The sequence below is a fragment of the Canis lupus genome, chromosome 14 (assembly GCF_011100685.1).
Source record: "Canis lupus familiaris isolate Mischka breed German Shepherd chromosome 14, alternate assembly UU_Cfam_GSD_1.0, whole genome shotgun sequence".
NCBI lineage: Eukaryota > Metazoa > Chordata > Mammalia > Carnivora > Canidae > Canis > Canis lupus.
Window position 1 is genome coordinate 33588796 of NC_049235.1, and position 72089 is coordinate 33660884.

The following is a 72089-nucleotide window of genomic DNA, read 5'->3' on the forward strand; positions in this document are numbered from 1 at the left end:
AATCACAAGAATTTCCTTTATTTTTTTTAAAGATTTTATTTATTTATTCATAGACACACACACACACACAGAGAGAGAGAGAGAGAGAGAGAGAGAAGAGAGAGAGAGAGAGAGAGACGCAGAGGCACAGGCAGAGGGAGAAGCAGGCTCCATGCAGGGAGCCCGACGTGGGACTCGATCCACGGTCCCCAGGATCAAACCTCGGGCTGCAGGCGGCGCTAAACCTGCTGAGCCACCCGGGCTGCCCAAATTTCCTTTATTCTAATTAAACCTCCCAACCTCTAGTAGCATCTCACATAAAATTACACATTGAGATATATATGAGAGAGCACATACAATCACTATCCATCCTTAGATATCTGGCTTTAATCTATGTATTAAGGGGATCCTTTCTTTGGTTATTGTGTTTTGATTCATGTGCTATTTTAAAGCCATGCAAGAATCCCATGAAACTTAATTCAGTATCCTTTACATTTCCTTCTCCAGGATGAAAATGAAGCAAGCATGGTTTCCACTTTCCGCTTTGATTCCCAAACCCAACATTAACATAGGACCATTCCTTTTTAAACAAGATGATAACATAAACCGAAGCAATCATGTGCTGCTTCCTCATCTTTAATTGGTTGTATTATACACATTACACTAACATATAGTGATTTTCTAAACTCCTTAGAACTCCATATTACAACACATCCACCAAAATTAATATTAGCTGTTTCCTGCCAATTCACCCCCTGTGTTCTAGCCAAGCATATTTATAATTAGATAGCTATTGCTTCACACTCAGGTTTCATTCCAAATTGTCTTTATAGGTGATTTGACCCAGTTTTCACCTTAATGACTACTCTGTTAACTTCTCTCCTTGCACCCATGGGTACACCTTCAAACCTTATGCTTTCATTCCGCACATTCCACTCCAGGGAACTGTCCTACCTTTGACAGTCAAATCTTTTTCTTTCAAATTCAATCCATAACAAATTGAATCCATAAAAAACCTTAACAGCTTCCCACTATGAGCAATGTCACAATGTCCTTTAATGAATACTTATTTTATTGTCTTAATTATGTTAATTAATCACTTTAATCAAGTGATCTATCTTAGACTTTTTAATTTCTCCTTTAGTTCCTAATACAAGGTATTATATGCAAGATTACATACATTTCTATATATCACATTATATATCTTTCATGTTGTGTGTTCATAAAATTAGTAGGAAAATATTTAATGTTTTTCTTGTTCTTTTATTTGCAAACTCAAGCAAATGACACTTTTGAACTCGTTCTGTGTCTTTCTTTAACTTGAAAAGTCATTTCTTTAAGAAAAGAAGATGTAAACTTAAAATCCTAGGTCAATATAAATATTTTCTGTTTCTTAGGGTTAATTTGAGAAAATATTTACTTTTTGCCCCAAGAATCTATGATCTCCTTGTAGTTTTTTGGGGTATCATTTTAAATAAAGCAGATATTTTAAAATGGCCAATCATCTCAAAGTATTTAGTTTTGAAGAATGGAAATGTTTTAAAATAATTAATTTGCTAAACTTAATAGTTAATATTAATAATATAATTAATATAACAAAATGTTCTTAGCTTTAAGAATATTATAGAGAGGGACACCTGGGTGGCTCAGCAGTTTAGCGCCTACCTTTGGCCCAGGGCATGATTCTGGAGTCCTGGGATCGAGTCCCACGTCGGGCTCCCTGCCTGGAGCCGGCTTTTCCCTCTGCCTATGTCTCTGCCCCTCTCTCTGTGTGTCTCTCATGAATAAATAAATAAGATCTAAAAAAAAAAAAAAAAAAAGGAATATTATTGGGAAGTTCAAGATTAAATGTATATGTATTCTGAACCCAATATTTCTAGAATTAGGCAGGCGTAAAAATCACTTATACAAAGTGATTAAGTATATTTCATATAATTATTTAAAAAGAGGATTTGTGTTCATTTTAGAAATTGGCTAAGCAGTTGAATGATTCTCTGTGTATGTGTAAAATAAGGGGCCATATTTGGGGCACCTGGGTGGTTCAGTGGTTGAGCGTCTGCCTTTGACTCAGGTCGTGATCCCGGGGTCCTGAGATAGAGTCCTGCATAAGCCTCCCTGCCTGCAGGGAACCTGCTTCTCCCTCTGCCTATGTCTCTGCCTCTCTCTGTGTGTGTCTCTCATGAATAAATAAAAATAAAATCTTTACATAAAAGGCCATCTTTGGATAAAAATAAATATTTAAGAGAAGGAAAAAAGCAGAGATACTAGAATACTCTTAAAGACTCTGTAGCTCCAAGTAGTCTTTGGAAACTTGTTTTAGACACATTAAGCTAGTCCCATCTTATTTGTCAGATAAATCTTCCCCTTCAAATGAAGCTTAGCAGGAAATTTGATGTTTAAAAAATATTATCTGATTCTGAATATTTTTTGTAGTGTATTTACACATGGAACAGAATGACTATATCTGAAGAGGGTTTTAATAGTTTAGGTTTCTATTAATGTGAGATTATATCCATAATGACTGAGGAATCTCATTACCATGCTTTGTATATACTCTAAAAAGTGGATAACAAAGCAGAAAATTCTCCATCCTAGGAACAGTTTTTTATTTCATCCATTTTTTTCATTACATATACTAATTTACATATTTCCAGGAAAAACTAGCACTCCAGCTCCTTCTCGGTGAGACATTCAGACTGTTTAATAGAGTAGCAAGAACACATCTTGTTTTCTGCAAGAAGACAAATTACCATGCTTGTTTTTGGCTTTTGGGGATTTTTTTTTTTTTGTAATTAATTGCTCTGCTGTCTGGATCAAACAATGTCTATGTCAGATATTTGAATTCCATAGATTACATTCATGGTATCTGTAAGAGGGACATTAATGATTTGATATATCAAAATCTGTTATTTAGACAGAGCCTACTGTCCTATTATTCTGAATGAATTACCTGGGAAATTTATTTAAGAACAACTCTATCTGCCCTTAGTGTGAGAGACCTTTCATTCAGCTCATTACCAGGCAGCAGTTTAGGGAGACATCATTCAAGATGATGATAATGGTTTGAATTATTTTGGGCCCCCAAATAATAAGGTATCTCCTGCAAGTGACCGAAATTTATAGCTGTGGCTTGCATAGTAGCTTAGCAGTTCACATATGGCTTATGTCAGTGGCAGAAACAACATTATTTTCTAAATCACATTGATTTGTTATGTGGTATTGAAAGATCTTAAACAGAATCAAGGTCTATAAATTGCAGAATGGAGTCCTCAAAACTTCTTATCTGTGTTTCAGTTCTGTCAAAATGAGCCCAAGAGCCAAGCATTCTATGTACACAATGCTACTAGTCAAAGAATAAGAACTGAGACCATTCAATTTCCTCTTTTTTTGGCAAAACGCCAGACTGACATTTTCCTTTCTGTTAGTTTTGGCAAGGGAGAAAGAGAGAGGAAACTTTACTGCTCAGTTACTGATGGTTTTTCTATTTTGTTTTTATTAAAAATGTTGAAACATGGACCCTTTGTCAAAATTATTTTATTATTGAAGGGTGGGTGGGGTGAATGAACTGGCAACTGCTCAGAAAACCATTAACAGTACTGATAATGGACAATCTTATTTTGGTTCCCCAACACAGAAGTGCTTAATTGCAATAAATTATGCTGCAGTCTGGTGACTGATGTGCATGTTTAATGAATTGGTACAGACTTGGAGGTTAATCTGCTGGGAGGTAACAAACTTAGCCCATCTGATATTGCAATAAAAACTATGATCTTTTAAAGTTACATGATGATATATTTTGGGCACGGAACTAAAAGAATGAGTTTTCATTGGCTGTGGATTTGTTGGGTCTCTAAGACTAAAACATTGAAAAATCAACATCCCAAATGGTGACATTTGAATTAAGTACAAAACCTAAGTACATCAGCAGTGGAATGCAACCTGCCCAGACTGAGACTGGTGGCCATCAAAGAACTTATGGAAGATGCAGTGTGTTCTCAGAAAACAATTGCTCTTAAGCCAAGCCATCTTTACCTATGCGATGGATTATATTTTTAGCTCTCAAGTTATTTATATAACAAGAAAACAAATACTCTTTCTACATAATTCTGTGATAAATACCCGTGGAATTTGGAAAGAAATACGACTTCTTTAGGAATCACAGGGAGAAAATGATCTTACAAACTTAAACATGAAACTGAGAACCAATTAGAAAAACACTGATAATGAATATGCTCCTGGTTATGGGGTCACTACCATGGTGAGTGGAGAAAAAAAAAATTCAGTAAAACGAAGCAACAAAACCCTTCAGTATGTGAAAAAATTTGCAGATGGGGAAGCAGGAGAGACAATTACTTCTGTATTTTCTAACCAAGCGCTTAAATTGCCAGTTGAAAATGTGATATTTAGATCTGGCAGAAAGTGAGATGCGTTGATTCATAGCAAGCACTTTCATACTTTAATGTGAGAAGTGCTTTTTTTTTTCCTCATCTTGAAGTCAGTATCCTGACTTTGAGGAGATCAGACTAAAATATCTGGAAGCCACATCCTCTAGCCGTGTTGCCACCAAAAGAAAAAAAGAAAGAATCAACTAATTAAAAGGGTTAATCTGCTTAGAATTCCTATCTGGAGTTTCTTGTAGAGTCCTTTGCAGATGATTTAGTGAATAATTGCTGAGAATTAAAGGTCCTTGAGAAAAGTTAAAATATGAAGTACTATGTTTCCAAAAGAAGATAAGAACTGCTCTTCCAGATAAATTAATCAAGAGGCCTGTTTTGATAACAATTACTAAGTGACTATAATAGGTTGTAAAGAATAGAATTATAATGAGCGGATTTGCCTAATTGGAGACATTGTGCAGACTCTTGTCAGATAAATGTCTTCATTTATTTTTATTAAGTGTTTTTTTTTTTTTCTGAACATACCTATGGATTCTTTACAAAGCTGTGCAGATGAAAACCTACAACGAAATGAAGGAAACAAATAATGCAATACTTGCTAAAGACCAGTGTTACCAAATCCTAAGCTGTCAGAGTTCTCTTTTTTCTGAACCCTCACATTGATGACACTGTGCTCATTTTCTATAATTTTCAGAGATTAAAGAACATCCTTATATGTTTGCCAGTTTCACTGATATGCTTAGCGCACGCTCTCTCTCTTTCTTTTAAAGATTTACTTATTTCTTTGAGAGAGAGGGAGAGTATGAGCTGGAAGGGCAGAGGGGGAAGGAGAGGGAGAGAGAACCTCAAGCAGACTCCATGCTGAGCACGGAGGCTGATGCAGGGCTTGATCTCATGACCCTGAGGTCATGACCTGAGCTGAAACCAAGAGTCAAATGCTTCACCAGCTATGCCATCCAGGCACCCTGGCTTAGCTTTCCTTTTGACGACAGAATATTAGAGGCTGTTTTGTTCAGATTTTACTCATGCAATCATTACTTAGTCCAATAAATCTTTAATATAAATATATGCAAGTGCTATTTTTCTAGTCTTACCACAGAAAAAAATAAGGTGTAATATAAAATTTTGTCCAACTGCTTCCTATCTTGCTTTAATGAGTTGAGTGAATAATAAATTCCCTAACTTAACTTTTCACATGCATTGGCTAAACTTGAGGAGAATTTGGTGATAGACACCCTAGCAAAAGGATTTGGCAAAATAGATGAAGCTATAAGTCCAAATTTCCTTCTTTGAAGAATGAACATTTGTAGCCATGTCATTCTTTTGTGAGAGAGGAATTTGCAAGGAAGGAGAAGAATGACAGGGGCTCCCTTTTATGTAATGATGCAGGGCCAAATAAGATGTTGCTACCATAGCTCACTCTACCAATCAGTAATATTTTCCTGGAAATCACCAAAGTGTCTTCTCATTTTGCACTGAGTCTACTGAAAAAAAATTATTTTTAAGATTTTATTTATTTATTCATGAGAAACACACACACACACACACACACACACACAGAGAGACACACACAGAGAGAGAGAGAGGCAGAGACATAGGCAAAGGGAGAAGTAGGCTCCATGCAGGGACCCCGACACAGGACTTGATCCTAGGTCTCCAGGATCATGCCCTGGGCTGAAGATGGCGATAAACCACCCGGGCTGCCCTACTCAAAAAATTTTGCTCTCAAAATGTACTTTTCAATTTGTGTAAATAGATGCCCAGTATAAATTTAACATGTTAGATTTGATGACAAATTATATACAACAGTTTTTAAGAGAAAGGGTTTTTTTAAGGGAGAGTTTTTTGTTTATTTTTTAACATCAAATCAAGATGTTTAACCTATGTAACAGGTAATATTGGTCAAAAAGTTGAACTAGGATTATATTGGTTAAAAAATAGCCTGAAGAAAGCCATGGAGCATATAGGGAAACCTGGAAGTAGTCAAGAGACATATTCAACACATTGAACTGAATTTGATATTTGCAGATCCTAAAGATTCTATCCAAATTATACTTTCATCTTCGCCACCATAATATTTTGACTAGCTCTCTAAGGAGCATGTTGTTGACCTGTACAGACTTGAACGGATCATCCTTACATAGTTTAATGTTTCTTTACTGATTAGAGAATATCATGTTCCCTGAAAGCAGAAGATGAATGACAGTGTATAAAATCATATTCTGAAATAGGTTGAAACCAAGGTTCCCACCTTCAATAACTGAAACAGAACCGCATGGAAATGGAAGATCTTATGGAGAGAACTTGAACAGGCTATCTTTACATATGTATATAGGGATTTCTTAAATTATTTGTGATGAGAGGAGAGAGTTGTTTTTGCTTCTTGAAGGAATGTACTAAATAAGGATGGTGATGAAAAGGGAAGGATGAAATATTGCTTGGAAACTGTCAAGATGATGATAGAATGATGGAGTAAGGAGGGTCATCGCAGTGTGCAAGAAGAGAAGAAAGAAAGTAAATACTATGGTAATGAATTCTTTCCCTTTCCTGGTGATATTCCTAAAGGTAGAAATAAATAAAAGAAGAAAATCTTGTTAAAAAACAATTTGGCCTAATTGTTTTTTATTTTTTGGAAAGCAATATTTGTTCAGAAATGCATGCTTATAGCTTACAATCTTACACTTAAATGTTACTTTTCAAATGTTGAGTACTAATTTAGATTAACCTACAGTATTTAAGGAACTTGAGATAAGTAGCTAATATTATTAATCTTTATGTTTTCCTGTTGTAGTAGAGTTATGAACATGCACTTTTGAAGGACACATAACCCCCATTTTGTAGTAGGAAAACTAGATTTAAAGAAGTGATATTTTCAAAGACACATAAATAAGTAACATCTGTTAAAATTAAAACCAAATCTTTTGATTCTCGTATCAGCGCACTTTCCGATATACTGCGCTGTAGGTGAATAGATAAATTGGTCCCATATTACTAGTGAAAAATTTAAGATTCAGTGATGTCCAAAGCCATAATGTCAGCAGCAGAAGTAAGGATATCAATCACTCAAGCCACCAGATTCTTACTTACATGCTTCTAAATACACATACACACAACCTCTCATGAAAGATTTGGTATAAATGTTAAAGGAATTGTATGTATTATTCTATACTTGAAAAAATTATCCGAGTATATCAGAATTTGTTTATGGGATGGAGAAGCAAATGGATTTGGGTGCAAATCCATTTTCAACCATTGACAGGTGTGACCTTGGGCAGTCTCTATAATTTAGTTTGCCTGGCTATGAACTTGGAATACTAATAGTACTTATTTCTCCTGGAGTGAAAAATTAAGGAGATGGTGGGTTCATTTAAATGCTGAACCTAAAAAAGTCTCAAAGAATGTTCACTATTATTAGCAACCTGAAAATGTTCATCTATGATATAATCATCTATCAATTATTTTATATTCCCATCAATTCACAGCAATACATGGTATACCAAATAGTCCTGAATTTAGAAATCTTTTTTAATGTATTTTAATTTTTAATGGTAGTAAAATACACACAACTTAAAATTTACCATCTTAATTTCTGAGTGTACACTCAGTTGTGTTACGTGCATTCACATTGTGGCATACTGATAGCCACCATTCGTCTCTAGAACTCTTCATTTTGCAAAACTAAAACTCTGCGTCTATTAAACGATAACTCTCCATTTCCCCCCACTTCTTTAGCCCCAGAGAGCCACCATCCTACTTTCTGTTTCTATGAATTGGACTACTGTAGATATCTCATATAGTAGAATCATAGAATATATCTCTTTTTGTTACTGTATACTTAGTATAATGTCCTCAAGTTTTATTTATGTTATAGCATGTGTTAGAATTTCCTACTTTTTAAACTCAGAATAATATTCCTTATTATTCAATACTGTTAGAATTTCCTACTTTTTAAACTCAGAATAATATTCCTTATTATTCAATATATATATGGTTTAAATATATAAAATTTCATTTATCCAGTGGTGTACTCTTGGGTGTTTTTTTACCTTTTGGCTACTGTAATGTTGCTATGAATCTTCTTGTACAAATACCTCCTTGAGATCCTCATTACAGTTCTTTTGGGTACATACCCAGAAGTGGAATTGCTAGATAAGGATAATTCTATGTTTAATTTTTTGAGGAACCACTGTATTGTTTTTCCATAGAAGCTGAACCATTTTACATTCCCAGCAACAATGCACAAGGGTTTCAGTTTCTCAACATCCTCATTATTTGTTATTATTTTTTTTAACAGTAGACATCCAAATGAGTGTGAGGTGGTTGAAATTTTTTTAATATAAAGTATTTTGAGGAACTGTTGACATTTGTTATAGAATGTGACTATTCCACACACTGGGAGCTGTGAATGTGAGTTTGCAAAAGTCACAGCAAATCATTGCAGAGATAATTCTTAATGACTCACTGGCATTTGAATGATAACTGTGGAATGAAATCACAAACTGATAAGTAAAATTATTATCTAAAATTGTTAGGTTTATACTAGTTACCCTGAATTCTAATTATTACTAAAAACTATCTAATAATTATAGTGATAAAGCCCAATTAGTGTTGAGGAAATAATGATGCTTAAGTTTGTTTGTTTTATAGATACTAATATTAGGATGGCTTCTTAAGATTTTCACCATTTAATTTCTCCCTTATGAATGTGTTGCACAGAGACTAAAATATTCTACCCAGCACTGAAATACCAGAGTGGAAGATTTTTTTCCTACTTATTATAAATGTAAAACTGCAGTTTTAAAAAATCAAAACCAAGTATTTCATTCTTTTGCTATTTATAGTTATATGTATCTAACTATAAAGCCTGAGCACTAAACATTTCAGAAATAAGCATTTTATTGGGGTGTCTAGGTGGCTCAGTCAGTGAAGCATCTGACTCTTGATTTCAGCTCAAATCATGATCTCAGGGTCATGACATCAGGGTTGTGAGATCAAACCCCATGTTGGGCTCTACACTGAGCATGGAGTCTGCTTAAAATTCTCTCTTTCTCCCTCTGCCCAACCCCCTACCCCCACCCCACACCACACTCTCTCAAACAACAATGAGAACAACAACCCTAAAAAATAATAAAAGAGAATTATTCATTTTATTATTGAATGAAGGTTAAAACAGAAACATATTTATGAGTGTCTGTTTTACCTAATTTTAGGGAACAACAATGATTAATAAGTTATACTATGGAATTTCATGAGGTAGTATCTATTTCCTCAATAGGACTAATGAATGAGTAAACCATTAATCCTTCCAGTGTGTTTATGCTCTCTTTAAACAAATAGACACAAAGGATAAAATATATTAAAGAACTGAAAGTTCAAAATTATGAATGAAATCACAGAATAAATAAATTAGTTATGTTCATGGATAGTAAAACTAAATATTGTCAAGACATCAGTTCTTCTCAAATTTATCTATAGGTTTAATGCAAAATCTGAGCAAGTTAATTTATGGATCCCAATAAGCTGATTCTCAAGTGTACATGGAGAGGCAAAAGCCAACAAAATATTGAAGAAGAACAAAGTTGGAGGACTAATGCTGCCTACCTTCAAAACTTAGTATAAAACTACAGTAATCAAGATGGTGTGCTATTGGCAAAAGAATAGAAAAACAGATCAATGGAACAGAATAGAGAGCCCAGAAATAGACGTCTGTAAATATAGCCAACTGACCTTTGACAAAAGAGCAAAGGCAGTACAGTGGAACAAAGATAGTTCTTTTCAAAAAAGGTGCTGGAACAACTAAACACTCACTTGCAAAAAAATTAATCCACACACATACTTGGTACCCCTCACAGTAATTAATTCAAAATGGATCACAGACTTAAATATAAAGTACAAAACTCTAAAACTCGTAGAAGATAACAGCGGAAAATCTAGGTGGTCTTGAATATGACAGTGACTGTTTAGATATAGCAACAGAGGCAAGATCAATGAAAAAAATAATTGATAAGCTGTATTTCATTAATATCAACAACTTCTGCTCATGAAAGGCAATGTCAAGAGAATGAGAAGACAAGAGAAAATATCTTTTCTGGGAGAAAATACTTGCAAAAGATACATCTAATAAAAGACTGTTTTCCAAAATAGACACAGAACTCTTAAAAAAAAAAAAAGGTATAAAAACTAGCCATCAAAGTTAATTTTGTTTTCCCTCAAACTTATCTGGTGATTTGTTGGCATATCTCCAATTGTATTTTTAAGCCAATTAAATAGATGGTTTTAGCCAGGGCTCATTGTAACACAGAAAACTTATGAATTTTTTTTCTATTTGTTGTGATGTTCGAATGTGAAAGAAATATATTTTACCGTAAATTTGGGCTTATTAAAGATAGTTTGAAAGCCTTTTTTCTTATACATTTTATATTTGGAAATAAATGATGAGTTTATACCTTGACTACGATTTATAAAAACAATTTGAAGGTTAGTAATGCCAAAAATAATACTTTCTTCCTTTTTGCCTATTTGGAAATATCAGGAAAAAAGATTTGGGGGAGTCTTTTGTTTTTCTACACAGAAGAAGAAAAATGGGCATAGGCTTTAGTTTCAGACTATGTGTACAATATATTCTGGCGAGATTGTTTAGTTATGGGCAGAGAGAAACTGTGTATGTTTGATTTGTTTAAAATTGAATCTGTACCCACTTTATTTATATATGAGTATTCACATTGTTTCTATTGGTATTAAAATGTATGCATTTTATTTCAACTCAAAATTATCAAAATAGATAATTTCTCTATAGCCTGTCAGGAGGTTGGGAGAGTTATCTTTGAGTGAAGACTTAGATTTTCTAGGGATTTTTTTTTCCCTCTTTGTTACATTAAATGGAGCTGACAACTGCCACAAAAGAAAGTATTGTTCAGAAAGCTACAGCTGGGATTGTTGATGATATTATGAGGCCTTCAGCAGGCTGACTTGAAAAAAAGAAAGGCTGTTAAGGCTCCTACCCCAGATGGAATTTAGAGGCTCCCAGTGAGGAGAAAATTGAGAGTTCACCAAAACCATGTCTGTATTGAAAATGATACCTTTAGATATAGATAAGGAAAAAAATCTTGATTTTGTACATAATCACAGAGAATAATTTTAATGAAAATAGGTCATTTTTCTTAAAGAAGTCTTAGAGAATGTTTCCATGTGATCTCATTAATTTTGCTAGAAATAGTACCATATTCCAATGAATTATTCCGTGAACAATCTTACTAATAATTTTGATTACTAATTATGTTGAAATCTGAGTGAAGAATAGAAAAAAAGGACATATAGGCACAGTTGCTTTCAGATTTTATTTATTTATTTATTTCAGATTTTAGAAGTAGGAGAAAGTAGAGGAAGAAATTTACTCAGAAACAAATTAATGTTGGATTGCCCAGACCATAAATACAGTAATGTATTTCTACTATTCTAGTTTATATGTATGTATGTATATATATATATATACACATATATATACATATATATAGATTTTAAACTGTCATATTTATAGGTAATAATAATTATAAATATGACATTTTATTTTATTTTTTAAAGATTTTATTTATTTATTCATGAGAGACACACAGAGAGAGAGAGAGAGAGAGAGGCAGAGACACAGGCAGAGGGAGAAGCAGGCCCCTTGCAGGGATCTCAACGTGGGACCTGATCCTGGGACTCCAGGATCACACCCTGGGCCGAAGGCAGATGCTTAACTGCTGAGTCACCCAGGTGTCCCAATAATGACATTTTAAAATATAATATTTTAAATAAGTCAGAGAAAACCTGGTATTGTTTGCTCTTAATTCTTTTACGTGAGATTCTTTTATGTGAGAACAAGAAATTTCACATCTGAAATTTCCTCTTATGTAATTAAAAGGACAATGGATTGGGACACAGAATAACTAAAATCTTGAACTGTTTTCACTTGAACAAGGAATTTATGTCTTTCATGCTTTTGTTTATTCATCTTAAAAAGGAGTTTGTAGGACTAGGTCATATGTAAGGACTCTGGACAATAATCCAGATCCTTATATCCTCCCAAACATAAATGAGGTGGCTTCTGATGTTTGACTGTATTTACCTGATGATAATCATTTCGGTACCCTTTCCCTGATTACATTAATTAGTTTCCCTTTGTAAAATTTTTTTTTCTATTTTAATAACAAACTCTTAGAATTAATAGATGGTGTATATTAATATTTATTATAAAATTTGCATATAATATGTGCTCAAAATTGAAGCAATAGGTAAGAATTATTAATTAGACATCTACTACTTACCATGTAATATGTATTAAGTACTTACAACATGTGAGCATTTAAATGAATGCTATGGGGGAACACAGATGTTTACGACCCAGTTTATCATCTCAGGAAGAGAAAATAATATGACTTAATAATTTACCATGTGTAATTTTATGTAGTATTTTATAAATTTATGATAACTTTTGGTTTGCAGAAGTTCAAGAAGCATTTTGAGTAGATCACTGTATGTTATTTATAGAGGAGGAAGCTAAAGTATTTAAATAGCTTACTAAAGGTCACATGGTTCAAGAATTGCAAAACTAGAACACAGCCCTAACATACTTTCTGAACTCAAAGCATGTGTGCTTTTCCATAGTGAAATAACATTTATTGAGAAAATCAGTGTGAGACAGTTCATGATTTATACCATAATGACATCAAAATCAACGTGAAATAGAAGTGCAGAGAGGAAAGAAGACGATTTCTGATGTGAGAGATTAGGAAAACTTCATGGAGGAAGGATCTTTTTTTGGGGTCATGAAGAATGGTTAACTTCTGAGAGGGAGAGATGAAGAAGAGAATTCTAGGCACTAGACTCATCGAAATAATGGAGGCAGAGAGTGTTTAAGGAATGGTGAGAAGCTCAGTTGCTGAAACTGAGAGATGTTGAGGAATTAATTAGACAGCATAGCAAGTGAGGTTGCAGTCATATCTTTGAGATGCCCCTAGGCTTATGCCCTACTTTATCTAAAAGAGAGTTAAACACTGGAAATTTTCATCCTTTCAAAGATTAAACCGGTCCTTATGTTCAGGACAGTGTTAAATGGATAAAACTTAAGAGGCAGGGGAGGCTGGCGAGGAGGTCAAGAAAGAGGAGATAAGTACCGAAACTAGGCAATGCCAAAGAAGCACTTCTCTCCTCTGGATGACTCCCAATTCACAGATTTGTGGTGCTGCCTTTCCTCTTTCACTCCTTCTTTATCAATTTTCAGTAGACCATCAAAACACTCTTAAAATTTAAATTTGATTATGCCATTCCTTTGCTTAAAACTCTCCAGTGGCTTTCCTTGGCACTTAGAATACAATCCTAACTTCTTGTTTTCAAGTTTTTATTTAAATCCCAGTTAGTTAACATACAGTTAACTAGTACTAATATTAGTATTGGTTTTGGGTGTATATATAGTGATTCAACATTTCCATGTAACACCTGGTGCTCATCACAAGTGCACTTCTTAATCCCCATCACCTATTTAACCCATCCTCCCACCTACTTCCCATCTGGTAGCCATCAGTTTATTTTCTATAGTTAAGGGTCGGCTTCTTGGTTTACCTTTCTCTTTCTTTCTTTCCTTTCTTTCTTTCTTTCTTTCTTTCTTTCTTTCTTTCTTTTTTTCTTTCTTTCTTTCTTTCTTTTCTTTCTTTCTTTCTTCTTCTTTCTTTCTTTCTTATTTTATTTCTTCTTCTCTCTTTCTTTCTTTCTTTCTTTCTTTCTTTCTTTCTTTCTTTCTTTCTTTCTTTCTTTCTTTCTTTCTTCTTTCTTTTCTTTTTTTACCCTATGTTTTGTTTCTTAAATTCTACTTATGAGTGAAATCATATGACATTTGTCTTTCTCTGACTGACTTACTTTGCTTAGCATAATACTCTAGTTCTATCCATGTCATTGCAAATGGCAAGATTTCATTCTTTTTGATGGTTAGGTAATATTCCATTATAATACACACACACACACACACACACACACACACACACACACACCCCACATCTTCTTTTTCTTCCTCTCAGATCTAGGGTCAGGGTTAGGGTTAGGGCCATGGTGAGGGTATGTGCCTGGTGTCCTGCAGTTCAGAGACCTCTCCAGAGGGGGTGAGGTTATGGTTAGGTTTAGGGTTAGTGTTAGGGGGTAAAGGTTAAGGGTTAGGGTTAGGTCTAGTGTTATGGTTAGGTTTAGGGCATGTGCCTAGCATCCTGCAGTTCATAGACTTCTCCAGAGCACAAAACCCCAGACTCTTGCTGGGGTGAGAATAGATATGGCAGCCATCTCACCAAGTGTTACAAAAACTATGTATCTCATGCTACACTCACCCTGGCTCACTTCTTTTCAGCCAACAAGTCTTTCTGTTTGTTGATCCTTCTGTTTTATTTAGGATTTTCGTAAATGAGTTTTGGATATTTTGTAAATGCTTTGTTGCTTCTTGGTATTTGTCCCCCTTTCTTGCAATGTTCTCCTCTTATATATATTAAGATCTCAGCCCACATATCACTTTCTTAGGAAGATATTTACTGTTTAAATCCTGTTGTTATTTTTTTTAATTTTTTTTTATTTATTTGTGATAGTCACAGAGAGAGAGAGAGAATGAGGCAGAGACACAGGCAGAGGGAGAAGCAGGCTCCATGCACCGGGAGCCCGATGTGGGATTCGATCCCGGGTCTCCAGGATCGCGCCCTGGGCCAAAGGCAGGCACCAAACCGCTGCGCCACCCAGGGATCCCTGTTATTTTTTTTAAATACTAGTCTCCTGTTTGTTTTCCTTCATATCATATCACGTTTGTCATTGTTTTATTTATTCATTTATTTACATTATGGGTCTTCTCCTTAGAAATTGCAGGCAGGCCATGTTGATAGCCCACAAAGAAAGGCACTGAATTTATAGCAAAGCTGAAAGAGAATTATAGAGCTAAGAAAACACAGTGAACACATGTTTTTCATTTTGTTAAAACAATAGCAAATACTACTTTTTAAAAATTACATATTTTCTTTGTGATTGTTTATACTCTGTCCATTCTGTTTTTCTGTGAACTACTGTGACATGAAATACATATGAGTTAGCAGAAAGAGTATGCTTCTCCCAGAAATGTGCATGGAGCATTGAAGAGTATGTTCCCAACATTTAACAATTCTGCAGAACTAAGTTAGGGATTGCTTCTCTCGTATAAGACACAAACACAGCTATTTTGTTTTACTTTTATTTTTGTGCAACAAAAATGATTCTAATACCTTTGTACTAAAAGTTCTGAATGGAGTAAAGTTTCCTCAGATGCCAGCAAGGCTTCAACCTATTTCCTTTCCTTTGTCAATGATAATATTCTTCATTGTTGAGCTCTTTTGGAGTATCTTTCTGACAAGATTTTCTTTGCAACCACACACACACACACACACACACACACACACACTCAAGTGTTTATGGGACCTGTGCACTTGACTCCAATTGGCAATAGGGTCATAAGCAGATACTACACAGATCTTAACTGTAGTTGACTGTTACAGCCACATTATGTCATAATTAAATTTATTCTTGATTTTTCTCTAATACATGGTAGTCGATGTAGAAGTCTCAAGTTTTATGTGCTAGGTCATTGTTGGTAATCACTTTTATAAAGTCTGTAATATTATTTTCCAGCTAATATTTTAAAATCTTTCTATATATATTGATCAAGGGATAATCATATATATTTGCCTTGTGAATAACATTTGTTAGCTATTATTAACATTAAATTTATCTTCATCATTCTCTTAGACTCTAGAGTGACCTTCTCAGGAATTAAATTCACTAAACCCAACTCTCAACATTCCCTTTGTGTTTTATTTCCTTCATAATTATTATGGGACCAAGAAAGGCACATTGAACTATCTCATGTTTTTTAGGGCATTGTAGAAGCAATCTAGTCCATGCCTCTTCACGAATTTAACTTGTTGCCCAGAACAGATTTTTACTATGAGGAGTATCCTATGTGTTGGTATTCATAATTAGAAAATCTTGACTCCTTTGGGGACAGAAATGATAATAAGATATCATAAAACATTATCTTGTTTTTTTTTAATTTAATGACACAGTGACCTTGATTGACTAGAAATTTATTCAAAATTATAAAAATAGAGGGGAAAAAACCCCATTAGTGTTATCAGATTTCAGCTTAGATCCAAGACTGGCTTGACCAATATAATAAAGTTCTTACTGTCTTCAGAACATCAGAGAACTTACTATCCGTGCTTTGGTCTTTGAAGTCACCATGACACCATTGCCTCTGATAAAAGAGTTTATTTATAACTTGCTCAGCTTATGTCCTTTCCCACTGAATCAGCAGGCTTTCTAAGGTTTGGGGATATAATTTCAAGGACTGTTAAACCTCTGTCAAAGTTTGGTTGGCCCCCTGAGGGGCCCTGTGTTTCAACATTCTCTTTGCTAAGACAAGACTTCTCAAGAAAGCGCTCAGAAAACTGACAGCTTCAAGTACCAGAGGTTTTGTAACTTGAAGTGGCATTTAATCTGAAAAATAACATTAGCAAATCAGCATATAATTGGCTTTCTATTTCCTTTTCCCACCCCTCATTATTTTTTCTTTTTGGTTGGCTAAGATGCAAGTCAAAATTATACTTGATACAGCAATTTCCTAATCTCTTCAAAAGGATGTTCCTATGCACACAATTAAGTAGATGGAATGTCATTTCTTCAGAAAGTAGAAAAATGTATATTTTAATAGGGACTGTTTATATTTCTAATGTACCTTTTTCATTGTCTCTTTTATAATTCATATATCCACTGAAGTTTAAGGGGACTCTGCCAACAACTAAACTCTGTGAACAAATTTGTCAAAATATGTAAAAAAGGAAAATCCTCATACAAGCATTTCACTTCTGTATTTAATTGCTCTTGGGTCCCCTCATCACTTTTAAAGTTTGCTCTGCTTCTCAGCTCTTGTGTTCTATACTATCTTCACATTTCAGATTTATCAAGCTAATGGGTCAATGGGAAATATCCCAGGACCTTCTATGAGATATGGATCCTCCTGACACCTTCTTAAATTATCATTTTCCATAATATGACTTCTAGCATCCTTTTTTAATACCCTTTGTCTCATTTTTTCCACAAAGCAAGGTTTTATTAAATAGCATTTAGGTTAATAACCTGTCCTTTCCTTGAATTTGTTTCACAATGCTTTGGTTAACATTCAGTACTGTCTGCATAAAATACATGCACACAGTAGCATTTCTATAGTATTCTCTGTATGATAGTGTTTCATTCCAATATGACAGCACTGTTCTGCTCCCCTTATTGCTGAGATCAAATAAAGCTAGGGGGGATATTAGCATTGCTTAAGGTGACTTATGTTGATGAGAGAATAGGAACTGGACACTAGACTCTGATTCTCTTCTGCAGCTTAGTTCTGACAGCCTTGCTTCTTTACCACAAGTGGTATTTTCTTCAGGAGTAACAATCAGACTGTTGATTCACATCTTTTTGATAAGGTCCACAAGGACCTATTGACATCCACATGAATACAAACTAAGCTTAGGTTCTACTCTTTGTGCTGTGTTCTGCTGTTAGTTTCATAGGCTTTAGAATGTAATCCAAGTTCTCTATTTAATACATTATAACTTTAAGTAAGTTTCTCAACCTCTCCAAGACTCAGTTTTCTCAAATGTTAATGGAGATCATAATAACTTCATTATAGGGCTATCGTTAATTTTTGTAAGATATTTCATATAAAGTGGTCAACACCCAATGAATGGTGGTGGCTATTACTGCTAATACTAAGTAATAGTTATAAATCTTGCTCTTAATCACATTGAAATTTGATTGGTAAAATAAGAATTATCTATAACATAAGAATTACCAATTATTAAAAATTTACTGTCTTACTTGATATTGGGATAAGCATTGCACAAATACCTAATTTAGTTGTAATAATAAATCCATAAGAAGACATTTTGTACCATCCATTTTTTGGATGATGAAACTGATGCTTCAAGAGGCTAAATTTCTTGCTCAAAGTATCCAATGTAAAGCAGAGCCAGGATTAAAACCTAGGCCTTTGATCCCAACGACCATGCTCTTCCCTGCTTTCTGATATGAATGCTAGGTGACATAGTACAAAAGGTTTAACAGATGTTGAAAGAATTTGGAAGAAATGATTGCTGTCGGTTTGAAAAGCTCACAGAAGAGTTAAGCTTTCAACTGAATCTTGAAGGCAACGAAGCAGTGGGTATCCCACAATGAGAGGAAAGAGTCTTGTTTTCCCTGCATACTTTCTTAACAATAAGATATTCAAATTTAAATATATTCATTTAGAGATTACACTTACTAAATAAATCACAAATGCCTAGATCTGAAAATAAAAAAGAGATCGATCTTACTTGGTCAGGCTAGCAACCACCAAAAATATCTGGCAATTTCCGTGTTCTGCTTCATTACTTAAAGGTATTAGGAATTCTTCAGTCAAAAAGAAAAACTTGAGACCGGGCTCGTCCGCTGAGGGTGGAGACGTGGGAGCCGAGGCCACCTGCAACGTTCTGCGAAGCTGGTGGGACACCATGGCAGACAGCTGGGATCCAGTCAGCGACCAGATGAAGCTCTGGAAGGAGCAGCAGGCCGCACAGAAACCTGACGTCCTGACCACTGGGGCTGGCAATCCAATAGAGACAAACTTATGTTATGACGGCAGGGCCTCGTGGGCCCCTTCTTGTTCAGGATGTGGCTTTCACTGATGAAATGGCTCACTGTGACCAGGAGAGAATCTCTGAGAGAGTTGTGCAGGCTAAAGGAGCAGGGGCTTTTGGCTACTTCGAGGTCACGCATGACATTACTAAATACTCCAAAGCAAAGGTATTTGAGCATATTGGAAAGAGGACTCCCATTGAGGTTCGATTCTCCACTGTTGCTGGAGAGTCAGGCCCGGCTGACACAATTCATGACCCTCGTGGGTTTGCAGTGAAATTTTACACAGAGGATGGTAATTGGGATCTAGTTGGAAATAACACCCCCATTTTCTTCATCAGAGATGCCATATTGTTTCCATCCTTTATCCATAGTCAAAAGAGAAACCCTCAAACACACCTGAAGGATCCGGACATGGTCTGGGACTTCTGGAGCCTGCACCCTGAGTCTCTGCACAAGGTTTCCTTCTTGTTCAGTGATCGAGGGATTCCAGATGGACACAGGCACATGAATGGATATGGATCGCATACTTTTAAGCTGGTTAATGTGGCAGAAGAGGCAGTTTATTGCAAATTCCATTATAAGACAGACCAGAGCATCAAAAACTTTTCTGTGGAAGATGCAAGACTTTCTCATGAAGATCAGACTACAGCCTCCAAGATCTTTTCAATGCCATTGCCACAGTCAACTACCCCTCCTGGACATTTTATATCTAAGTCATGACTTTCAGTCTGGCAGATACCTTTCCATTCAATCCATTTGATCTTACCAAGATTTGGCCTCACCAAGACTACCCTCTCATCCCAGTTGGTAAACTGGTCTTAAACCGGAATCCAGTTAATTACTTTACTGAGGTTGAACAGCCTACATTTGACCCAAGCAACATGCCACCTGGCATTGAGCCCAGCCCTGGCAAAATGCTTCAGGGCCGTCTTTTTGACTGTCCTGTCACCGCCACCACCTAGAACCCAATTATCTTCAGATACCTGCGAACTGTCCTTTCTGTGCTGGGGTGACCAACTACCAGCATGATGGCCCCATGTGCAAGCTCGACAATCAGGGTAGTGCTCCAAATTACTACCCCAATAGCTTTAGTGCTCCTGAACAACAGTGTTGTGTCCTAGAGCATAGCAACCAATGTTCTCTGGATGTGCAGCGTTTCAACAGTGCCAATGAAGATAATGTCACTCAGGTGTGGATGTTCTATTTGAAGATACTTGGTGAAGAGGAAACACCTGTGCAAGAACATTGCTGGCCATCTGAAGGATACACAACTTTTCATGAAGAAGAAAGCAGTCAAGAAATTCAGTGATGACCACCCTGACTACCGGGCCTGCATTCAGGCTTTTTTGGACAAATACAATGATGAGAAACCTAAGATGCGATTCACATCTTTATGCAGCATGAGTCTCACCTGGCTGCCAGGGAGAAAGCCAATCTATGAGAGTCGTGCCCTAAGTTGCTCTCCACCTGTGAAGCAAAGCATGGTGTTTGCACACATACCCACTCTTTGCTGGATAGAAGATTCTCCTGTGCTAGGTACATTTTATGTCTTTAAAATGATAATCCAGGTTTCTATCGCAAATAATGTTGCAGTGGCTTCTAATGCTATTTCCCTAGGGAGAAGTAAGGGTAGGGCTTAACAATGATGTAAAAGAAAATGTATTTGTTTTTGGTGCTGGGTTGGATTATTCACTTAAAATGACTAGAATGAAAGTTTCTGGCAGAAATAGGATTTTATTTGATAAGATAAAGTCTTGGTGAAATTAGTATGTTTGCATATATCATCTCATGGTCTTATTATATAAAAATATGGCTGTAATTATATAAGAAGAAAAGATAATCTACCCAGAAATTTTAATTTTTCTCAGTTCCATATAGGAAAAACACATTTAATGCATTGATATCTCTTGAAAATAACTTCAGTGACATCATGCCTTAATGCTTATTCCTGCCTGAAATTGATCAGGTTTTTTTAAAACTTGGATTTACATTCATGCTAACGTAGCATTGATTTTACAACAGACTGATTTGTAATTGCTACATTTTTAGAATAAAATAATCTGTACATAAAAAACAAAAAGAAAAACTCATGAGGGCAATGGATAATATGGTCCTTTTATATTAATTATTTAAGGTGAAAATATGGGGAAAAGTTTTAATTTTCCTGTGCCTTTCTCCTGTTAATTTTAAGATTTCCCTAATGCACGGTATTGGACTTCTCTATTGACTTCCTGTACTCTCATTTTTTTTTTCTGGGAAGTCTTCTGTAAATAGAGTTTATATTTTGCTATCTATTTGCCAAATAGTATATATTTCCTTGTATTTTAACCTTGTATCCTATAACCTTGATGTAATTGCTTAATAGTTCCTTTCCAGGAACTATTTATTATAGATTTTTTTAGATTTCTACCTAAATCAAAGTTTTTTTTTTTCTTCCCTTTTATTATCTAAAACTTCCAGTACAGTGTTGAAAAGCAATGGTGAGAGGGGATATCCTTGTCTTGTTCCTGATCTTAGCAGAAAATCTGTGAGTTTTTCACCATTAAGTATGATTTTCTTATAGATAGGCTTTATCGAGTTGAAGACTTGCCCCTCTATTTCTTGGTTGCCGAAAGTTTTTATCATGAATGTATATAGGATCTTGTCATATGTTTTCTCTGCATCTATTGATATGGTCATGTGATTTTTCTTTTTTAACCTATTGATGTGATGGATTATATTAATTGATTTTTGAACATTGAACCAAGCTTGTATACCTGAGATAAATCATACTTGGTTATGGCATATGATTTTTTAATGCATTCTTGGGTTTGATTTAACAGTATTTTTTTGAGGATTTTTTGAATCTATGTATATGAGATATATTGGTCTGTAGCTTTCTTTCCTTGTGGTGTTTTTTTTCCCTTTGAATTTAGGTTAATACTGGTCTTGCAAAATGAGTTAAGAGGTATTCTCTCTGATTCTACCTTCTGGAAGAGATTGTAGAGAACTGTTATAATTTCTTCCTCACATGTGTAATAAAATTTTCCAGTGTACTCATCTGTGCCTATTGCTTTTTATTTTGGAAAGTTGTTTGTTTATTCAACTTCTTTAATAGATATGGTCCTATTTGGATTGTCTATTACCTCTTATGTGAATTTGAGCATCATGTGTTTCAAAGAATTGGTCTGTTTCATGTAGGTTATCAGATTTGAGGGCATAAAGTTGTTCATAATAGTCTTTTATTTTTCTTTTGTTGTCCATGGGATTTGCAGTGTTGTCACCTCTTTCATTTCGGATACGAGCTAGTTATGTCTTTTATTCTTAGCTAACTTGACTAAAGACTTATCGATTGTGTTGGTTTTTTCAAAGAACTGGCTTTGGGTTTGTTGATATTCTCTAATGGTTTTCTATCTCTATTTCATTGATTTCTGCTCTAATTTTTTTTATTATTTCTTTTCTTCTGCCTACTTTGGATTTAATTTGTATTTCTTTTTCTAGTCTTCTAAGAACCTTAGATTGTTGATTTTAAATTCTTCTTTTTAAATATATGCATTCAATGCCATCTCTAAACACTGCTTTTGATAATATCCCACAAATTTTGATAAGCTGTATTTTTTCTCACTTAGTTGAGAGTATATATATTTTAAAATTTCTCTTGAGATTTATTGCTTGGCTTATATGAGGTATGTTTTTTAATCTTCAAGTATTAGAGGATTTTCCAGTAATCTTTCTTTTGTTGACTTCTAGTTTAATTCCACTGTGGTCCGAAAAAAGATAATAATATATTATTTCTATTATTTTGAAGTTGTTAAGTGGTATTTTATGGTTCAAGATGTTGTCTATCTTGTGATCTTGAGATGAATGTGTATTTTGCTCTTGTTGAATGAAGTAGTCAATCAATGTCAATTATATCCCTTCAATTAATGGTGCTGTTGATGTCAACTGTGGCCTTCCTGATGTTCCACTTGCTGTATCTGTCCATTTCAGATAAAAGGTTGTTAAAGTCTTCAAGTATAACAGCATATCCATTTGTTTATCCTTACAGATATATCAGGCTTTGCCTTACATAGTTTGGTGCTCTGTTGTTAGGTGCATACACATTAAGAATTGTTATGTATTCTTGGAGTATCTATCCCTTTATTATTAAATAGTGCCCCTCTTTATCCCTGATAAATTTCTTTATCTGAAGTCTGCTCTGTCTATAATTAATACAGTTATTTCTGCTTTTTTTGTTAATGTTACTGTGGTATATCTTTCTCTATCCCTTTACTTTTAATCTGTATGCGTTTTTATGTTTCAAGTGGGTTTCTTGTAGATTATGTATTTTTGAGGCTTGTTTTTTGAAAGAGATGGTCTCTGTCTTTTAATGGTGTATTTAGATCATTGATGTTTAAGTTTAAGGTAATTATTGGTATAGCTAGATTAATATCTATTGTGTTTGTTACTATTTTCTAGTTGTTGCCCTTGTCTTTTGTTCCTATTTTCACACTTTTTTCTACTTTTTTTGTGATTTTTATTGAGCATTTTGTATGATTTCATTAAATCTTTTTTAAAAAATTATTTGTTTATTTTAGGGAGAGAGAGAGAGTGAGTGAGTAGCACATGAGTGGGGGTGGGGGTAGAGAGGGAGGGAAAGGGACAAGCATATGAGCTGAGCATGGAGCCCAACTGGGGCTCCATCTTATGACCCTGAGATCATGACTTGAGCTGAAATCAAAAGTCAGATGCCTAATCGACTGAGCCACCAAGGCACCTCATCATTTAATTTTTCTTACTTTATCAATTATACTTGCTTTTTTTTTTTCGGAGCTTGCAGCATATATTTATGGCTAATCCAAGTCCACTTTCAAATAATGGGTAGCACAAGTACCTTGTAACAACAAATTATTCCTAATTTTCCCTTTCACCTCTTGTATCATTATTGTCTTTCATTTTACTTATGTGTAAGCATATATGTACACACAAATATATTATTGCTATTATTATTTTGAGCCAACTATTATCTGTTAGGTCAATTAAGGATAAGAAAATAAAATTTTACCTTTACTTATTCTCTGATGCTCTTCCTTTCTTTGTTTAGATCCAAGTTTCTAACCTATGTCATTTTTTTCTCAAGAATTTTTTAAAATATTTTTTGCAGAGCAGGTCTACTAGCAACAAATGCTCTTAATTTTGTTTGGAAGGTAAACTTTTTACTCATCCCTAATTTTACATCTATCTATCTATCTATCTATCTATCTATCTATCTATCACTTTCTCACCTTCACACGCTGCTCTGTCAGACTGTATCTCTTCCTTAATTCAAAAAACCATTATGAAACTTTCACAAAATCCTCTCTGATTCCTCCCTCTTTATGCTGTTTATACAGTTATTCTAGTGATTCTTAAGGAATGGGCCATGAATGTGTTATATGTCCAAATTCTTTTGTCCTGTGTATTTTAAATAAGTTTTTCTGTCTCTCTCCTTTGACTTCTAGGCTTTCATTTCATCATGATGTCCCAAAATATATGGGATAATGTTCATTCTCACTTTATGATTGCTTAAATGCTGTTAATCTATGATTACTCTCAAATAGTGTGGTCACCATCTATTTATGAGATGCCTTTAAATCATATGCCCTTGGGCTCTAGGCTCAAATAGAAAAATACAAAAAACTCTGTTACTTTTTTTTTTTTATACTGGCATAGGAATGTCTACAATTTTCATTTTGAAAAGATGATAACGTGTCATCATAGCAGTCCTGCTTGATTGTTACGGTAAAAAACTCCCAATATGCACTTAAACCAATAACAATTTAGGTAACGAAAGTTTGTAAATCAGTTTATATTTTGATCAGGAAAAAAGTCAGGAGTTTATATTTTGATCAGGAAAAAAGTCAAAAGTTTGTTAAAAATTAAATGTCTTCAGAATGTTAAATGGAATAGTTCTATTGAGGCCTGGGCTGGTTTCTGATTTTATACAGGGCCTATGAATTTTGAACCTGATTTTTTTAGGTCATCCAATTGACATGTCCCTTGATGACTTTGAAGAATGCTTGAAAAAAAATGCATACATAGATCTGCCAGATTTCCAGTTCTGAAACACCTTTTGTAATAAGTCATGTCATAGTATTTTTGTTACAGTACATAATTTGCCCAATATGTTTCAAAATTAGAGATCTTAAATTTTATGAATCTCTTGATACTCTTTTCTTACTATTTTGTTGGCTGAAACAGAAATCCTTTCAAACATAGGTAGGAATAAAATGAACCTGCCCAATCATAATCATTTCTACTTATGGCCAAATGACAATTACTAGAAAGGAAAATAATTTAACAAGGAAAAGTGATATAGAGGAGGATCAATGGGGATTTAATTCTTGTTATAGACAATCCAAAAATCTCTTAATTTTTTTTCTTTTACACATGTTATTGCTTGCACTCATTTCTATTTAGCAACTATACTTTTGTTCCAAAAATATTCAAGAAAAAGGAATTAATTTGTTCATGAGTTATTGTTACTAATATGGATCAGGCACTTGCAAGACACCACAATTATAGAAGTGAATAAACCAGACATCATAACCTTCATGATGGACCATATTAGAGTAAATGAAAGAGAAAAAAGAAGTCCGTGTGAAGAGTTTAAATTTTGATTATAAGAGAAAACAATATATATATATATGTATGATCTCAACACTTTTAGATTAAAAATTATATTAAACAGTAAAATACATATGGAAATAAGTAGTAGGTTTTATATTTATCTGTTGGTCTTCCACTTTATCATTCCTTCTCCATTCTAGTCATATTTCTTGACTGTGAACAGGCTCTTACCTGTTCATTCATTTATCCATAGACTGTATATTTATTTTTTACTAACTTTTAAGAAGATACTGATAGTAATTTTTCTAGTGAGTGCAGATTTAATAGAAGAGACCACTAACATATGCCAGAATATACCATCATTTAAGAGGCTATATTTGCTATATGCTAAGTGTTTAGGCATCCAACAGTTGGAATTCATGATTGTTTTGAATTAAGGCCCCAGATTTCTAATTGGTATGACGTGTGCACTATAATCATTTAGTATTTTACAGCTTTGCTGCACGTGATACCTTATAAAATGTCATCCTCACTGTGCTGAAGTACTTTCCCATAGTACACTTTTCTGTATGTTACTAGTTACCATGAGCCAAATGAACCCTAGTTGTCTGCTTCACTCTGGCTGATAGGATGCTAATTTATAGACATCTAAATGAGGTTTTCCTGGACTGGCTAGTCCCTAGCCAACCACCTTATGGTCACAGATGCTTGAGTAGGCCCCTATAGAACATGAGAGGCAGCTCAAACCAACCTACAGCATTTGAGCTAAAAAATATTTTTAAAAATGTTTTTGATTTAAGCCATGAAATTTGAGGTAGTTTGTTATCCAGGAATAACTAACTGATACAAAACAAATGAACATAGAGAAGAAAGAGCTATAGATTGGGATAATTTTATTTGCAATTTTTTTTTTTTTGGCAAAATAGAAGTTAAATCCCTTACGTTCAGTGAATATAAAGAATATTTCCCAGACCAAAACATAGAGTACCAGCTGAAATTCCAACTGTGATGAAAGTAATTAGTTGAAGGGAATCTGGTGCAAAATAGGTATAGAGCCTTAGTGAGTCTAAATAAGCTTGACTATTATGTAATTTAACGTATTGACTTGAGCCATACAATCACATTTTTATTTTTATTTATTTATTTTTAAAGATTTATTTATTTATTCATGAGAGACACAGAGAGAGGCAGAGACATAGGCAGAGGGAGAAGCAGGCTCCTTGCAAGGAGCCTGATGTGGGACTCGATCCCAAGACTCCAGGATCATGCCCTGAGCTGAAAACAGAGTCCCAACTACTGAGCCACCCAGGTGTCTCTCTCTCTCTCTTTTTTTTTTAAAGATTTTATTTATTCATGAGACAATTATATTTTTAAAGCAAGTACATAATTCAATTTTAAAGATCTCTAGATATTTGTCTATTATAATAAATATTTTTAATTCCTAATTTTATTGAATAGCATATTGAGTAACATAGAATATGACATAATTTATTCAATTAGACTATCCTGTGAAATACTATTATGCTTTTACCACTTATATGGTACTATCCCATAGTATCTTATATGTTGGCCATTTACCTGACTTTTGTTTCTTTTTAGTTTTTATATTTTACATCTAAAATCCTTGTATACATGTAGACTGTGTTTTTAACAGTATGTGCCATTGACCATCTGTGCCAGAAACAACTGGAGTGTTTGTTTGAAATGCAGATGTTTGGAACCACCCCAGAGCTTCTTAAAGAGTCTTCAAGGATGTGGTTGGAAACTTCCTTCCCTAGAAAATTTCCATAGAAACACTAATGTTTGAGAATCTTTACTATAGACCTGGCATAGTACAAGGTGCTGAAAAATATTTTTAAAATGAATGACAAACAGGAATATGTGTGCTAAGTTGAAACTCTTATTTTGATATATAAAATTTGTCTATAGAATTCACATAGCAAATAGTTTATGCCAGTATCCTTAAGCAAAGATTTTCAGACAGACGAAGTGTTGTTTAATATCCATTTGCCATATTGGAATAACACAAGTTACTCATCAGGCTGGGTCTGGTGTAACTAGCAAAGAAAAAAACACTTTTTACCTTAATTTGGCAGAAGCTTCTTTGACTTTCAGAGTCAAAATAAAAATGAGGAAAGCAGAAGGTTCTGGCTGAATGAGAAGAATTTTTGAAGAGATTTGTAAAGTCTCTAAACTAATGTCTGTATGGCAGATGTATGTACAGGCTCTATATAAAATTGAAATTCAAAGAAGAGTTAAACCTAATTTTGCATACTTCCATCTTAATTTTTTAAAAAAGATGATGAAAAAAGTTCTTAAGGCCGACGTCATCATTATGTTAATACCTTGAGGGAGTAATTGGAAACAGCAATAAATAAACTCTGAATCAATGTTAGCTTTAAAAATGTGGTGGTGGAGATAATTTAAAGAACATGTGAAGAACATAATTAAAATATAGTCATGTGTGGTCTGGAAGAAATAAAATGCTAAAGAGTTCAGGCATTTCTACGGATGAGTCCTTGACTTTACAAATATTTCTTGATTCTATCTTAACATGGGAGCAAACTACAGTGTGAATTACCTACAAGGATCAAGAGCACCGGAATATTACTTATAGATTAGAAGAACAGCAATATCCTTTCCTGTTGTTTTTGTACTAGGCTTTGCTTATTTGTAATTTCTTCTATTATTCCTTTAAGGGAATTAAAGTTACCCCATCTTTCCTTTTCTATGCACTTGATTCAAAATCAAAGAATTAAAAGTGGAAAAATTATTTCCTTGCACTTTTCCAAATTAACTAAAATAAAGGTTTCCTAACAGAGTCATGACAACCATAGTTTTGGGAACAGATGCATAATTGAAGAAGAAGAGATGCCGAGGTTAACTTCCTGTTGCTTTGAATATATGTAATTGCACCACAAGAATAAGCCCATATGACATCCAAACTAAGCAGGTTTTGTTTTGTTTTGTTTTGTTTTGTTTTTGTCTAGAATATGTCTCTTAGTCATGAAACTTCCATTGAGTGTATGTGCCATCCAGAGTGAGAAGCATGTTTTCCAAGTCTGGTTTTGTAGATTTCTCAGAACCCCTTTTGATCCTTTTAATTTTATTAACTGAGATGGAAACCTCTTGACATCAGAATTTTTGCAAAGTTTATTCCATATCCCAGCCCCTGAAAGCTTTTAAATACCTAGGGGTTGGTCCAGATTGTCACCTAATGAATAAGAAAATCTTCCAAAGTCCCTAGTATTTGAGGCCATTAGTTGCCATAAAATCACGAATGATTATATTATCCCTGTAAAAACAAATTAAAACCTTAGGTTTATTCTACTATTTTTCCATTATAAATAGGGACTTTCCAGCATCACTAAAGAAGTATCTTTGCCAAAAATGTTTAATCTGTCATTTCTTTGGACCAGTTTATAGCAAATACCAGGTATAGAAGAACAAGTCCAACAACAGAACAAGCAACCAATCACAAGAAACCAGAAACTAAGGCTGCATATAGGACTACTACTTTCCCATTCTTCTCAAGAAGCTGATGTCTTAAAAAAAGGGGGGGGGGCAGAGTTAGAGGAAAGGAAACTAGAGCACAGTACAAGATATTTTAGAGATAAAACAACCATATGATACATACAGTCTTTGGCTGATCCTGGTTTGAACAAACTAGTTATAAAACATAGCTCTGGATTTATTAGCTCTGAAAATTTAAATATGCACTAGATATTAGATGATATTAGATAACTATTATTAATTTTATTATATCTGATAAAAGCATAAATATTTTTGTTTTAAAGAATGCATACCTTAATTAAATGTAAAGATAAATTGTCATGATCAATGTTATTTACTTTACAACATCTAAGCATAAGAAAAAATATAAATAGGTTGATTAGTGAAGCAAATATGATATAATAATCACTGATCTTTTTTAACAATTTATTTATTTATTATTTATGATAGACACACCCAGGGGGGGGAGGAGAGACATAGGAGGAGGGAGAAGCAGGCTCCATGCCTGGAGCCTGACGTGGGACTCGATCCCTGGACTCCAGGATCGTGCCCTGGGCCAAAAGGAGGCGCCAAACCACTGAGCCACTCAGGGATGCCTGATTGCTGATCTTTAAATCATAGTTTTAATGATATGATTTCATTATACTGTGTTTTCTATGGTTTTATTGAAAATTTTCCTAATAATTTTAAAAGGACATAGTTGTCTTTCATAGTTCAATTAGAATTAGAATTTTTGAGTGAGCATAGCCCTTAGATATCTAGAAAGTGCAGGTTTTAGTAGCAATGAACACTTAACTTAGTGTTAAGAGATCTGCATTCAAGTAAAACCATGGGCGAGGGCCCAGTCCAATTGCTTTCTAACCATAACCCAAGTTCAGTCAAGGACTTTTCAATCAGATTTAAAACAAGAACAATAATCCTTGTCACCCTCCCATGTCAAGGGGGTGTTATAATGATGAATGAGCTCCAGGAATAGATTTAGCCTGCTGATGTATTTGTAACCCATATGGCTATATCACCCTTTGACTTTTCTAAGAGGAATAGAAAATAGTTACATTTAGTATGCCACAAATTAAATTTCTGTCAAGTTTGGCTTTAAAAACCACTTTCCTAGAAATCCAGGTTTCCATAGGCTAGCAAAGAATCTTTATAAGATCCCACATAGGGAACTGAAGCTAGTATTGCTAATAGTGGGTGATTTTGTGTAAGCAGAAATAAAACTTTGTTGGTTTCGATATATATATATTACATACATATAATACATGATACATACATATCAGTGTATATATTCTCTTTTATAAAACAGCTTGAGATATACCTGACATGCAAAACTGCACATATTTAGTATATATATATATATATACATAATTTGATTAATTTAGACATGTTTATGCCTGTGAAACTATCACTACAATCAAGGCAATAAATATATCCATCTCAAAAAGTTTCCTAATGCCCCTAAATTTTTTCTTTACTTGAACAGCTTTAAGAATTATTTGTTATTACTGTGCACTGTATGTATTCTATGTTAAGTACTGATACAAATAGAAATATTTAGTAGAGCTTCAATATTTTTAGTATTGATCACATCAAAACTATATCAATTAATATAATGATGAATGGTATGAGTAAAATTCTATAGGCTATTACTGCTGGGTTGTTACATTTATACAAAATTCCTATACCAAAAATGTTTAACAAGTACTTCAAATGTGTGATAATAGCATAGATTAAGCCAATATATTTGATTAGAAACATGTCACACTCTAAGGTAGAAGATACTTTATTTAGTTGCTCGATTCAGTTCAGTAAACATTTGTTATAGATCTTATTTTTTTCTTCCCTGCACCAAGTGATATTTTATAAGAGCCTGTACAGAAAAACTCATCTATTTGCCTTTTGGAATTTATATTTTCAGCTAATCTTATATAATCCTCATGCCTCTTCCCATTTCAAGGAAAAGATATCCTGGGCATCTATTTAGACTCATTTCCCTGAACTCAGACTGCATGAGGCTGTACCATATATACAGGGTTTGGAGTAAATCAAAGTAGAGTTAGAGTCCTAGGCAGAAATAAATTTAGAAAATGAAGAAATTAGCCTAAATATCCAAACAAGATTAAAGAGTGAGAAAGAAAGGAATGCCTGTTCTATTTCAAAACTGAGGAGTTCGCAACTTAGAACAGGTTAAAAACAGTGATCAGGAGGCCACACTAGAAGAGAAGAGGGCTTTCTAGATACCTGTAGCCTCATGCTTGGTCAGGAGGATCCTCTTTAGGGACTAAGGCTGCTCACGTGTCCAGAGCCCTGAGTATTTCACCTTAGCTGAGTTGAAATACAGCATAAGGGACACATTTCTTGAAGGTGGGGGTTTCTGAGAGCATCCCACTTGTGAAAAAAACACACCCAATGAGGACACTTCACCTGGAAAAACAGAGTGTAGATGTTAATCAGAGGGCCCATGGCTTCTGCACAGGGCACATTTTGGGATTAATCATGCCTTAAGACAGGAAGAGAAGCATTTTTGAATAGTGGCGCCTCTTAATTGCTAGTAATCTCAGTGCTTATGGTCTTACTTGAAAAACCAAAGAAGTTTAAAAGGCCAAGTTGAATACTTGGTTTGCATGTGCCCACACACGTGTGCGTATGTGCGTGGCACACACACACACACACACACACACACACACACAAGTCAGTGATTTCTTGGTAGTATGACTAGTCCTTCCACATTTTCAGAAGAATTATACCGTACACAAAATTGACAAAATCATAATATAAAAACAATACATTTTTATTTGTATTATTTATATGACAGGAGAAATGGACATTTAGTTATTTTATAATGTATAGATATAGTCATTTTTCTTTAAAAAAAAAAACACTTTCTTTAATATACAAGAAAAATGTGAGACACAAAGATAACCCAAGAAAGTGCTCAGTCTCTGAGCTGCGAGTTCATAAAGTCCAGTCTTCCCAGGAAAGATGGGGTTGAGGGGATGCTATGTCACGAGTCCCCTGGTGAGCCCAGCACTGGGGCCACACTCGGCCTAGTTCTCCACCAAGTTTGGTAAATGCTGATTCTTCTTGTCCTGGTCCTCGTCCTGCTCCCACACTTGGCCTCCAGTTTTCAGAAGTCTGTCCAGATCTCAGAGTGGCCCTTTCCTTTAGTTCCCTAGCATTTTCACTCAGGGGAGAAGGCTGCTTACCTTGTCGTGGTGGTAGAGTTCCAGGGTAGTTGTCATCCTGTAGGATGGTGAGAGGAGATCTCCCTAGTACCTTGCCATTTGTTTTCTGTCTGTTTTGCTTAGAACCTGAAGATTGGGGAGTCTCAGGGTCTCTCAAAGGCTTGTCCTAGTCCTGGCTGGCCATGGGGGTTTCTGAGGGCTGTCTTGCTTCTTCCTTGAAAGACACCTGCTTGTAGGGGAGCTCAGTCTGGCTCCAGGGTGGCGTCTGGTCCTCAAGGGAAAACTCTGCTGCTGGTCTTTATAGGTGTCCGTGCAATGCCAAGGGTAGGAGAGCGGGGATCTGAGTCTTGGGCCTGATTAGGATCCTCCTGCTGTTTGCCTGCTGGTAGGTTTACCTGTGGAGAGCTCTTCACCTGGATGGGAGTGCGCAGGTTGCTGGCGGTACGTGAACAGGGGTCTGCCACTCGGGCCAGAAGCTTGTTGTGTGGCAGGGGCCTCACCGGAATGACTGAGGCGCTCTTGGATGAGCCCATCTCAACCTGGAGGAATAAGGTGAGGCAGGGCCTGGCCCTGGGCGAGGAGGCGATGCCAGGCCCGATTCCTTTTTTGGGCGCAAAAGAGCTGGAGCGTTAACTCCCAGCGCGGAGTTTCAAACCTCAATATAGTCGTTTTTCAATTGTCATACTTTAAATAGATCAATTTTTTGAAAATCCATTGCGTACATATTTATTGAATATGTACTTAGAGATGGAAACATCATAGCAGTAAGCCTTCCTAAATGATGATAGTATTTGCATTGCACGTACAGCATTACAATTACATGTACAACAATTAGGAATATATTTAGATAAATGTAACAAAAATCATGACTTACAGTGATTTAACCAAAGGAATGTTTATGCTTATACTTTTTCATGTAGCAATTAAATCTAGAAATAGAAGCTCCTGATATTGGCTCATAGGTACAGTAACATCAAGATAGATTTCTCTGCAGTTCTCTTGGTCTTTTCCTTAATTATGGCAAAATGATGCACCAGCTCTAGGAATCATGGCCACATTTAAAGTATAAAGGAGGGGCAAGTGAGCCCTGCCATATCTATCTCTTTTATCAGGACAGCTAGAGGCTTCTAAGAAATATTTCTATTGGTATTTCCTTTATGTCTTATTGGCTGGAACTCAATCATATGATTATTTATAATTATAATAAAAGTGGAGAAATCAAATATTTGGCAATGAGCAATAGGAATATTATGATTGGTTTGGGTTAATCATGATTCATTGCTAGGAGCTAGATATATTACTACCTTGAGTATAATCAAGTTTCTAGTACCAAGGAAGGGCAGAGGGAGGGAGATATTATTAGGCAAGTAAAAGTGTATGCCACATTTTGCTTCACATTTTCCATCTATACAGAACACCACTTTATGCTATACAACATGAAATTTTAGGCATGTCAACCACTCTACTAGATAATCTGGTAAGCAGCTAACCTATGTGCAAAGTGGTAAATGAATATGATAATACACTTAAAGAGTACTGGTTTGGTCAGTCCAGAGAATTAAACCATATGAATTTTATTTGGACATTTTAATCTTTGTGTTTATATAGCCTCTGTCCTGTGTAAAGGAAAACACCTAAACTGCAAAACAACCATCAAATTATTGTAATAGAAGAATCCAACATGTTATAATAAACAAAGGCAAAGTAATCAAAATATATCGTATCCCATGTAACATCCACAACTAATGAGTGATATGGCCTTAGAAAACTTCTATTGCCTGCCCAGTTGGTTTCTTAAGAAAGAATTATGAAAAGATTTTGTGAATCTTTTTGAAAAAGACTATGAATTATGAAAAGATTTTGTGAATCTTTTTTATGAATCAGCTTTTGAAAACCTGATTTTGTGAAATTATTTATGCCTTAGTATTTGTCATAATTTCTCTGCACTCAGAATTTCACAATGTAGTTATGTAAATTATTTTACATTTGTTCAATTAACTAATTATGGATAGGAAATATTTTTGTTGCATTCCTAGAAGAAAATTATTTCATAATAGTCCTTTCTATTTGGTCTCTGTAGTCCAAATTCACTCACTGTAAAACTCATAATGTTGGTAAAATAAGGTGATAGGGATTGGCTCCAAAGATTTGATGATCATATATATGACTATGTAGTTCAGAAGAAAAAGATAAATAAATATTTGATTCTCTAACTGAAGCTGAAATTATATAGCTGATAGTTATAATAACATAGCTTTTGATTTCAAACATATTTTAAACATGGTTTATTAGAAGAACAACTGGAAAGAAAGGAATGAATACTTAAATGTCAAACTGAGGCATGCCACGTACAGTCTTGGGTCATTCTTAAAACATGCTGAATGTGAAGATAGTAAACAAAAATGAGATAAATATTATGCATTAAATTTATTTAATTTCTAGTATATGATATAATTTAAATGATTAGAAATTTCTCAAAGGAGGCATTTGAAATATTGCAACATTAATTTTAATGATTTTCTTCTAGCTGCATTTTCAGAAAAAAAAATGTAACTGATTTTGTGAAATTATTTATGCCTTAGTATTTGTCATAATTTCTTTGCACTCAGAATTTCACAATGTAGCTATGTAAATTATTTTACATCTATTCAATCAACTAATTATGGATAGGAAATATTTTTGTTGCATTCCTAGAAGAAAATTCTTTCATAATCTCTGCCTGTGTACATTGTGTATTTATAGTAGCTACATTTGAAAATCCATTTATGGTATAGTTTGGCTGAGGATTTTTCTGTTAAGTTAGCACCATTAGCATTAACTTATGATGCCAAAATTGAAAAATAAAATGGTATAAAATAAAAAGAATAAGTTACCTTTAAAATTTAAGGGTAGAAAATTATGCTCAATTTTGTAAGTAAAGTCTTTGTGGTTGTTCAATCAGTGCATTCAGATATATTGCCTGAAATTTTTAAGTTGCACTTAATCAGATTGGCTGTGGAAATAGCCCTTTAGCAAAATTACATGCAGCTTTTAAAATTAAGGCCTTAAAGCTATAGGCTATAACAACTAAACTGTAGAGTCTTTAAAACACATCAGCAAAGTTAGGAAATATTTGGCACCTGGGAATTTTCTTTTAGCATTATTAGGGTTACAGATATAGTCAAAGTATTCACGTCAGAAAGGTTTTCAATGAATATTCCAGATGTTTGACAAATGTGTTGCCTTATCCTCTTTAGACTTATGCAGTATGTTCATTCTTTCTAACAATGTCTCTTTTTAAAAAAATGTATGTATCGGTAAATACCTTGGCCTAATGCATGGTGAATATAGATAGTTTAGATCTTGAACAAAGGAAAAAATGACACAGTATATGTCTGGTTGGCAGTTTGGGAAATATTTCCATCTATTCTTAGTGACATATTATAGTAGAAATTTGTCATTTGGGGGGCTGCTTAGCACATACCTTTTCAATATTCTACCTTTAACTATCCGTGAGAGATAAGGCCCCCTCCCAATTTAGAAGTGGAGTGTGTCTGATATTTGCATTCCTGGATTCCTTAGTGTACAGGGTACAGAGCAATGACCACATTTCATCAATCAAATTCACCAGTCGCAGACTTTGAAGCAGGTGTTAGTGATGCAAACAAAGCCAAAAACTCCTCTATTGTATCGGAGATTCCAAGAAGATTCAATTCATAGAGCAGGGATGGCTGCTTTGGTAGTGGTGCCATCCTGAATTTAGTGTTTTCAGTATTAGCAATGTTAAGTTACCTGATCCAATCCTTAGAGGTGAGCCAGTCATGTCTTGGACGGACAGTCTGCAGTATGATTTCCAGAGTTGTTTTTGGCTGCTTAGCCCTGAGTCTTGTTCTTTAGTTCTCTTGGTACATGTGGCCAGGAGAGTGTGTCTCACAAAGCTCCAATTATATAAAGTTTAATTAACCAAGTGTTCAGCTGTTGTGGGTCTGAATTCCATCACTGAGTTTGTTCTCAGGCCATGCTTTGCATAGGCTTACAGAGCCAATAAGTGTATTCAGCAAGAATTCTAGGACAGGTGCTCTGTTGGGTGACTGACTGATGGCCTCACTGAACTCTATTTAAGACTGTAGTAAGGGGGAAAAATACTGTAGTAAGGAGCTTTCACCCTATCTTTCACCCTTCTTTCCTTCACCAGATATCAGATTGTTGCATGGTCTGATGGCTCTTCTAGCTGACCCAGGTCCTTCCCAATTTTCTTCTGAGGTGTGTTTTCTTAATGAAGCTCTTGTATTTTTAAGAGTCTTGGTGTCTGCATCTTGGAATGGAACTAATACAGTTACCATGAGAGCTAACACATTTTCTTCAACACATTCTTTTCTGTTTAAATAAGCCAGAGTTGGTTTTTGTTACTTGCAGAACCTTCAAGGATAGATATAGATATAGATATAGAACCATTAAAAATTACTATTAACTATATCTAAGCAAATCTAGTTACCTTTCCCTGCCCCAGGGTTTTAGATGATTGGGGTATCTATTTACATACCTAATATTTCATTGAAACAATATTCACTAAAAGTCATCCAAATTAAAGACTGAAAGGTTATAAATGTTTTGGCCTATTTTAAGTGTAAATACTGTATACAAGCATTTACCAAGTCCCTTTCTGGAAAGAACTGCTTGGAGCAAGAGAGTGCATTACTTAAAGGAAGACATCACACAAGTTAATACTATCCTTTAAGGATAATTCATGATGCATCAATTTTGGATAGTATGTAAATAGCATGAAACATTTAAATAGAAAAAGTCCAATTAGACAATAAGCTACAATATATTTTTAGATTTTTACATTTGTGTGTAATAAAATGAACAGACTTTAAATGAGAAGTTTGAAGGGTTTTGATAAAGTGAATGCATCTGTGTGACCAATTAAGATGTAAGATCTTTTCATCACACCAGTAAATTTCCCAGAGCCCCTTTCCAATCTATCTCCACTTCCCCAGGGCAAGAAATCTGATTTCCATCACTATAGTTTATGTAGTCTACTGATCCAAAAATTCATATAAATGGAATCATACAGTATGTCTTTTTTGTGTGTCTGGCTATCTTGAATCAACAAGATGTCATTGATAGCCTTTCATTTTGTTGCATATAGCAGCACTTTGACCTTTTTATTGCTAACAGTACTCAATTTTAAGAATATGTCAATTTGTTTATCCAGCCTATTAATTGGCATTTGAGTCATTTCCAGTTTTTGTAGATTATGATTAAAACTGCTGTGAACATTCTTATGTAAGCCTTTTGTGGACATATTTTCATTTTTCTTGGACACATATCTAGGGGTGTGTCACATAATAGACAAATCTCTGTGTTTTACAGTAAATGAGTTTTCAACTTCATATTAGATACTGCCAAATTATTTTCCAAAATGATTTCATAATTTTCTATCTCTCCCAGTAATGTATGAAAATTATAGTTGCTCCTCATCAATTTTAGTGCTTCTATTTCTGCCTTCTTTAAGATTTATTATTATGTATTACTTTGTTTTCCTATTTCTTCTATTGTATTTTTAGCCATTCTTCTTTATGTAGTTTTTAATGGTTGTTTTAGGAGTAAGAATGTACATTCCTTTTCTTTCTTTTTTTTTTAACATTTTAGTTTTTAAGATTCTATTTTGTAAGTAACCTCCACACCCAACATAGGGCTTGAGCTCAACACCCAAGATCAAGAGTCATATGCTCCACCAACTGAGCTAGACAGCCGCCCCAAGAACATACCTTCCTAACTTAGTAGAGTCTACTTTGTCATACTCTCCATGTATGAGGTAAGAATGTGACAGCAGTATAATTATATTTGTACCTTTCCTTATTCCTTGCTATCTTTGTTATGTATTCTACTTCTTTGTGTGTTATAAACCTCATAATACATAGCTGTTATGTTAGTTTTAACAAATGAATTGACTTTTAACGAATCCAAGAAAATAATAAAAAGCAATCCTTGTATTAATAAATACAGTTACCATTTCAGAGTCCTGGCTTTATTCTGCTTTATGTTGGGATGTTCGCTATTGACTATTCTTCAAGTTCACTGTTCCTTATTCAGTAGATTCCACTTTTTTAAAAAAGATTTTATTTATTTATTTATTCATGAAAGACACACACAGAGAGAGGCAGAGACACAGGCAGAGGGAGATGCAGGCTCCATGCAGGGAGCCTGATGTGGGACTTGATCCTGGGACTCCAGGATAACACCCTGTGCCAAAGGCAGGCGCTAAACCTCTGAGCTACCCAGGGATCCCCAGATTCCACATTTATCTGTTATAATGTTGCCTTAACTTTTAGGCAAAAAATACTCTTACCTTTTACATAAAGGAAAATGTCATTACTTCTCTCTTATTCTGAAAAATTAAGGTCAATTTATATATAGGGAAATGTGTATATCTAAAGTGTCCAGTTTGATGAGTTTGACAAATGTATACAATCATGTAACCAATGATCCACTTAAATTATAGAGCATTTTCAAATCCCCAGAAATTTATTTATGTCTCCATTTATTCAATTCCTGTATACTACCAGCAACTAATGTACTTTGATTTCATTTTTTGAAATACATTTTTTCTGAATATAGAATTTCAGTATAGCACTATTCCCTGCCTCCTCCACCATCCCCAGCACTTTTAAAGCTCCATTCTGACTCTCATGGTTTTTGATTTGTCATTTGTCATTCATACTACCTCTCCACAGTTTCAATGGTATACAGTATGTCTTTTTTATCTGTATTTAAATATTTTCTCTTTATTATCGGTTTTCAGCAATTTGATTATGATGTACCTAAGAGAGGATAATGTCCCACATTTCATGTCCTCATTGTTTATTTCTATATATTTTTTACTTTTTAGTCTATGTTTGGGTGATCTTCATTGGCTCTTCTTTAATTTCACAGCTCCTTTTCTGATCAATTTTCTATTAATTCTAACTTAAATTTATCTTCAAATATTATGTTTTTTTTAAATTATGCAGTTTCTATCTGCATCTGTGGAATCATCTATTCTATCTGTGGAATTTTAAAAGCTCTCCTGAAACTACCAGTTCACACTCCTGTCCTGAATCTTTGATTATAGAATCTTTAACATATTTGTAATTGTTATTTTATAGCTCTTTTCTGCTAATTCCAAAATCAGAATCATTTGTTGGTTTCTTTGAACTGATTTTTTTTCTTGACATGCATTGCATTTTCTTGTTTCTTCACTTTTATAATTTTTAAAAATATTTTATTTATTTATTCATGAGAGAGAGAGAGAGAGAGAGAGAGAGAGAGAGAGGCAGAGACATAGGCAGAGGGAGAAGCAGGCTCCATGCAGGGAGCCCGATGTGGGACTCCATCCCAGGTCTCCAGGATCACGCCCTGGGCTGAAGGCGGTGCTAAACTGCTGAGCCACCCAGGCTGTCCACTTTTACAGTTTTTAATTTCATACTGGACATTTTGGCATACTCATTATTGAGACTCAGTTCTGTTGCCTTCCTCTGAATGGTACTTAAGTTTAGTAGTAAATTACTGGTGGATCACTCTTAATGTCTGTAGGCTTGGTTTTGTGCTCTGTTAAGGTATGTCTGCTTTAGTTTTGCCTTTAATACTGGGATATAATTTTTATTCCTATGGCATGGCTTTTCTGGAGTTTCAGTGGAAAGCCTGAGATCTTTACCACATCTTTCTAAGATCTGAACTCAAACTCTGTATCTTCTGCCATGGAAAAAACTACAATGTCTGCTTATCTTTTTCAGTTTTTGAGTTTTTGTTTTCTCTTTGGATCCTTGAAGTCTTGCCTCTAAGGTTTGCACAACTTTAGAGGTCAGCCAAGGATTTGAGGGAAAGTTTAGGTGCATTATTTTGGTATTTCTCCTTTGTGGATTTTCCTTTTCAAGCTTCTGCTCTGAATTCTATCCATTCTTGTAGTTCCAAACTCTTCAAGTTTCTCAAACTGTGGCTTTCTGCTTGAACTTGTGATCTTTTCATTAATTTTTGAATATAACAACTCTCAAATTTGAGGATTAAAGTGATGTTAGCACAAAAAGGGTTATAGCAATATGCTCTTCCCGTCCCATCTATCCCATTCCATTAGATCTAGAGTATTTGGAAGTAAGGCATAACAGTTTTGGATAGAGTTAGAAAGTAGAATCAACACAAATGGTTTTGTTGAAGTAGGGTATGCCAAAAAACAAAGAGTCTCCTTCGTGGCCAGATACTTCCCAGTTAGAGATATTAATATGTACACATACATCTTTAAAATGTTCCGCCTCCATTTTCTTCTAGGATTTAATTATATAAAGGAGAATTTGGAGTCATTCTGGTATTTTCCCCTTCTCTTACTACTTTCCCCTTCTCTTATTTCTTGTAAAACGCCTTATTTATCATTGATATTTAAAAATTGTTAGAATATGACTATGCATGGATTTCTTTATATTGTTTGGAAAGCAACAAAATTTTTTCCATTTACATACCCAAATTTTGTTTTCATTCCAAAAATATTTTAAGTTGTATAGAATGATTTTTATATGTGTAATTCCAATTTATCTAATAAAAATATCTATGCTTGTAATTCTAGGGTCTGGTATCCAGTCTCCAACATCCTCTTCCAAATATTATGTCCTTTTCACTGTTCTTGCTTTCTGGAAGAATTTTTCCTTTGTTCTACACTTTACCATTCTAATGTTCTGCTATTTGTTTTTGGCAGTTTTTGGCTTTTTCCAGTGCAGTTTTTAGATCTGCTCTTCAACTTTCAATTCCTAATATAATTAATCTTTCTTTGCTCATATGTTCATATTCGATTGCTTTCTTTAGGGCTTTGGCTCCTGTCTTATAAAGGTCAAATCTTTTATGTTATGAGGATTAGTAAACTCCACAACTAATTAGGAACTCATATTTGCTAGGCATTGTATTTATCACTGTGAATACAATGTGAGTTTATAGTCTACTAGGGACAGAAGAAGATCAATAAAGCAAAAATAAAAGCATAATTCTAAACACTTAAGCTTACTGATAGAAATAAATTTGAGGGTGCTATAATGTGAGTAATTTTTAATTTTTTTTTTTTTTTTTTAGAAAGAGAGAGTGTGTGAGCAGGTGAGGGGAGGGGCAGAGGGAGAAAGAGAATGTTAAGCAGGCTCCACTCCCAGCCCAGGGCCAATGAGGGGGCTTGATCTAACAACCCTAAGATCATGACCTGAGCCAAACCAAGAACTAAACACTTAAGTAACTGAGCCACTCAGGTGCGCCAAGAGAGTAATTTTAAATGAGTTTACTGAATAATATTTATCTCAGAAATATAAATATGGGTCAGTAGCAGAAAATATATCAGAGTATATCATGATCTTAAAAGAGCAAAGCTTCAATGTTCAAGAAACATCTATAAGGCAAGGTGATTAGAGTGTTAAGTTCTGGGGAAATGGAGTAGGAAAAGAGATAAGAGAATAATGGGAAGGAGCAGATTATGCAGTCTTGTAGGATTTTGATTTTTACATCAAGTGCCATGGCAAGACTGGTTCTTTGTTTTTGGGAGGTAGGGCAAATGAGTGACATCTGACATATTTTAAAAGACTTACTCTGCTCTGTTAAGATATTTTAGGGATGGAAGAATGGTAGCAGAAGGATGATCATTGTGATACATTTTTAAATACTGCTGAGATCTTTTTCTAATATTTTATATACTATTTTTTCCATCTACTCTCACGAATAATATTAGTTTATATAGTTTTCTATTTTTGTCCTTTACTAGTTTTTGTTTCATGATTAAGCAAATTATCCCAGATTTGGAGAGTAGGAGCCTTTTTAAGCTGGATCCAGTGTCCTTTTACATGGCTTCGTCATATCTGAACACTTGACTCTCATACTTTGAGGTAATCTAGAATTATACTTTCTTAACCACAGGCAGGCCTGGAAAACAGCAATGTCTACAAGAAACCCTAATTCTTATTTGTTAAGAATGTTACTTAGAAACAATATTTGGGCATTGGGGTATTTTGTATTTTTGAATCTGTTTTTGTCATTTAAATTCTTTCCAAGAAACTTACTTTTTTAAGCTAAATTTTCAGATTTGTTGGCACAATTGTGTTTATAGGATTCTTTTATGTTTTAAAAAATCATTATTATACTTCCATTCCTAAATAGTCTTGATTTTATCCTTAAGATAATAATATTCTCATATACACAAATTTGGGTTTTGTACAATTCTTTCTTTAGGGGTGGTTTGCATTTTTTAAAATGTCACTAATTTCTGCCTTAATTTTCAATTTCCTTTGGAGCAATCACATTTATCTTTAATATTCTTAATTAAATGGTACCAGGCTTCATGTTTTTTACAGATCTCCAGGTAATTCCTGTATGCAGCAAAGTTTGGGAACCACTGGGATAGAATATTCATTTATTTGGTCACTCAACCTTCCGTTCCTTACAATATAGTCATAAATTAACATTTTTGATGTGCCTGTCTTAAATATTATTTCTTATAATGCATGCTAAAATCTAATATTTTTTAAAAATGCTGCCTGATAATGAATGACCTTTTAGGAGACTCAAGAGTTGTGCATTTCATCCGTATCTGTGAAATGAAAGTAACAAGTACTGTAGAAAGAGGTTGTGTGTTTAGGAAACTAAAAGAACCTTTGTTTAAACTAAGAAAATGATCAGAATCAGAGACAATTTGAAATCCAAATTTATAATTAATAAACCTGTAATTATTGTTTTGGAGAATTAATTTAATGACAACAGGGTTCTGCTCCTATGAAAAAAGAGTCGCTTTCGTAGGGGAAAGAAGATGAATTCATCTTCCTATTACTGAGACCAGATAAATGAGAATTCACCACTAAAAAAAAAATTCATCACAGTCCTATGCCGCGTTCTTTTTTTCCCGGACTTTCCTACTTGCAGAGTCTTCTCTCTTCCAATCTCTCCCTTCCCCCTCCTTATTTCATTATATTTGCAAATTCTTGCCATTTGGAACAGTTTTTAGAGCAATGGAAAAGTGATGCTTGAGAGGTGAAAGGCAATCACAAGCTGGCCTGGAATCAATCGATAGGGAGAGTTCTTGACGGCACTCACCAGCTGATTCCCAGCTGTGCTTGGGATGCGGCTGCTCAGCAGCCGTCCTAGCAATTTGGGTCCACTCATGGTAATTGGTTTCAGATGAGACCAGAACAACTCATTTTACACTGTCTTCTTCCCAGTGCCCAAGGAATTGGAGGACATAATATAACATGTTCAAGGCAAAATCCCAGCTTCATGGAAATCCCATCACTTAAATTCTAGTCTGAATTGGATCTGATTGTGTCCTGGTAGTCCCTGTGTGGTGAGAAGGATTATTATAATGTTATTTCAGTGGTTAGTTGTGCTCACCCTGCTGCTCTGGCTATGACCCTTCTATTTTTCTCAGAACATCTTGCTTTACAAACACTAAACGTGTCCCTAATCATGTAATTAAGGAAAATGTTAGTGATCATATTCCTAATGTGGAAAAGAAATAGTGGGTACAATTTTACCTTGTTCTCACTAAATGCCTCCCCTTTTTAAATTTGAAGCTTCAAATAAAATGAAAATGCCTCCAGTATATGTTCCTCTTGTTCCTCTCATTTCATCTTTACTCTGATAAAAGGAAATAAATTTCAGAATTTCTCTAGTAGAGAAATTGAGTGTATCCAATTGCTAATTTCATAAGCTACAATGCTATTTTCAGCTTCAAGTAAAATAACAAGATGTCCAGTAGTAGTGATTTAAACAATGAGGACCTATTAGCTAACATAAGACGAAGTCTGGAAGCAAAGTGTTTCCAGGGTTAGTTCAGTAGCTGAAGAATATTACAAAGGACCCAGGTGTTTAGCATCGCAATTGAACTCTCATTTCCACTATCCTCACTGTCACAGTGCGTGAGGGATGTCTACACTCATGGTGACAAGATGGTGTCATTAGAGTCAAACATCACATCTTCAGAAAATACTATTAGTGGTGTTCTAGTCAATGTTTAATGACCCACTCTCTGGAAAACAAAAACAAATAAAAAATCCTAACTGCAGCATTTGAAGATTTCCATATTGTGAATTTTCCCAACCATGGCCAATTTCAGACTCCAATATGGTGTCACTGAGTGCAGCATGCAGAAGTAGCAGTCATGAACCAGTGTATGCTGGCTCCAGCATACCACTAGATGCCATCCAGAGTCAAGCAGAAATATTTTTAATGCTATCTAGAGAAGAAAAACTTTCTCAGAAATCCTTAAACACCCTCATTGGTCTAGCTTGCGTCTATCCTTAAGCTCACCTATCCTTAAGCTCACCACTGTCAAAGGGCCTAAAATGATCAGGATTGCTTGGAAAGATTAATCTACATTCACTCCTGGAAGCAAGGTGACCTTCATAAGCTATAGGCAAGTAAATACCTCCAAAATATTGAAGCAGTCTAGAAACTAGGAGGGGAAGAGAATGCCTGGTGTGTTGGCAAATAATAGCATCTGCCAAAATGAAAAAACCAGACATACCATGTTCTTATGCACAATACACATGAGAAGGAATGTAGAAATGTAAGGATATACAATTTTTATTCTACTTCCAGCATCTTTTTATGAGCCTTCCGCAAAAACACACACACACACATCATTTGGATGTGTCATCTTTTTGTTTGGGCAACTCCTGGAGCCTAGTCATAGTGAAACATCAAAGTGGAAGGAGATTACTAGCTGAGTTGGCTCAAAGGCTCTTAGAGAGCACTTCAAACAGTGTGAATGGTTGGGAACAGCTAAAATTCCCCTAGAAAAACATCATCTCTTATAAGAAACATGACCCTAAACAATGTTAATATATTTTTGAACTTGAGCACTTTATTATCTGCTGTTATATAGCACCTTTCTAAGCATGCTAATCATTTATATCAATTGAGATGTTTCCTTTTGCTTAAAAGTATGAAGTCTTCCCCACAGAGAAGTACATAGCTGAGTTAACAACAGTAGCGAGGGATGGTTACGAAGGGTTTGGGAAGATAAAAATACTGTGTTTCCTTGAGGTCAGAAGAAGCATGTTTGTTCCTTTTGATTAATGGATAGTAATTCAAATCTTTCTTTCCATTATGCTATTTTCCAGTCTTCTTGTTGTATTTTTATTTAAAGGAAGAAGATGCCAGCTCTTTTTTTTTTAAGATTCACTTCTCTTATTCATCTTTCATATTCCTCCTTTCCCAGTACTTCACCCCTAATACACGCATGCCACTTTATCTTTGAATCTACATTTTTTTCTGTTTCTAGATAAGTAGATTTTAGATCTTTTTTGTTCCATCTGCCATTGTTAACTGTTATTTTTCTTATTGATAATGCAAAGGTGACAAGAGCAATTCAAAATTCTGTTCCCATTGTTAGAAGGGGTTAGTAACCCTGGTGGTTCAAATTCTAGGCTATCAAATCAAGATATAGGATGCCTTTACAAATTGAGGAATTGATTTTCTCAGGTGGGGCAATGCACAGTGTTGTGATACAGGAAGAGCTCTTAGTAATGCCTTTGTAAAGGTAATGAGCTACCTGTTGCCATACGTTAGTAATGTTACATTGGTATTGATCTATAGTAACTTTACATGGTTTAACCTATGCTATAATTAGCAATTCAACATTAACATTTGTTATTATGTGCTAAGTCTTAAAAAAATGTTTTCTTTCTCGCTTTTCCTTTTTTTAGAGAGGAATGATAATCACTTTGATCTCTCTTGTTGGGGAACTTCTCAAGGTGATGTATATTTCAATTTTGAAATGCTTACTTGGATTTAAAAAAAAAGAAAAGTTGAGTAGATGTAAGGAAGCAACCCTTTGAGGTTGATAAACCTCCAAGAATAGTGAATTGTCAATCTTGGAAACCTTCGGAAAAGAAAAGAGATGCTTTGCCCTTAGTATCTTAGTAGTGCTTTGTGCAAAGTGCAGAAGGTATGCCAAAGGAGATCTGGTGTCTCCTTCTAGGTTTGTGTCTGTTCAGTGATATAAATTTACTGGATAGATGTATCTTGTCACTGGGGTATAAAAAAAGTGATTCCTTCACCAGAGGCATTTTATGAATATTTTGGTATCAGATAGTCATTTTGAAAGATGTTTTCTCTGACCAATTGCTCAAGCAATACATGGAGACATATAATGAAAAACTAATCTAGTATTTATACTTCACATAAAGATGATGATGCCATTTTCCTGATGCCGAATTTAGAAGGAATAAATTTAAAAACGGTTTTGCCTATACAAGATAGCTCTTCCTTTGTATACTAACACCTAGGGCTGTTATATTTAGATTCCTTGTTTCACTACTGATCTATGCAGAAATTTCAAATTTGAGGATTTTTTAATGTTTCTTTTCAATAGCAAAATGTGTTTTAATGAAATATGGATGATTTACTTGTATTATTAGAGTAATTTAAAAATTTAAATATAGAATCTACTTTGTTCCCGTGGTTACAAAGGTGAAACAAAGAACAAGCAAGAATTACTCAGAAACAAATGTAATTTACAATTCAACTCTTTTAAGCAACATTTCTCCCTCTCTCTTGTAAGAATTGCATGTGGTTACCACAGATTCCTGATTAATAAAATTTTCATAAGAGCATTTTTTTGCCAAGTGCATATTTTACATTTTAAAAATTCAGTTTTTGTTCTAGAATAGTTTTAGATTTATAGGAAAATTATAAAGATGGTGCAGAGAATACCCATGTGCCCCCATAATTTCCCCTATTATTAATGTCTTACATTAATATATGCAGTTATCACAATTAATGAACCAGTATTGATGTATTATCATTAAATGATGTCTGTATCTTTTGAGAGTTTCTTAGTTTACACCCAATGTCCTTTTTCTGTTGCATCATGTCCTTTTTCTGTTGCATATCCCATTACAATTAGTAGTCATGCTTCCTTAGCCTCCTCTTGGCTATGACAGTTTCTCACACTTCCCTTATTTCTGATGACCTTACTAATTTTGAGAACTTCTGATCGGGTAATTGGGTGAATATCCCTTGGTTTGGGTTTATCTAATGTTTTCCTTATAATTAGACTGACATTATGGGTTTTGGGGAGAAACCCGAGTGCTTTTTAAAATGCAATTGTTTATTCTGTCTTCCCATTTTCAGACAGTTGGTATCGTATATGTTAGTGAAAGTACGGGTTCAGGTCTCCTAGAAACATGCGTATTTAACTGCCCTGTTTACCATAAAGTTATAAGTAGATCATATAACAAAGTTAAATCTTCCAAAGCAAGGAAATTCTTAACTAAAGAAAAATTTTGTTTCTCTTTGGAGTCAGGCTATTATGAATTTTCAGTGGTGATTTTCTGACTTCTTAATCATAAATATACAGGAATAGAAAAGACCAATCCCAAATGCTCAGGAAGCTCTGTAGTTAGTATAAAACAGTAGTTTTTTGACTCATTGGTTATGAAAATCTCTATTCAAATGAAGTCTTGCATGGCTCCATAAACAAATAAATAAAATAGAACTGGTCTGATTGAAGCAGCACCCCAGCGGACTTACTTAGAGTATAACTGCAAATGTTCTAGAGATTGGTAGAATGAACAGAGAACAAAAATACCTATTTCACATGAGATTGGTAGAATGAACAGGGAACAAAAATACCTATTTCACACGATCGATATGAGGCTTCAGTAATATGTGAAGTGTCTAGTGTTGTACATTTATGGTACATAGTTGCTCAAAAAATATCAGATCCATTCTCAAACTATAATTTAGTAAATGTATCTTTACTCTGTCATTTGGATACGTCTATGTCTCTTTATGACTGTATCTGTATATTATCTATCTGTATATTTGTGTGTGTAGGCGTATAACCCAAAGAAAACACCTATAATGGTAAGAAGATGAAAAAATTGCATTTAGTAATTACATTCATATTGTGAAATTGAGAGAATTACTAAGGGTTAATATCTAAACAGGGAATAACCTAATAAGAACACACAAAATATTTCTAACATCTAAAACATACCATTCTTTAAAATGCTTTTCCAAGACATGAATATTGTGTTGGTGACAGGTTTGAAAAACTACTGTCCCCATATATCATATTGCATTGAAAATATCATGGAATATCTTGTCAGTCACACTTATCAATTATTAAACTATATTTTCTATTAATAAAAAAACTCAAACATTATCATTTATCTAGTTGTGTTCCAGGAAGATGGTAGGAGTAACAGAGCTTAGAATGCCATGGAAAATTTGTACTAGTGTTAGCTGAGAAAAATGAGCCAAGTAAAAACATTAAAGCCACTTAATTGGAATCCATTTTTTTAAAGATTTTATTTATTTATTCATGAGAGACAGATTGAGAGAGAGAGAGAGATTGAGAGAGAGAGAGAGAGAGAGAGAGAGACAGGCAGAGGAAGAAGCAGGCTCCATGCAGGGAGCCCGCGGTGGGACTCGTTCCCAGGACACCAAGATCACGCCAGGAGTCCAAGGCAGATGCTTAACCGCTGAGCCACCCAGGCATCTCCTAAATTGGAATCCTAATATACTTCGCTGTGTCCATGTTTGACAAAAAATTTGCAATAAGGGGAACAAAAATTTTGAAATGCTAATCATAAAAATAATAATTTGTCTTCTATGTTTGGCATACTTATGAGTCTAAATAATGAAGTTTATGAAATTAAAAGGTCTTAATTATGTTTGGTTATGGGTGGATGACTTTTTAATGTGCTCCAGTACTTTATATTATTATTTTAGTGTTTAATTGCAGTATTACAAGACATTATATTAATAATAATATTACAATTGACTTTAAAGCATTGTCACTTCCATGGGAGGTAGGAAGTGAAAACAATTGCTTTTCAAGTTTTACAGATGCACGCAGCAAAGCAAGGAACTTGCTGGAAAGTTGGTAGATCATAAGAAGACTCATTGGAGGAATTGAGTGTCCTGAATATTGAGTCAATAACCTTTCCATTGAAGAATATGTTTAGTTTTCATAAATCTATTATATTTATAGTTTTTAAATTTGTTTTCTCCCTCTTTACATATTTAGCTGAGTGTTCTCTTTTCTTTATTTGAATCTACTAAGTGATTTCAATCAGATAAAATTCAATATTTAATATATTTGGATTTGAAGTAGCAAATTTTTAAATATGTGAAAGAATGACAAAGTAAGGTGACACTGTCATGTTTTCACTGAAGTTCTGGGTCACTGTCACATTGGTCAGAGCTTTATCCTTTGTGAATCTGTGCTGTTATTTTTCTGCTGAATTTCCCTGGGCCCTGGCCAGTATATAGCCTGTGTCCTTTTTAGTTCACAAGACAAAATGCAATAGATAAACTATAGTCAACTCACCACCACCACCAATAATAATTACTAACACCATCTTCACATACTATTGTCAAAATTGCTTAATACTTTGTTTTATTACCAAAACCTGGTTATATTGGGAGGTTTTTTACTATTTCTTAGAATACTGGAGATAGCTAGAAAACACTTAAATAATTGACCTGTAGAACTAACTAGAAAGACAGAAATGATGGCAAGATAAACTATATTATTTTCGTATCATTTTAATTAGAGAAAGCTCATATTCAACATGGAGATCACTAGACTTTTCTGGGTTCCTGGAGGTCATGTAAAACTGAATCCATATCAGAAGACTAGATCTTGCCTCGGGTTGCCTTTGCTGAGCTACAGCCCTTTTATTAAGGGAGCCACCCCTTCCCTCCTTCACCTCTTTGGAATTCTGGACGTATTTATGGCTCCACCTCCCCACTTCCTTCCCCCCATCAGTGGGATGATGGAGGGAGGGTTGCTGCAGGGAAGAGGAGAGCCCCCTGCCCTGCCCAACCCTGTGCCCCTTGCCCCCAGGCCTGTCCCCATTGCCCCGCCCTTCTGTTTGTGCCCCTCCCCCAATTTCATTAAAGATTTCATGAAATGTTAAAAAAAAAAAAATTACCATTCTGTCTGGCCAGCATCTCTTTTTCCAAAAGCCATCCCTATTCCTTTGCTTTATTTTCATTATTTTAATGTGACAGTAGTTATTCACAATCCTTCATATGACATATTTCAAGAATATGGCAATGTTCAAGACATATTTTAAAGATTTTATTTACTTATTCGTGAGAGACAGAGAGAGAGAGAGAGAGAGAGAGAGGAATGCAGAGACAGAGCAGAAGCAGGCTCCCCTTGGAGCAGGGAGCCCGATGTAGGACTTGATTCCAGGACTCTGGGATCACGACCCAAGCTGAAAGCGGATGCTTAACTGACTAAGCCACCCAGGTGCCCATCAAGGCATATTTTTTTGTTGTTGTTGACTCCTGCTCTTTGTAATACTTCTTACCATCTCTGATTTTCCACTGTTATGCATTTTTACTTTCTGGTGTACTTCTTTTTGTCCTGTGTGATAGTTACATGTGTGTGCTTGTTTTATCTTCTCTATTTGAGCACATATTTGGTAAAATAGTGAGAGCTGTGATTCACCACTTGTTTCCCACACTTCTAGTCTGTTGCTCAGTGTAATGTAGAGAGTCAGTGAACATTTATTGAAGTAAGTCTTTAGACTACCACAGAATGACATTTCAGAAAAATGCAACTTTTGCTTAATATCTCTGAATGTTTACTGTTACTCAAACACTACCAAAATTACTCAACTTAGAGCAGAATGTACCTCCACACTGGTGTGTGTCTTTTGATTTTAGTGTGCATTGTATTTTTTCTCTCTCTTGGATTTTGGAAAGCCCAAAGTTCCTTCTAAGTATTTTCAACCTAGAGACTTCTCTAGCTTTCTAAGTGTTTGCAAAAGCCATTTACTACTTAAATTTATCTGTTTCACTTGTCACTGTTCTGTGTCATCTTCTTCAGCTTTTTAATAGTTTATGTAGCTTACTAACTGCACGATGTTTAAGGTGTGTAGGTGTCATTTGGAGGCTTCATAAAAGGAGTTCACATAGAGTTCAAAATGTTTAGAAAAGGGAAAAAAATTAAGAAGTTTCTTCTTGAGGTTAGCAATTTAGAATCTCTTCATTGTTTCCACTCAAGATACAATACGCCATGCTAAGTTTATCTGTTGTGAATAGGCTAAAAAGAAAGTAAAATTTGGGGCAAAGTAAGTGGTATCATATTTAAAGGAATATTTCAAATCCCTTGAGCCTGAGTCATTTAAATTATGTATGTGTAGATGTGTGTGTATATGTGTGTGTAGATTCATGGTAATTTTAAAGTGAGACACTTATTGAGTTTGAAAAAGAAATTTAAAGAAAAGAATAATAACAGAAATTTCCATTGCTCTGCCTAAATTTATTGCTCACAATCATGGAACGTATATCCCAAGCCATAAAGACATGAATGAGGAGCTTCTGAATCATTATTCCCTTTCTGATTTTGGCCAGGAGAGAAGTAGAATTTAGGATAGTCATTTATGCATCTAAATATACTACTCTAAATGTTGCCAGTCAGAGTATCCATTGAGAGAAGAGAGCGAAGAGAGAGGGAAATGACCAATAGCTGGCTCCTGGCTGGATAAAACATTTACACATAACTTCTGGCTTCCCCTCAAGTGGAGCTTTTGCGAGGGATTTATAGGTCAGATAGCTCAGCAGTTTCAGCCTGTTGCCCACTGTACCTTAACAAAGCTTGTGCGTGTTTGTACAGCTGGACTGGTAGCTGTGGGAGTCCCAAGAATCCCACAAGGCCCCGTCCTTTTACCTCCCTTTCGCCATTTACCAGCACACAAATACATACAGAATGAAACTGTCTGACTAGCAGGTTAAAGGCCCACAATTCAAGCCCTGTTTATTTTCTTTCCTTGATTTCCTGCTGCTACAGTGAGTAAATGGTATTTTTCCCCTTGGCTTTTTTTTTTTTTTTTTTAAACCTGTTTGTCTATCAATGTCTGCTAGGGAATGAAAGAAATACCGATATTTTAACATAGTTTATGGAACTTGTTGGTACACTCTGGTGTACTATTTTGAATCTCTCCCCCTCTCTCTCCTCCCTCTCCCTCTTTTAACTTCCCTCCCCCTCACACACATGCCTCTGTCTCCTTTTTCTCAAGCTCTTTCCATTCTCATCTTCTTCTCATATGTTTTTGGGAAAGGAATTATTTACCCAAAGGAAGGAAGAAAAACCATCCCCAAACTCTTCAAGTGTAACTTCACCCCAAGGAAGGGTGTTATTTTAATTACTGTTGAACCCATTCTGTAGGGAGGCCTGTAAATGCTTGATGCAGCTCAGAGAGTGGCAGTTAATATGCCTTTTGAATCAGTGCCACAAACTACAAAGACTGCCATCTGGGGAGGTATTACATTTGTAAGAAAAAATAGTTGAGACTTTTCTTTAAATGAGCTTGTAAATTCCAGTCAATCTTAGGTTCATTTCACTTTTTTTTTTTAAAAATCCTCCCTTATGAAATATTTAAAATCATATTAATTAACCAGGAAAGGAATAGCAGTCCTGAATTTCAGTGAGTATCGCTCTACTTCTCTGTCTGATCTGCATGTTTATATTTTGAGTTGTTTTCTGTCATTCTAAGAGCAATTTCATTAAACTCCTTGAATTGGAAGAGAATTAAATTGCTGAAGAAAAATTTACCTGTTCAATATTCCTAAATTATCTTCTTTCTTCATACTAAAAAAGTTTTAATTATTAGAAAAGCAAAAATAGTCTTTTTTTAAAATTTTTATTTATTTATGATAGTCACAGAGAGAGAGAGAGAGAGGCAGAGACACAGGCAGAGGGAGAAGCAGGCTCCATGCACTGGGAGCCCGATGTGGGACTCGACCCCGGGTCTCCAGGATCGCACCCTGGGCCAAAGGCAGGCGCTAAACCGCTGCGCCACCCAGGGATCCCCGCAAAAATGGTCTTTTGGTTAATTCTGACATTTTGATCATTCTTCATCTCCTCTAGCTCTTTTGGCAGATGAGGCAGGAATGGAGAAATATTGGGAGTTGGACAAAACTGGTTGGAATTCAGGTCTCTCAGTGTAATTAGCAAACTGTTCTGAGAAAAGGTGTGAAATCATCTGGAGCCTTGACTTCTTCATCAGGAAAATGGGAAAAATGGTACTTTGCCAACTTCACAGAGTTGTTGAGGGAATCAAATGATATGATGGCTGCCAAAGTATTTTATATATGGAGAAATTTTCTGTAACTGTGAATTAGTATTCTTTTTTTCAAAGTTTTAAATTATTCTTGACAGTTGAGCTTTTCCTCTCTTTTTTGAGAGGATACTTTTATGGCAAATACATGGTTACTGGCAGGTATAAATTCTAAATTTCAAGGAGACTCTAAATCAGACATAAATTATTTTTTTGTAAAAGTTGTATTTGCGTATCTTTTAACAAATGATAGTGGTACCTTAAATATAATGGGGGAAAAAAGCCTGGTTATATTAGTGGTAGAGCCAATTGATCTAATTATAAATATTCAGAAAAACTGCCCATAATCTTATTTCAGAATACTCCAGGATACTTAGACTTCACACTCTGTTGACATTTTAAATTACTTTGCAGGAAGCCTTCTGATATTTATCCTTCCATTTGCTAAAGTTCCTTAGTTCAAAATCCCCTATGGAATTACGAACTTATAGGCACTGATTTAGTAAGGAAAATACTCAAGAAACAGGCTCTAAGTTACATTGGATTTCATGTAACTCCTTTGCCATTAAGGACTATTAGAAATACTTTTTTTAAAAAATCTACATATTGCATTGAAAAGCAATTCATACTATTCCAAGGGAATAATGGTTGAACAACTTTTCACTCAGGAATTTTTTTTCATTAAATATTTGAATTATCATGTGGAACATATATTTCAGTTTCTTCCTCTCATCTCCTTTTTTCCTTTCTGTCCCTATGTGATCCCTGTCTATGGTTGTCTATATTTAAAAAGTAGATATCTCTAGAACAGAGTTTATGTTTATGTTTATGTCCATTTTCATGTCCATATCCCTATCCATATCCACGTCCAAATCCAAATCCATCCTTTGTCTAATAGGAATAGGAGGTCTTCCCAGAAAATATATTCTCATCATTTGGACTCTATTACAATAGTGTTATTTTCTTTAGCTGATAGCGCTTGCTCAAAAGTATTTTATTTGTGCATAATTAATATTGTTCTTCATTTTGAAAAGTAAAAACGTTTAGTTTATTTTTATTTTCTTTAAAAATTTTCTTAATTTATTCCTTCTCCTTCCATTATTTTCTGCTCCACCTAACATTTTATCAACCTTCACAGTAAATCTTTATTTAAAGAAATAAAGCATGTATATCCCTATATGATAGATCAACTTTGTAATCCTCATGCTCTAATCACTCTGTGAGGTAGAATCTTTGTGACAGTATGTTTGGCCACTCTGTGCAACTGTATGACTGTTCTTAATGCACTTACATGCTAGAACAGGTAGTGAACACTAGAAGTATCTGTTGCTCTCATAACATCTCCACGATGGTGGCTTTGCTAATTGTGTGAGATAAATTTATGTGTTTTGGCTCATTCTCGTAAGTGCCCAGCATTTACTTCTCATTCAGTTGTCCTCTTACTTAAATAGATTCTTATTCTAATAGATTCCAAAACATCCTTGAACAATCTGCTTAATAAATAAGAGGAGGTCACTAAAACTTATAGGCAAACTCTAGGTTCAGACCAGCAGATAACTACATTTTTTTTTTAGTGTTTTGGTTAAGGAAGCATTTACATTCAAAATCTTTAATGAGTATCTTAACTGAGGCAGAAGAAGATACAATCAAGATGTGTTTCCCCTGTGAAAAGTGGAAGATTGCTGAAGAGTATTAAAAGTGGAACAGCTGGCCACTGTTTATGAAAACAGCCAGGCTCTTATCCATAATACAGGAAAGAGAGTCAAAAGCCAAAGTCTCCTTTTTTTTCCAAGATACAGCTGGAAGATTTTCAGAGCTCAGGGAGAATTTTAAACATAGGGTACACATACCTTTACCCCTCTTGCAAATAGAGGAAAAAGAGGAATAAGAAAATATCTTGGAGGTAAAAATATCTTTATCAATTCTACAATTTATATTCTACCAAACACGAGCCTTTTCACTTTTGGGAAAAGGCATTTTGTTAACTTTCACTAGAAGTAAGAACAGGTGAATTATGTAACCACTATATGAAAATAACAGGAAAGTTAATTAATTAATGTAAAATGGAGGTTAAAAAGAGTAAAACAAACAACACAGCTAAGGATTAGTTTTAATTCCTCTTACAGTCTCCTTATTGAAACAAATTAATGACTTTAGCTGAAGATACTTTTGCCAAGTATAATGAACAACTTTCTAAATCAATTCTTGGGAATCCTGGCAACCTATCTGTTATATTATAGATTCAATGAGTTTTATGGCCAAAGTGATGTACTCAGAAAAGAAGCTCTGGATAGGGAAATTAAGGAGTAAGAAAATTGAATGCTTTATTTGTACACTGTTCTATTCATCATTTTAATTTTTCCCATTGGGTAGTAAATATTATCTACTGGTAGAGAAATATTTTGTCTATCTTAAACATAAGTAGAAAACAGAGTTAGAGAATTTGAAGAACCAAGAAAAAGAATCAAAGCTAAAATACAACTTGATCCTACATATAATCTTCCCTCTACTAGGCACTTGTAGTTTGGAAGTATCAAGTATCAAGATGACCCTATTTTAATAGATGACTTGAATCTTGTAAAAAAAAACAAATGAAAACAAAACAAAAAGCTTGTTATCCAACAGATAATATGAATTTGTTCAGAGTCTTCCCCATCTCTGACATAAATGCTCCATTTGGTGCTTTTCTTTCTCTTTTAGAATGCTACTGAGTTCTAATAAAATCACAAGTTTGGGCAAGAGAATTTGAACCTTACGCATAGAAAAATGAATATGCATTTATACACTTTACAATGAAATCCAAACTGTGTATTTATTTCCTTTGTTCAAGTAGATTAAAGTTGAACTCCAAAGAAAAGATATCAAAATGAAATACAGCATGAGGTAAACAATGGTTTTTAAAATTTGCACACATATCATATATCTAGATTTTCAAAAAAGTCAGGTTAAATCAATTGTTATTTCATTTTATTGTCATCCTAAGCTGCTTGTAAAATATGCAGTAGGTTTGTCAAATGTGATTATTTCTTTATTTGGGGGGGGCAGTTTCTAACCTTATTATTAGAATCTTTCTAAGACAGCGACCGTAAAGCTAAAGATTTGGGCTGTCCTTTGATTAAAAACAAAACAGAAAAACTCCTCATAAAGTCATTAAGTCTCAGATGATATGGAGCCTTTATTACTTTTCCTTGTTATCATTCTCTCTCCCTATAATAAACATTCTTTGAATCAAAATCAACATGCAGCAAATCCTGGTTTCCTAATACCTAGGGCACTTTCAGATATAAAATAAATGCTTTTAGTTTGAGCCAGTTAAACAGAAGCCTGGACTTACTGCTAGGATAGGTAGGATTCGGGTGAGAGGGAGATTAGGAGAACCCCAATGTGAGAGAAAACAGTTCTGCAGCTTCAGGAAAGCCAGGGAAGGATGAGGGGTTGGGGGCTGTTCTAGGGGTTGGATGGTGGCAGAAGCTATAATGGAAGTGGCTCTGTCAAGAAGCCAGGTGCATCTCACTGCAAGTAAGAGGAGCAATAGGTTGTAAGATCCATATACTCAGCTTTAGCTTTTTAGTCAATGAAAGAAATGTGGTATCACCATGGTACACATCAGGGATGTCTATGATCATGTGTTTTCTTCTTGCCTTGGATCAACCTGCACCGGGCAATCCTCAAGGTAAATGAGCTCCTTTGATATCCTAGTTGTCTGTGTTCTGAGCCCTGAACGTGGTCAAAAGCCAATGAAGAAATAGCATCAACATTCAACAGAATCCATTTCTATGGTGTATACAAATATAAGCTAGTTCTACTATGTGACACAGATTTTGGGTGGAAATACTTGCTAAAATAAAGAGTAAGCAACTTTAAAGATTATAATATATATGTTTCTTTAATCTTACATATTCTGCTTAGGTAGTGAGCTCTTTTTGCAATATTTTGAAGAGGAAATATGTGATATGGATGTTGAGTAACTAGTAGTGATAGAGAACAGCAGGAACTGAAGTGATTCTGAAACAAAAGGCAATTAAGAAGACATATTTAATCTCAATGACAAATCATGATAACCAGAAAACCAATTTATTGTTCTACATTAGTATAGTTTTTTTTTTTTATTTTTACTTATTTATTTGAGAGAGAGAGAGTGAGCATACATTCAAGTTGGAGGGAGGAGCAGAGGGAGAGGAGAGAGAGAATCTAAAGCAGACTCTGTGCTGAGCACAGAGCCCAAGGCAGGGCTTGATCCCATGACACTGAAATCATGACCTGAGCCAGAATCAAGATCCCATGACACTGAAATCATGACCTGAGCTAAAATCTTAAGTAGATTCTCTCTCTCTCTTTCCCTCTGCCCCTCACGCTCCCCCCCTTCTCTCCTTTCCTAAAACAAAAAACAAAACAAAACAAAAAACTATTAAAGGATTAAAAATATATCAATCCACAAAATAGATGACTTTTATATTTAAAATTATATTAAATTTTAATTATGGTTCTTTTTCACATGGTACTGGAAATGCATTTTATGAATTTGTATGTATTTTTGGTTAGTCTGCAAATAACAAGTGTCATCTCTAAATATATTTTATTGACAAATTAGTTTTCACTTTACTTCAAAGAATCCACACTGGGATTAATAATATCTTTGATCCATTAGAACAGGCATAAGACACTAAGTGCTTTTGGTATAATTTTATTTATGGATCTGGTTTCTAATCTTTACTATTTTGTCCTTGCCTCCATCTCAGACCAGTGTTGCTGACATTATATTCTGTTCTATGAATTTAGGTTTTATCCTCCTAAATAAGAACAATATCTCTCTTTAACTCCAGCTGAATAATTTGAGACAGCACTCAATAACCAATTGAGCAAGATTAATTTCAATCTGGCACTGCAGAGAGTTCTACTCTGTAGCAGAAAGTGTTGTTTTTGGAACAATTGTAGACACTCTTTACTATTTTACTGTCTCCTGACAGAAATTAATAGTGAAGGTCTTATAGAGTAATTTATCAACAACCTTCTGAATTCACACTTTTACAAACCACGTATCCTCAGTTGAGGGAATATGTTGCCTGCGATTGTGCATCAAAATGTCAATGGAAGGCAGATTCTTACCAGGGTAAGTTTTTCGGAGTAACTGATCTGGGTGACTTGGACTTGGTTGGACTCCTTGAGGCCTAGTCTTGAAAGAAGCTGAAAGGACCTTCAGCAGGGCTCTGAGTGATCCCACAAGATGTGTAAACACAGATGCAGCAGACAGAGGCAAGTAACCCAGCAAAGAACCTGGGCCAAAGTCCGAGCAATTAGCACATTGTGAAACAAAGTGCCCAAGCAGGCCTCAGAAAATCAACAACCTGTTGTGTGTATGTGTTTTTAAAAGAAAGCTTCAAAGTAGGCTTAAAATTTTATGAAAGATCATGAAAATGGGAAGGATTCTATATGTTTATGCGTTTGGAAAAAAAATGTAGTTGTAACATGCATGATTTTTGCGTATCTGTAATATAAAGGTGAATGTCCGTTTCTTTTAAGTGTGCTTGTAGTTTCTTTTAAGAATAGCTTGGGTCTTAGTATTTATTTTACCAAAAGTATATTTTAAAAGAATATTAAAAATGTGCCACATCAATACAAGAGAATAATAAGAGAAACTGGGGAAGGAATAATATATGGTAACTGTTTTTCTGTAAACCTAAAACTGTTCTAAAAACCCCAATGTACATTAGTTTTTAAGAACATAAAGACTCCTAACTCTGGGAAATGAACTAGGGGTGGTGGAAGGGGAGGAGGGCGGGGGGTGGGGGTGAATGGGTGACGGGCTCTGAGGGGGGCACTTGACGGGATGAGCACTGGGTGTTATTCTGTATGTTGGTAAATTGAACACCAATAAAAAATAAATTTATTAAAAAAATAATAAAATATTTTAAAAGGATATTAAAACCAATACCATAATTTATGATGGGATAACTCTCACTGTCTACTATCATAAAGTCAAGTAGTTTAGAAGTACTTTGCATGTGTTTATAATGGAAATGAATATTACGTAACCTGTCTAAATGTTTCCTTAAGAAAATGATGAGACTAAAGTACATATGAAATATTTTTTAAAAATAAGAACCTGCCTCACTCTGGGGTTTTGTGTAGAAAAAGGCAGATAGAATTAATATGTATATGTGTATGTATATGTATATGTGTATTTTACATACATATGTGTGTGGGGAAGGAAGAGTTTGGTGATAGTATTTTTCAGCAATAGATAAATAAGCCTTTTTCTTAAAAGCTTTTGAAAATGACAAAGATATAGATAAATGTTGATTTTAAAATCCTCCTCTTGAGTAATTTTAATAAGTATTAATATGTTCAAATTAGCCCTCATGGTGTGTTGGTATGGGTCTGGATAATGTGCATTTTCCAAAATCTGTTCCTAGAAAGAGAGAGAGAACACATTAACTGAAGTGTGATTTTCTAGTGAAAACTATTAAAGAGATTTTTTCGGTAGCAAGCTTTATTTCCAGCCATTTATCTTGTACCACTTCCTTCTTTAAATATGACTTCTGATTTTACTTTGTCTGAGAAATAACAGCAAGTTGAGTAAAAAGCCCTGAAGTTAAAAAGAAAAAGTCTCAAGTTTTGACAAAGAAAAATATTCTTTCTAATTCTGTCATGCGATTTCCAGGATCAGAATTTATAGAGGCCCGAAGTTCCTGGCACTACCTGACATAACTGGCATTATTTGATCTCTCTAACCACAGCACCCCAAAGCTGAAAAGAATCAGTCAGGTCGAATTCACATTTATTTTTTCCTTCAATGAAATTCATTGTATAGTAGCATGTGTTTAAGGGAATGTGTGAGTTTTATTGCAGGTCACAAAGGCTGCAGTTCTAATCCGTGATTCACAAAGAAAACAGAGTGCACAAAGACCAGTGCAAGACTGCTGGGTTGGAGATTGGAAGGTTTCAGTGTGTAAACTATAGTCCAATCTGATATGTGTGCAACAATAGGGTCATAAAAAAATGAAAACATTCCATGTGGATAGGAGATAGTCTTTGTTTTAGGGCTCTTAATGCTTTATTTAAAAGTTGTTGGTTAAATTCTTGCAAGGCTAGAATGATTCTGATTATGGTGCTTTGTGAAGTGCATAAACCATTTGTGAACTCAAGGGGAATATTAAATACATTTCACTTGCCAAGAAGTTAATCAGTCAACCACAGATCCTTATTCAATGCGATTTATTGAACACCTGCCATATTAGAAGAGCCATAACAAGCCAGGTGGTGAACTCAAATGGCAACACTGCCCTCAAGGTGCTTATAATCAGAAGAAAATAAAGAAGATGGCAACTAAAATTTACAAAGGCCTCCCAGTTTACAGTATTTCACATACATTTACAAAGGATGGCTGGAGCATGATCACTACACCCAACACCATCATCATCACCACCAAGAAGTAGATACACATACATGATCAGTTATGGGTACGTGTGTGTGCACATGAGTGAGTGCATGCACATGTAGAAGGGGGGCATTTGTCCTTAGTCTGGAATAGCTTTAGGGAAGAATTGAAGTTGAAACAGATTTCTGAAGAAATGGTAGAAAACAAGAAAGAGCCTTTGTAGTTAGGGGAGAGAATTCTGAGTGATGTGACTGTTTGGAAAATAAATACTGTGTCAAATTGTAGTAATCAAGTAATTATCTGTTAGCTTCCCAATTCAAAGTATTAACTTGATTTTGAAACTAATTGAGAACAGTTAGTTAGAAGGTTTCGAGCATGGAGTGATATAAATAAAAATTTACTTAAAGAAGGCTCTTCCGTCTTCTCTTTGTGGGACAAATGATTAAGACACTAGAGGCAGGCTGGTCTCACGGCTTGAAAGTATGAAGAGAAAAAAACTGATCCTTCTAATTACATTGGAAAGTTCTGGACACATCAGAAGAGGTAGGTTTAGCTTTAAGTTAATTACACCCACTCTTCGCCTGTTAACTCATCAAGACAATTAGATTTATAACTAAAGATTATTATGAAGATTGATGAAATATTATAAAAACATATGGCACGTAGACACTCAAATGGCTTAGTTTAATATGAATCTAAAATACAAATCCAATTATAACAATTATAATAATGGTTTAATATATAGCCTCAAAAATAAAGGGTTTTTTTTTTTTGGTAAAAAGATATTTTGGTTTTACAGTAGGGTTATCCAGAGAAAATTTACATTCAACAAAAACTACATAGTACCATCTCACCTTCAGAAAAGAAAAAGAGGTACACCTTTATAATAGCGTTCCATTTTTGGCCAAGGTTAGGATGAATCTATAGTAAATCTACATTTTTTAAGTGGTCTTATTCCTAAGAAAATCGAGAGGGCTGTTACAGAATCATTTTGCACAAAGTGTTCCGTGTCTCTTTTCAACCAAATGGCTGTTTTAATGTAATTTCATTAATGTAATTTCTTAATGTAACGTAGTCTACTTTATCTTTCCTTATCAAATAGAATCTCAAGAAAGTCCCAAACCCTTTTTAAATTGAGTATATAAAACAAAACAAAACTTAACAAGATTTTTTCAAAAACATGAATTGACTGGTTCTAATATAGAACATTGTTTTAACTGGCTTTAATTTTATAGTTCTTTACGTTTAAGGATTTGGGTCCTTTTGATTATGTATTTATGTTTGTGACATGTAAATAAACAAGGGAAGATTTTCCTGTGGTCATTCTCTTGGAGTATCAACTTTTAAGTTAGTCTGTTTTTGCAATTCATCTTCTTTCCTTCCTGGTTCTGGGCCTCTGGCAGGGTCAGCCTACCCTCCAGAATTGCTCCATTAAATGAGGTTACTTACGGAAAGCAGCCTGTGCAGAGCACACACTCATCAAGTAGCTTACCCTTTTCTCACCTTTCTCTTCTCTATTCTTACTTAGAACCTCAGTCCGAGTACAAACTCAAGCCCAAAATAACTGACAATACTGAAAACAGTCATTTGTATTTACCCAGCACTCTGTGGTTTACAAATGCTTCCAAGTTTATTATATTACTTGGTATGGACAGAGCAACTGTTAACCATTACTGTTAACACCAAAGATTATTCTGAAACTAAGCAGTTCAGAGAAATATCGTAAATCACAAAATCAATAAATGTTACAGCCAGATTGAAACCCAGATGTCCCTACACTAAGGATAGGGCTCTCTACCATTTTTACTGCTGTTGGGAGATGGGTGGACTTTAGGAGAGCAAGATAAGTAGACAGATAAAAGGCAAATTCAAGCTAGGAGATTAAGATAGAGTGATAGGATAATTTAAATACAAGTTAGTTAATATATACTGTAGTATTTGTTTTGGAGTAGAATTTAGTGATTCATCACTTGCATATAACACCCCATGCTCATCCCAACAAGTGCCCTTCTTAATACCCATCACCCATTTACCCCAACACCCCACCCACCTCCCCTCCAGCAAACATCAGTTTGTTTTTAACCATCAGCTAAGTTTCTTGTGGTTTGCCTCCCTCTCTGTTTTTATCTTTCTTTTTCTTCCCTTACCCTATGTTCATCTGTTTTGTTTCTTAAATTCCACATATGAGTGAAGTTATATGATATTTGTCTTTCTCTGACTGACTTATTTCGCTTAGCATAATACACTCTACTTCCATCCACATTGTTGCAAATGGCAAGATTTCATTCTTTTAATCATCGTGTAATATTCCATATAAATATTCCATATATATATTATATATATATAATATATATATTATATATATATATACCGCATTGTCTTTATGCACTCATCAGTTGATGGACATTTAGGCTCTTTCTATAATTTAGCTATTGTTGATAATGCTGCTACAGTGGGGTGCATGTGCCCCTTTGAATCAGCATTTTTTGAATAAATATCTAACAGTGCAATTGCTGGGTCATAGAGTAGTTCTATTTTTAACTTTTTGAGGAACCTCCATACTGTTTTCCAAAGTGACTGTACCAGTTTGCGTTCCCACCAATGATGCAAAAGAATTCCCTTTTCTCTGCCTCCTCACCAACACCTGTCATTTCCAGAGTTGTTAATTTTAGCCATTCTAACAGATGTGAGGTGGTATCTCACTGAAGTTTTGGTTTGCATTTCCCTAATGATGAGTGATGTTGAGCATCTTTTCATGTGTCTGTTATCCATCTGCATGTCTTCTTTGGAGAAATGTCCGTTCATGTCCTCTGCCTATTTCTTAATTGGATTGTTTTTTGGGTGTTGAGTTTGATAAGTTCCTTATAGATTTTTGGATAATACTAGCCCTTTATGTGATACGTCATTTGCAGATATCTTCTCCTTTAGTTTTGTTGATTGTTTCCTTTGCAGAAGGTTTCTGTCTTGATGAAGTCCCAATTGTTCATTTTTGCTTTTGTTTCCCTTGCCTCTGGTGATGTGTCTAGTAAGAAGTTGCTGTGGCCGAGGTCAAAGAGGTTGCTGCCTGTGTTCTCCTCTAGGATTTTGATGGTTCTCTGTCTTACATTTAGGTCTTACATCTTTTTTGAATTTATTTTTGTGTGTGATGTAAGAAAATGGTCCAGTTTCATTCTTCTACATGTGGCTGCCCAGTTTTTCCAACACCATTTGTTGAAGAGACTGTTTTGTTTTGTTTTCCTTTGGATATTTTTTTCTGCTTTGTTGAAGATTAGTAGTCCATAGAGTTGTAGGTCCATTTCTGGGTTCTCAATTTTGCTCAATTGATCCATGTGTCTGTTTTTGTGCCAGTAAAATACTGTCTTGATGATTACAGCTTTGTAATACTTAGCTTGAAGTCCAGAATTGTGATCCCTCCAGCTTTGCTTTTCTTTATCAACATCACTTTGGCTATTCAGGTCTGGTTCCATAGAAATTTTAGAATTTTTTTTTCTAGCTCTGTGAAAAATACTGGTGTTATGTTGATAGGGATTGCATTGAATGTGTAGATTGCTTTGGGTAGTATAGACAGTTTACCAATATTTATTCTTCTAATCCATGAGCATGGAATGTTTTTCCATTTCTTTGTGTGTTCTTGAATTACTTTCATAAACATTCTGTAGTGTATAAATCTTTTATCTTTTTTGTTAGGTTTATTCCTAGGTATCTTATGGTTTTTGGGGCAATTGTAAATGGGATCAATTCCTTGATTTCTCTTTCTGCTGTTTCATTATTGATATATAGAAATGCAATAGATGTATGTTGATTATATCCTTTGACTTTGCTGAATTCATGTGCCAGTTCTAGCAATTTTTTGGTGGAGTCTTTCAGGTTTTCTTTTCTTCTTTTCTTTTTCTTTTCTTTTCTTTTCTTTTCTTTTCTTTTCTTTTCTTTTCTTTTCTTTTCTTTTCTTTTCTTCTTTTCTTTTCTTTCTCCGTTCCTTTCCTTTCCTTTCCTTTCCTTTCCTTTCCTTTCCTTTCCTTTCCTTTCCTTTCCTTTCCTTTCCTTTCCTTTCCTTTCCTTTCCTTTCCCTTCTCTTGCTTGCTTGCTTGCTTGCTTGCTTTCTGAGAGAGAGTGAGCTGGGAGGAAGGGCAGAGGGAGAGAGATGGAGAGACTCTTAAGCAGGCTCCACACCCAGTGCAGAGCCCAACATGTGGCTTGATTTCACATGTTGAGATCATGACCTGAGCAAAAATCAAAACTTGGATGCTTAACTGAATGAGCCACCCAGCCACTCCCTTTCAGGTTTTCTACATAGAGTATCATGTTGTCTGCAAATAGTGAAAGTTTGACTTCTTCTTTGCTGATTCGGATGCCTTTTCTTTCTTTTTTGTTGTTTTATTGCTGAGGCTAGGACTTCCAGTACAATGCTGAACAGCAGTGGTGAGAGTGGACATCACTGTCGTGTTCCTGACCTTAGGGGAGAAATTCTCAGTTTTTCCCCATTGAGAACGATACCAGATATAGGTATTTCTTATGTGGCCTTTATGATGTTGAGGTATGTTTCTTCTATCCCTACTTTATTGAGGGTTTTTTTTTTTTATCAAAAAAGGATGCTGTATTTTGTCATATTCTTTTTCTGCATCTATTGAGAAGATCATGTGGTTCTTATCCTTTCTTTTATTAACGTGGTGTATCACATTGATTGATTTGTGGATATTGAGCTATCCCTGAATCCAGGAATAAATCCCACCATATCCTGGAGAATAATTCTTTTAATGTGCTGTTGGATTCGATTAGCTAGTATCTTGTTGAGAATTTTTGCATCTGTGTTCATCAAGGATATTGGTCTGTAATTCTCCTTTTTAGTGGGTCTTTGTCTGGTTTTGGAATCAGAATAATGCTGGCCTCATAGAATGGGTTTGGAAGTTTTCCCTCCTTTCTACTTTTTGGAATGGCTTCAGAAGAATAGATATTAATTCTTCTTTAGGTGTTTGGTAGAATTCCCCTGGACTTCTGTTTGTTGAGAGATTTTTTGATTACTGATTCCATTTCCCTGCTGGTTATGGGCCCATTCAAATTTTCTATTTCTTCCTGTTTCAATTTTGGCAATTTATATGTTTCTAGAAATTTATCCATTTCTTTCAGATTCCCTGATTTGTTGCTGTATAATTGTTCTAACATTCTGTTATAATTCCTTATATTTATGCAGTGTTGATTGTAATCTCTCCTTTTTCATCCGTGATTTTATTTATTTGGGTCCTTTCTCTTTTCTATCTGATAAATCTGGCTAGGGGTTTATCAATTTTGTTAATTCTTTCCAAGAATCAGCTCCTACTTTTGTTGATCTTTTCTACTGGATTTTTTTTAATTTCTATATTATTTATCTTTGCTCTGACCTTAATTATTGCCCTTCTTTATATTTGAAGATATTAAGCAATAAATATCAAGATAAAATTACCTTATATGCCTTATGACCTTGCATTAAAATATGCTTCTCACTTCTTACTTGCAGCAAGTTGACCTACAGCAAGTCACATGACTTCATTAGTTCATAGCCACTTTAACATACATCACAACAATGGATTGTTCATTCAGCTTTAGACAAAATAGGTTTAACTTATTTTTCAAACTTCCAGAATCCACCAGTAAGAGGATCACAATCCGAAGAAGTTACAGCGTTCTGATTGAGAAAGAGTGACATTCTTAAGGATACCTTCCATCAATTATTGATGCCAGTAATTATTTTATTGATTCATTTGCTTAAAATTATTAGATGTTTGTGCAGGCAAAGATGATTATGAATAACTAATTTCTTTTCCAGAGCATACCTCTTATTTTGGGAAGGCAATTTAGCTACTCTTTTGAAATTTACAATAGAAAAATATATTAGATCTAAACATACTTTTTAAAAATAAATAAATAATAAACACACTGATTTTGAGTTTATTCTTAAAATGGTCCCAATATGGACTCTTTTTAAATGCTTTCTGATCATAAGTCCGTTTTCTCTTGCATTCACTCATTCTGCTCCACCCACAGTGGCTTCCTTGCTATTCCTCAATCACAATAAACTATTTTTATTTTTTAAGATCTTATTTATTTATTCATGAGACACATGGAGAGAGAGGCAGAGACATAGGGAGAGGGAGAAGCAGGATACCCAGGGAGCCTGATATAGGACTCAATTCCAGGACCCTGGGATCATGCCCTGAGCTGAAAGCAGATGCTCAAACACTGAGCCACCCAGATGCCTTGATAAAGTTATTTTAGACTCAGAGCTTCTTCCTTTTTTTTTTAATTTTAAATATTTTATTCATTTACTTGAGAGAGAGGAAGAGAGAGCGAAAGAAAGAGAGCATGAGTGGAGGGGCGGGGTGGAGGGATAGAGGGTGAGGGAGAGGAAGAAGCAGACCCCTGGCTAAGCAAGAAGCCCAATGCAGACCTCTATCCCAGGACCCTGAGATCCTGATGTGATCTGAAGACACATACTTAACCAACTGAGCCACCAAGGCACCCCAGAGGTTCTTTTATATATGTGTTCTCTATAGCTAGATTGCCTTTCCTCCCGTCCACATGGCTTGCTTCTTGCCTTCTTCAAGCCTCTGCACAAATATCACCCTCTCAGTGACTATTTAAATAGCAACATTGCTCTCTCCAACCTCTATTACCACCTGCTTATTCTCCCTAGTTCCCTTATTTTTCTTTATAGCTCTTTTTACTTTCTAATATATTCTATCACTTTTTTGTTTATCACTTATTTTCCACTGTTAAAATAAAATATAAACCTCACAGGAGAAGGGCATTTTCCTTATTTTATTTGCTGCTATATCATTGATTGCTATCACAGTTTCTGGCACATAATAGATGCTATGTAAAATGTTTGTTAACTGAATGACAGTATTATCTGTCCCACTTAGTCAATATCTGGTTAATCACCACTACAGTCAGCAATGCAGATCAACTTCTAAATTATTTTCATAATTTTGATTCAATACAGTAAGCTTTTTGAAGGCAGGAACTATTTATTTCTTTTAAATCAGTTGGAACTCTAATTTGTGAGGTAAAGATTGACCTAGCCAAAAACAGACTATGTCACTAATCAACATGAAAAGGTTTCAACATTGCTTACTTCAGAATTTACGTTATTTGAGTCAGGTATCAGCCTCTGGCTCTACTTCCATTGTGTGGGTTATCAGTTAAGCTGAACAGCAGCTCTTAGACCTGTATTCTCTTAGGTTTTAAGTCTTGAGAGAAGGATCAAGTCCAGTTTTCCAATAGCTTCAGCATCATCCAATCAACAGAGTCCTGGGACTGGGACTTGTAAGCCTCTGATGACTGTTCATCAACCAGTTTCTATAGCAATATCCAGGAGTCTTCTGTTTGTCTAAGGACTAAGCACCCGTCCTACCTACCCTTGGAGTCAGAAAGTAGTTGCTAGGATCACATAGTCTGTGAGTGGAGAAGGAAGTAGTTAAACAGTAAGTCCAAAAAAATAGATCCTAAATACTATATAAAGTATGTAGGTATTCCATAAATGCTGGTTGATCATGTTTCTCACAATCATTTTCCTTGCTTAATAACGACAACTTGCAAATGCTTCATTTTTACTTAAATACTGGAGACAAATGTGTGAAAAGTAATTTTTTTACCCTTTGAATTATATTTTTAAATTTAATTTTGTTTTGTTTTAGGATTCCCAGAAAATGTCCTTCCTCTGCTGTTTTTATAGGAGATAGTCAGCTTCAGTCAAGGGACACTGTTGTGGCAAGTCCATAGAATTCTCTGGAACAACAACAAAAAATTCTCTGGAACAATTGGAAAAATGAAGATCCAATCTAGGTGGGGATCTAGCCTATTCTTGTCTTGCCTTGGAGATAGTTGGTGCCTACTTTTTAAGCATAATCAAAATTAAGGTTAGGCTTCCCAAGACATCAATGTACCAGAAGCACTAAAACATTACTGAAGTTCTTAAACCATATAAAAGTCTAAAAATTTTAAAAACAGTTGGTAGGTATCATGAAGGCTACTTAATACTATGGTGGTATGTGACATTTCCCCATTTGGCTGTGGTACCTAGAAGTTGTGATATTTTTGCTGATTTTATATGCTAAACTAACATGTGAGTCAATAAGTGGATTTTTGTAATTTGCATAATAATAAAACAGTGTATTTTTTAAAGTATTGTGTGGTGTTAAAAGGGAACTTTAAAATGCAGCTCAGAGTTGGAAATGAAACTTCAATATAATGGAAAGACTTGAATGTAATGATCAGCTTTGCAAATGGTGTATAATAAACCACCCAAACAGTAGTGGCTAGCAACAATAAGCATTTATTCCTATATTTGTGGTTCTTCTGGTTGATGTTCAACCAGTTCAACCGGGGCTTCATCTGGATGTGGCTCTAACTTGAGGATTTAGTTCTGCTTAACATGACCCATGCCGAAGGGGCATTGGTCAATAGGACCATAATCAGTGCTGCACAGGAGAGCAAGTGGAAATATGTGATGCCTCTTTGAATCTTGGTCTGGAAATTTCACACCATTACTTTCTTCCATATCTCATTTACTGAGACAAGTCACATAATCAACCCAATGTCTATGGTATGAGGAAATATCCTTTACCTTTCATGGAGGAAATGGAGAGTCTCAGGGTTAAAGATGTGGATGTATAATTCTAACTTAGAGGTGTATGAAGAATTGGAAGTAAAGATTCAATCTTCCACAAGTATATGCTAAATTATTTCTTAGTTAACAATAGGAGCTACAGGGTAATTTACTGAGTCAAGGTTATAGATTAGGCTCCTTATTGGTCATTGTTCTCCAGAGAAACAGAACCAATAAGATGTGTGTGTTTTATACACACATAAAGACCGGAAAGTCCCAAGATCTTCCAGATGAGTGGGCAGGCTAAAGACCCAGGAGAATCGATGGTATAGTTCTAGTCTGAAGGTTGGCAGGCTAGAGACCCAGGAAGAATATAAATTTCAGTTAAAATCTGAAGGCAGGAAAAAAGTTAATGTCCCATTTGAAGGGCATCAAGCAGGAAGAGAGGGTCAACTTTTTTGTTCTATTCAAGCCTTCAACTGATTGGATGAGGTTTGCTCATATTAGTGGGGGCAGTCTACTTTACTCAGTCTACCAATATCTCATCCAAAAGCACTGTCACAGAAGCACCCAAAATAATGTTTGACCAAATATCTGGGTACTCTGTGACCCAGTCAGATACTGACATGTTAAAATTAGCTATCACAAGCCCTGGTTTGTTTTGTTTTTGTGTTGACTTTTTATGACAAGAAAGGAGAAGCTGAGTGTATATTCCTTTTCTGTCTTTTTCTTACTGAATTCCCAGCCTCTTTTCTAAATAAATAGTGAGCCAGCCAAACTTTGAAGAATATAGATTTAAAGGGATGCCAAATTATTAGCTTGTCTTGAATGCCCACGAATCTTGGTCTGGCCCTGTTCCTACAGTTTGTGCATGTGGCCCTTGGAAACTCAAGACAGTGAAAGTTCCCTTTCCTTCAAGAGAGAACCACACTCTGTGGGAATCTTAAGTCTTTGTTCACATGACCTCATTGTGGAACTCAGCGTTGAAACAGTGGGTAGGAATCTCTGAGGCTACTTAATAGTATGGTGGTATATGAAGTTTCTCCATTTGGCTGTGGTATGTAGAGTTTGTGGTGACATTTTTGCTGATTTTAAATGGTGAACCAACATGTGAGTCAATAAGTGGATTTTTATAATTCACTTATCCATTTGCATAATAATAGGAGTGTCTGAAGGACAGGTTGAAGAAGCCACATCCTGCCTTTGGAAAAACAAAGTATCCAAGGTAAATTGTTGCCAGTTGAAATGTCATCTTTAGAGTATATTAAAAGTGGTATAATTTAGAACCTGAATGTACAAAATGTGAAAAGAGAATAGTCAAAAAAGTTTTCAGTATCGTATTGGTCAAAGGAAAATGACCTAACTTTAATAAACACTTAAGACTGAATAGTTCGTTTTTATGATTGCCTTTAAGGAGAAGAGTAACATGTAGGATTCTATTGCAAAACTCAAGAGAAGTACCCAAAGAATGTATTATTTGTCATGGTTAAAGAATGAAGGATGAATGCATAGAAATGAGATTGAAAAGGCAAGCTCTGGCTTTATCATTGAGGGCCTTGCTTGTGAACACCTAGGGAATGTGGACTGCCTCTTATGAGTGTCATGGACCTGTTAAGATCTGTAAGCAAGTGAGTTACAGAATTGTTCAGTTTCTGAAAAATTTGCACTGGTGGTAGTAAGCAGGACAGAGGAATATTTGATCAGAATTGTTTAAAGAACTAAACATTGAGAAGATTCTGGGGGCACTCTGTGCAATTTAAACTAATATACAAAGCATATACAATGTTGAAATTAAAATAATGCCTAAAACTTAAATGTCATAATTATGACTTCTTTCTAGAGATTCTACTTTTAGAAAACCTGGGTAAATTTACTGAACCTAAGCTTTTCTCATTTTTTATTTTGTGTTTGCTTTACTGACACCCTAAGAATATGATTTTATCACCTACTGGGTGATCTAGCATTCCATGAGAATTTCAACGGAGGCAGTTACAGTGGGGATGCATGGACAGCAGAAAATCTTAGAAGATAGAGCTGAAAGAACTTGGTGTTTGACTGGCAAAGGAGAGGGTCAGGGATTTGGATGTTTCTAGCTTAGAACCATTGGTAGATTAAAATAAAAGCACATAGAAAAAAAGCAATGGTAATGGAATGGAAACATAGTCAATCTAAAATGTAGATGAATTCTTACTGCATCACATAGAATCTGTTTGAAAGTAAGTCTCCTGGTGGTAGGAGAACTTTTTTCTAAACTTATATGGACTAAAGTTGTATTTTTGAAAGTGGTGATTTAAATAGCTTCCCGAACCTAACAGAGATTTAGAATAAAAATTTTACCTTGATATTATCTAGGAGGTTTTTGATAACATTGTCTACTTATTTGGAGAAAGGCTGGTATTCATTATCAAATTGCAAGCTTTATAATTTTAGTCAATTATCTATTATTGGTCATGCCTGTGAATGTCTTAAATTTCTTCAGCCAATGCCAATGATGAATGTGGGTAGATGATTTTAAAAAAATAATAAAGGAACTAAATAGTTTCAGAGTCCTACTAAAGAACTCATTCCTGCTCTAGAATTCTGAAAACCCCCTTCACTTACTCAACAAATGTTCCTTTGACACAAAGAAGCATACAAAATCTGTATGTAGTCCTGTTCTCTGATATGCTATATGAAAGCATGTAATCCATTCTTTATGTACTAGTGTGTCTTTGACCTGAA

The 72089-nt window shown here is 34.8% G+C and overlaps 2 pseudogenes; one reads left to right on the forward strand and one right to left on the reverse strand.

The window, feature by feature from the left end:
* Window positions 1-18955: 18955 nt before the first annotated feature.
* LOC100686844 lies at window positions 18956-20523 on the forward strand (annotated as a pseudogene).
* Window positions 20524-32209: 11686 nt separating this feature from the next.
* On the reverse strand, window positions 32210-32880 carry LOC111098677 (annotated as a pseudogene).
* Between the last annotated feature and the right edge of the window lie 39209 nt (window positions 32881-72089).